We start from the raw sequence: 72,089 nt of genomic DNA on the forward strand, positions 1-72,089 counted from the left end.
CTTAAAAAGAAAAAAAAAAGTTCTCAGTACTATTTGCAGATTGCCACTACGTTATAGCCAATTGTAGTCCATACTGCATTTCTCTTAACTGATTGAACATTTTAGAAAACAATTGATTGGTGTTGATTTTCCGGTATTGTCATAGAGCTGGCCTGTGAGTTTGTAAGAACTGATTGCTACATTTTCAGGAACTTTAAGAATTAGTTGTTAAATCCAGCCATTATTAAATTTAAATGATATAAACTTACAAATAAATTAGGTAACGAATGCTAAAAATTTACCACTTCCTAATTATTTGCTACATTTTAATATTACCTGTGTCTTGAGTTTGTTTACGTTTATTGTATCTATATGGTAGAAATACTATATAATAGTGTGCTATTGCACATTTCTTTCCGAACCCCATGTTCAGTGCTATCCCATTGCTCACTTGAAACTGGTTAATGTAAGAGTATTTAAAATGTAGAAAACCATGACCTCTACAAAGCAAGCTATCATCCAACCCTCTCACTTCAACACCACCTAGAACTTGTTATTAAACACTGACCAGCACACCACTGGCTTTCATACAAATTGAATTGCTTTAATGAGGTTTTACCTTAGTTTCAAAATGATATTTTCAGTGTTCACAACAGACAGGAACAGAAGATTAGCTGGAGTCCATGATCAACAATTGTTTTATTTTTAATATTGGAAACAATAATTAGAATTAATAGATAAACTTGTTGCTTATAGTCCATTAACAGGTGGTCAGTCGGCAAATATTACTGATGTCCGTGACATTGGCCGCAGTGAAGAGTCTGTTAGAAACAACTGTGTGTGAGTTTCCAGTTGTACTTTATAATGATTTCTAGGGTATTGCCCATTATATCACACAAAGAACATGTTCTGAGAAATTTTTCTCAACCTAAATGCCTAACAGAATTCACTTTTCCTTAGGTATTGTGTGGTTTTATCTTATATAAGTGTGAATTTTGAGCTGGATATGTGTTCACCTTTAGTTTCCCTTTATAAAGCTTAGGGACAAATATACAACCTCCTTTAAAAACTGCTAAGACCTTCTGGTCTGCATTTTTGTGTATCAACTCTAACACTGGCTTTCTTCTACTCTCTGTCTTTATTTTCTGTTTTATACTTTTTATCTATGTATAGTGGTTATGTAGGAAACTGACCTGGCTAGCATCCCTTAGGTGGAAATTTCCTTTTCCTGTAGCCTCATGGATCTCCTTAACCTGACATAACCTCACTCTTGGCCACAGGTGATTGGGCCGTGGCTTAACCTGGACCAAATGAGTCTCTTTTCTCTAGTGTGGACTTGGGGCAGAGAGAGGCAAGTCAATCTCCCTTCAGGAACTTCTAATACAATTAAAACTTGGTGTACTTGATGACCTTGTGCTACCTTGTAGATCAAGAACAAAGGAAGGCAGTCAGTAGTGAGAGAGCAGGGCAGAACTGACGCTGGGCAAGACCACTGTTAAACATTTAGGGAATGTGCCTGGCACTTTTGGTTTTGTGTCCATTTGGTCCTGAGACAAAGCTGCATTCCTATTCTTGAATTCTCTGGGCCATTCTCAAATCCTTATAACGAATTCTCTTGTACGTTATTACTTCCAGGTGCTTTCTTTTACTTGCAAGCAAAAGATCCCTGACAACACATTAAATTTTGTTCCATTATACATATTTTTTGTTAGCTAATTCTGTCTCCTGGTAATGAGGTAGATGTAAATAAATAAAATATTTATAATCAGTGCTATATTATTCTAATATTTTATATTAACAAAGTTTTCCAAGCGATATTAGGAGAAGTGCCTTGGGAAGACAAACCTAGGCACTTCCCAATTAAATACATGGAAAAATTCTGTATTTTGCTGTTTACAATGAAGAGGAAAATGCTCTTGCAATTCTGCTTTGTGACTCAAAATTTTGCTGCCACCACCTGAGCCCTTCCTCTCATAATCTTCTTTCATTCTATGTTCTAACTTGGAGTATTGGTTTTCCATTGCTGCTGTAACATTATTACAGCAAGTTCAGTGCATTAAAGTCACACAACTTATTATTTTAAAGTTCTGTGAGTCAGAAGTCTGTTATGGATCCCGCTAGACTGAAACCAAAGTGTTGGCAAGCTGTGTTCCTTTCTGGAGGCTCTAGGGAAGAATCTGTTACCAGTTTATTTAGGTTGTTGGCAAATTCAGTTCATTGATTATATCGGCCTGGGAACCCAGTTTCCTTTCAAATGTTAACTGATGAGTGTTCCCATCTCCTAGAGGCCATCTGTATTCCTTGGTTCGTGGCCCCCTTCCATCCATCCATCTTCAAAGTCAGCAATGGCAAGTGGGGTCTTTCTTACGTTCCATCTCTATAGCCCACTCTCCTGCCTTCCTCTTCCACTTTTAAAGACTTGTGTGATTAGGCTGGGTCCACCTGGTATCTCCCCATCTCAAAGTCCTTAACCTTGATAACATCAGCAAAACTTGTTTTTTCCCATGTAAAGCAACATATTCACAGGCTCTGGGATTTCGGCCAGGACATCTTTGGGTGGCCATTATTCTACCACATTTGTCATTGAACTTCTACCTTCCCATACCCTTGGGTCGTATATGGATTTTTCTCTTGCGGCAGTACATGTGCATGAATCGCATTATACCCAATCCTGGCAGTCTATTGCTGACATAATGCATCATTTTGCCCCAGGAAGCTGATTCTAGCAGGGTTATGCTTCTTTTATCTGCCCCTCCTTCTGATTTTCCAACAGTGGTTCTTCACACTAAAACCCACCTACTCACCCAAACTGGAGATCGCACTCACCAAACTTGCCAAGTCCTTTTGCTTCTTCCCCTCCACATCCCTTTCAGATCTGTTCTTTCCTCTTTATGCTCTCTCCGTGGAGAGCCTCATCCCGTCTGCCCTGAAGAGGCGATCACCTCTGAAACATACATAATCATTCTCTCCTCCTCCTGTTTCTTTTCCATTGTTCTCCAATACATTCCCTGCCATGTGTCTGTGTTACAACTCTTAGCACCTCTCTTCTCACTTGGTTGGTGGCTCTTTATAAAGAGTGAGAGTTGTCTATGACCTGAGTCCTATCTGTTTGTCCTCATCTTCCTTGCTCCTCTTCTCATGCCCTCAATCTACTTATATGCTCTTCCTGCAGTTCCTCGTTTTACCTGTGCACAGAGGGTTTCCTTTCCTTCCAAATATTTTTTCTTCTTCTTCCTCCTTCTGAAACCTTGTCATTCTCTTGATAAACTGCAATCCACTTGTTAAGACTTAATTTAACTTAATTTAAACCTTCTCTGCACCTCTTGGTGGAGTGGCTCATGATTTGAGCTATGGTTGTACTTTGTAGGTACCTCTTTTTAGCATTGTTTTCATACTGCAAGAGATATTTTACGTTTCTTTCTTTCTCTTTTCTTACATGTGTGATTCTCCTTTTGCATTTTACCTCCTTGAAGTTACTTACCATGTCCCTTTCATCTTTGCATACCACAAAGTCTAGCATAGTGCCTTGCACACAGATAATACACAATGATGCTGACTGAACGGACCTATAAAAGTAACAAGATATAAAAAAAAATGGGGAGAATACCTACTTCAAATCCAAACTTTTAGCTACTTAATCAGCACTGTTCCAGAAAATAAATAAACCAAATGTTCAGATTTTCTCAACAGTAGAACTTTAGCAGTTGGAAAGATAGAAACTATTCTTTTAAATGGAGTTTAACCCCCAAATGATGTGAGGATTCTTGAAGGTTTTTAAATTACCACATAAACAAATTACCACCAGTAAAGGATTTAGATATTCACAGGAAGCCCATTTGGTAACTTGTTTCAAGATCATTTTTAATGCTTTTTCATTATATCAGTTATAATTAAACTGCTTCATATATGTAATTATGTGGCATGGAAATCGAGACAATATATTATGGAACTGTGTAAAACAAGTTCTACAGATTTGTACTTCTTCCGGGCTCTGTTAGTACTTAATCTGTTTCTGGCCACCCACTGAGCTGGCCTGGAAGAAGCTGCCTTTTGATCTCTTTTATGAAATGACCTTTGAGGGCAAAAATAGATGAGAATAAATCTTAAAAGGTTTGTTATAAATATTCTGTTTGGCATCATGTATCTTTCCAAAATGCCAGAATAAAACACTTAACTAAAAAGGGTAACTTTAATGTCTTAGACAAATAAGGCTAGGCCCACCATTACAGGCTGCTTAGAATGTGTGCTGGTCAACAAAGTTGTCACAGAGCGCCTCCCCCATCACCCCCCCCCCACCCCCGCACCCCCTATCCCCTTGCTGGGACCAGTGGCAAGCAAGGATGAAGAAATTCCTCCCATACTTGCTTACAATACCAGAGCTGATCTTTTATTATTTTAACATCCCTTTTGCCCTATAATCCTCAGTCTTTGCAGTCTGTGTAACCAGCCAATGCTCCCATCTGTCATTAGGAGCAACATATGTACTCAGAAGGGAGGAACAGTTCATATTAATAATGCCAACCTGGCCTGTCCTTCTTTAATCAGAAAAGGCTTATTTCAAGCCTGTGTAAAGGCTGCAGGTGGAAATAGCTTGTGACAGCCAAATGTAATGGGTTCTAAGGCTATTAAAAAATATATATTTATATAAATAAATTTTATGTATATTTTATATTTCTATATTTTATATATTTATATATATTATATTTGTATATATTTTATATACATTTATATTCAAATATATATATATATATATATATTTTTTAAGACCAAATACAAGAGCAGTGACTATAATAAAACAATATTAGATTTCTCTTGAAAAAAAAATGATGTAAGGAGGATTGATTCCTTCCTTCAGTGTTCAAATTGCTGAATCAGACTGGCCAGTCCACTCTCCATCCCTTAGTTACTCATTCCACACATACTCACTGATGACCTACCGTGTGAGAGGTACAAGTTGCTAGAAAGAAAACAAAGGTCTAAAAGTCTCCACATTGACTTATGCTTTATAGTCTGACTGTTAGAGGTCAAGATCTCTGACATTCTTAATGTCATTCAGCATAACTGCTGAATTTTCTTTATGTGTGTTTTTTCTTCATCTTTAACATCTAGCACTGGCTTCTAGTTTAGTTTATTATTCATTTATTTTAATAAAAATTTTTAATGTTTATTTATTTTTGAGACACACACACACACAGACAGAGTGCAAGTCAGGGAGGGGAAGACAGAGGGGAGACACAGAATCTGAGGTAGGCTCCAGGATCTGAGCTGTCAGCACAGAACCCTATGCAGGGCTCAAACCCACAAACTGTGAGATCGTGACCTGAGCCAAAGTTGGATGCTTAACCAACTGAGCCTCCCAGGCGCTCCTATTTTAGTTTATTTTTGACCAAACTACCTGCTTTTGTGGAAGAGAGGCCTACAAAAGATTCTTGATCGTACCATCTCAGAGAAATCTACTCTTTTTTATATAATTTTTTAGTGTTTGTTTATTTTTGAAAGAGAGAGAGAGAGAGCATGAGGAGGGGAGGGGCAGAGAGAGAGGGAGACACAGAATCCAAAGCAGGCTCTAGGATTCGAGCTGTCAGCATAGAGCCTGACGTGGGGCCCAAACACCGAAACCGGGATATCATGACCAGAGCCTAAGTCAGACGCTTAACCTACTGCGCCACCCAGGCCCCTTGGAAGTTACTTTTCTGATGGGTTTGCAGAAAGAATCAGGTAGGACCCCAACCGTAACAGTAACCCTTGGCTAAAAGGAAGAATCCAAAGAAATTGTGTTGGGATGTTCATGTTGAGATAAAGGGAGGTCTTGCCAGGCAGAAGGTTAATGTGATGACTTAAATGTGTGCACAAGGGAATCAGGAGAAATGGAGCCACAGCCAATTTGATCATTTTGAATATGGAACGTAAATGAAAGAAGGAATCCTTTTTTTTAATGTAAATTTATTTATTTTGAGAGAGAGAAAGCACATGCACGAGAGCAGGGAAGGGGCAGATAGAGAGGGAGAGAGAATCCCAAGCAAGAACAGAGCTGGACATGGGTCTGGATCCCACGAACCCTGAGATCATGACCTGAGCCAAAATCAAGAGGTGGATCCTCAACCAGCTGAGCCACCCAGATGCCCCTGAGAGAAAGAATTTTATTATTTAAAAAAAAATTTTTTTTAACGTTTATTTATTTTTGAGACAGAGAGAGAGCATGAACAGGGGAGGGTCAGAGAGAGAGGGAGACACAGAATCTGAAACAGGCTCCAGGCTCTGAGCTGTCAGCACAGAGCCCAACGTGGGGCTTGAACTCACAGACCGTGAGACCAAGACCTGAGCCGAAGTCGGACACTTAACCCACCAAGCCACCCAGGCGCCCTGCGAGAAGGAGTTTTAAATTAGAATGCAGATTCATAGAAGTGATGAAGGGAAATTTGATATCTGGTCCAAGAGAAGATGACAGCAACTCTGAGGGAAGTCACACACACACACACAGACCTCTCTTCCTCTCTCTCAGGAAAATATTTGAGGAAGGGAGGCTTATGTGATTGATTGTAGGAGTGAACAACAAATTAGCCTAAAGAAGAAACAAAAGTAGAGAGCAAGAGAGAAGAATATGAGAATGTAAAACTCTGTTAGGCAAATGTAAAGATAAAGATACAAATTCCTTTTTTTTTTTTTTATTAAAACTTTCACCTATAAAGTACCTTTCCATACAGTGTAGCAAATAAGACAATTATATAGCCTATCTAAAAAAAGACCTGGGGTGCCTGGGTGGCTCAGTTGGTTAAGTGACCAGACTCTTGACTTCTGCTCAAGATCTCACAGTTCCTAAGATCGAGCCCTGTGTCAGGCTCTGCACTAACAGTGTGGAACCTGCTTGGGATTCTCTCTTTCCCTCTCTGTCTTTCCCCTGCTTGCATCCTCTCTCTTTCTCTCTCTCAAAATAAATAAATAAATAAACATTAAAAAAAAAAAAGCTTTGTAAGAGTCAAAAAAAAAATTAAAAAGTCCTTATAATTTCTTTTTAGAGCAAACACACACATGCACACACATACAGAAGAAGCAAATTTGGAGAAATCCTATTTAAAATTTATTTCATATTTTTATTTTATTTTATGTTTTTTTTTAATGTTTTTTACACTTGGGATGAGCACTGGGTGTTGTATGGAAACCAATTTGACAATAAATTATGTTAAAAATTAAAAAAATAAATATAAAAATTAAAAAAATAAATAAATGAAATGTTTTTTAAATATTTATTTATTTTTGAGAAAGAGAGAGACAGAATTTGAGTGGGGGAGGGGCAGAGAGAGAGGGAGACATAGAATCCAAAGCAGGCTCCAGGCTCCCAGCTGTCAGCACAGAGCACGATGTGGGGCTTGAACTCATGAACAGCAAGATCATGATCTGAGCTGAAGTCAGCTGCTTAACCCACTGAGCCACCCAGGTGTCCCATGTTTTTATTTTAAATGAAAAAATAGTAGTTTGCCAACTTCTGAAATGTCATATTTAATGTATATAAAAATTTTAGGAAAATCTTTATTTTTTTAATTTTTATTTTATTATTTGTTTTAATGTTTATTCATTTTTGAGAGACAGAGTGTGAGTGGGGGAGGGGCAGAGAGAGAGGGAGACACAGAATCCGAAGCAGGCTCCATCAGGATAAAACCTGATGCAGGGCTCGAACCCATGAACCGTGGGATAATGACCTGACCTGAAGTCAGATGCTTAACCCATTGAGACACCCAGGCGCCCCCAGAAAAACTTTAAAATGTTACAAACTCTAACTTATAATAGCATATTCAAAATTTTTAAAAAAGAAGAAATAATTACTTATGATCCTAATCTGCTAATTAAAAAAATTTTTTTTAACTTTATTTTTGAGAGAAAGAGAGAGTGAGCAGGGGAAAGGCAGAGAGAGGGGGAGAGAGAGAATACCAAGCAGGCTCCATGCTGTCAGCACAGAGTCTGATGCAGGGCTTGACCCACAAACAACGAGCTCATGACCTGAACCGAAACCAAGAGTCAGATGCCCAACCGATTGAACACTCAAACACCCCCTTAATCTGCTAATTTAATAAAAATGGCATAAATATTAATGTTAACCCATATGATTTCTAGTAATAATCTACGATGTCATTGTTCTAGCATATGTCTGTTTACATATAGCTGAATGATTTGTGTTACCTACAAATGTTAAAGATTTATCTGGGCTCTAATTTCTTATGGCAGTAATCTTATATTCTATAAAAGACTGAAGTTCATTTCCAAGCATTTATTTATTCAGTATCATTAATAAGTGGAAAGAAAAGATGATAGAAGGTTAACCAAAACCAGCATAGGATATTTACAACTTTTTATTCTGTTTTCACAGCAATAGCAATTGCTTGCATTTCAGTGTATATTCCTTTTTAATGAACAGACATAGTTATATATTTGTACTTAAAAAAAACCCACACTATACAATGTGTACTGTTTGATCATTTATTTTCTATTTAGTGCATAATAGAAGTCTTTCAATGTCAGCAAATAAAACAATGGCTGAATATGTTCCACATTTTAAATGTATCATAATTACTGAACTATTGATGAATATTATGCTGTTACCAGTTTTCTTCTCTCTCGCCATCATCTTCTATATACATCTATATGCATCATTAGGCATGCTGGGTTAATATTATGCATGTTTAATTTTTTTTTACATACTGTTAAAAGTTTCTCAAAAGATTATACTAATTTATGCACTCACAAGCAGCATAAGAGAGTTTTGTTTTCCTGAACTCTGAACAATAGGCTATTTCCATTATTTGTTTTGAAGTTTGTTTGTTTATTTATTTATTTAATTAATATATTTACTTTTGAGAGAGCTCGAGAGCAAGCAGGGGAGGGATAGAGAGAGACAGAGAATCCCAAGCAGGCTCCATGCTGTCAGTGTCACGAACTTCAAGATCATTACCTGACCTGACATCAAGAGTTGGACACTTAACCAACTGACCCACCCAGGCACTCCTATGTTCGTTATTTTTAAGCTTTGTCAATCTGATACCAGAAAACAATGGCGTTAAAATTAAAATTCCTAATCTGTATTTTAACAAGTGGAAAAGTTAAACTTTTTTTCATGTATTTATTGGCCCATTATATTCCGACTTTTGTATAGCCTCTTTGACTCAAGGTTTTGTTTTTTTGTTGTTTTGGTTTTTTCCACTGAGGTGTTTCTCTAGTTTTTGTTGATCTACAAGGAACTTTATATATGAGCAACCTTGTCCTTCTCATAAATTTCAAAGGCCATTCTCTAGTTCAGTATACAAACAAAAAAACACTTAAACCTCTGTTATTCAGTGAACGAAATAAGTCCAACCACTGGGCAATAGGGGAGTTCTTATTTTTCACTTTAAATTCAAATGGAAGGAAAAACATCAGAGCAGCTGTTCCCACATTGTGGGAATAGATTTCTGTAACAATTTGAGTTAATTTATTTCCAGGGTGCATTACCCATTTGAGGGTGTTTGAAGTCCAGTATTAACTTAATTACTTATTGCCATTGTTAAATAATAAATTGTTTGAAATATTGGATATTTTAGAAGAATTATGGAAACAGGGGATATAACAAAAATAACTGGAATTTGATCTTTGAAAGACTTAATTTTCAACTCCATCCTATGACTTATTTGGTTTGGGGTACAGAATGAAAACCTTGACCTTTAGAGATCAAACCACAGGTAGAAATGGCTACCAGTTGTCCTTTCCCCAGGACACCAATAGTCCATACCAATCAGATCATTGACGACCGTATGGTTCCTGTGCAAGATTTTATTTTACTTCTTTCAATGAACGGAGTCTTTCCGTTCTGTTTTTATTTGCTGACAACAGAAAATATGTCTACAGTTCCTTCACATAATGGATGGGGTGGGAAACTAATTCCATGGGGAATGAGATTGTTTGGTTTGTCATGAGACATACTCGACATTTACAGCTTTTTCCCTTTTGTGCTATTCCAGTACACTGTTAAAAAATTGTGCCATAAATCCGAAAGCATGTTTTGCAAAGTTCATATCTGCATTTGCTACCTTTAATATTAATAGGAGTGTATCTTTAAAGTGAGTAAATTGAGAAAGTGGCTGAAACTATAGTTTATAAAAGAAGATTAGTGGGTTTAATATGCACTGGAGAGTAAAAGAAAAATCTTATTACTGTATGGAGAAATTACCTCATAAAGAAGCTAATACAGCAGGCTAGGGAGTAATTTTTAACAAGGTTTTTATGATGCACAAGTGTAGGCAAGTTAATGAACTTATCTTTCTAGTTATTTTCAGATTGTAACGATGCTCTTCTTTCCTAGTTCTTGCGCTTTAAAAAGTAAAATACATTTAATCACCTACAATAAAACTAATTCATTACTTTAATAAATCAAGTACAATCTTATACTGTACACTTAAATGTCGTTGCAATAATGCTGGAAACCAGATCAGGTGCTGATGTTTAGCATGAAATAGAGCAAAAGGTAACCACGGAGCTTATTTATTATTTAAATTAGTGGCAGCCACTGGAAGCGGGAGGTAGAGACAAAAGAATTAGAAAATACTTTGTTTTACTAATCACACACCTCTTTGCTCCATGACCATTTAGTCTTTCAAATTCACACAAACGGTTCTGAAGAATTGTACATTCAAAAGAAAAATTACTTGGGCTTAAGAGCAGAGGGAGGGATGAGTGGAGCTGGGATGTTCATCTGCCAGGACCTTGCATGGAACACTTAGGGATTATTTAGGAAGAATGTGTCAGGGGTTTTTCTGCTCAAAGACAAAAGACAAAGTGCCAAATCCTCACACCAATTGTTGAGAAGATTTCCATACTGACAATGTGATGAATTGATGAAAATAAAGTGAAGGAAAAGGTAAAGGCATAAAGAAGTGGCCGGAAAAATAAATCCCTTTGTAATATCTAACATAAATCGGATTTATGATAACAGGTTCCCCGCTCATGACTCTGAATTATGGTATTCAAGGTACAACACACACACACGCAGACACACATTTTAATTTAATATTAACTTTCCTTTAACATTGGAATATAAGAGGAAATAATTTGAATTAGAGTGACCCATGTAAAACCCTACATATGTGCCACATTAGAACTAGTGCAGACTTAGGTAAAATAGTTCCTCTTTGAGAAAGTAGGTACGCTATCTCTTCTGATTTTATCAACCTGACAACATTAACCTTTCATAGAATTTTTAGGGTCCTCATGCCCTACACTCTAACACTGGTTGCTAGGGGTCCTTGCGGTAAAAGTGCTGAATGTCACTGTCAGACCCTTCTTATCTCCTTTTACTATCCACTTGTCTCCCAATCGATACTTTTCTTTCTTTCTTTTTTTTTTTTTTAACGTTTTATTTATTTTTGAGAGAGACAGAGACAGAGTGTGAGCAGGGGATGGGCAGAGAGAGACGGAGATACAGAATCTGAAGCAGGCTCCAGGCCCTGAGCTGTCAGCACAGAGCCCGACGCGGGGCTCGAACTCACGGACTGTGAGATCATGACCTGAGCCGAAGTTGGTGGCTTAACCGACGGAGCCACCCAGGTGCCCCATCAATCAATACTTTTCTGCCTTATACTACTACTCCCTTGGCGTTTTCTCTGCTAAATCCCATTGGCTGAGGGCAAGTTTAAGTAATTCGTGCTGAAGTGCTAGCCAGTTGATAGACTACCAGGTACAGAGAGTAAAATGCCTATTTCTTCATAGCTCTTTTGTATGATGATGATAAGCCAGGTGTGGTAGCAGGCTGGTGGTGAACCATATTTTCATTCAGTGTTATTTAAGATGTTAAATATCCCATGCAAGTAGCTGCCTACTCTGAGGTTTTGCGAAGCTGTCTTCACAGCTAATATTGCTAATGTTAGATAACAATAAAATACACCCATGTTTGAAAGAGTTGTTTGTTCCACAAAAAGTGATTTATAAAACACTTCCTGTAATTGAATATGTATGGCTAATACATATTGTATGTGTCCGTGTCTGGAATAAACACAGGCAGGATAAGAATAAACACACTTACTGCACCTAAGAATTCACTGTATGTGTTCTGCCCAGGGATTGTTTTCTGAATTGCAGAAATTAGATCTCTTAAATGATACCCAAATGATGGCGTCCCATCCAACCAGGTTTTCAAAGGTAGTAAGCTAATAATACAATGGTAGAATTCATGATGCCAAACTATTTTTGTTATGAGGAAATAGCATGCACTGATATGTGTTTCCATTTTGAGAAGCTGTATTCCTGAATTAATTCTGGATTGTTGTAAAGAGTTTGATAGATGACACGTGCCCCCTCCCAAGGTCTTAGCAGATCAGTCACTGAGGGAGAAAGTGTCACAACAACCCAGAAGGCAGACTGAAATGCTTGCTCTCACCCTGAAGATTTGGCTGGATTGTCAGATAGAGTCCCTTAGTCGGCACTGAACTAAGCTTTTCATATGTAATGTCTATCTTTATGTCTAAACCATTCATCATGTCTCTGTGTCTCTCCAGGTTATCCCTCTGCAAAGCTTCAAGACCATTGTCCAGTCATCGTTCTTGAATTCTAAAGGAGCAAATACCTTTGGGATGTTCTTTTTCCTAAGCCAGACCTAGAAAATCCCTCATAAGAGATAACATGTGTACAATGGGACAGTGGGAAAAAAGCAGGCAGAACCTTGAAGAGTTAGTACGTATGTGCTCCAGGCCTGATCATCAGAGGAGTAAAAGTAAAGTTGGTCACTCTGGTTTTGGCAGTGGATGTTAGGCTAAGATCGATCTTAGCCATAATACAAAAGGGTAACGGGTGGCGAGATTTGGTAAAGTCTTGCAGCCACCCTGGCCAGCAGGCCCTGTTTAAAGCCTCCAAAAATCAGAGAAGTGACCAGTTGGCAAATGCTTAATTTAATAGTGGGACTTGCTCAGTAAAAAGTGGAATTATTTTATAAAATAATTACTTACATTTTTTTCTTTTACTTAATTCAAAAGAAGTTAATTTCCTAATTTGTGTTTAGGTTTTTTAAAATTTTTCTTCCTTATCTTTCCTGCCTTCCTGTTTTCCCACCTTCCCTCCTTCCTTCCTTCCTAGCTTTTTCTCATTCTTTCTCTTTCTCTTTCTCTTTCTCTTTCTCTTTCTCTTTCTGTCTCTCTTTCTTTTCTCTCTAGTAGAAGCAGTACCACAGTGCTGCTTAGGATAAATTTTAGAGTATATATATATATATATTTATTCAACAATTATATATGTATTTAAACAAAAGCTTCTAATAATATATATATATATAATATATATATATATCCTTTGCAAATATTCTACAAACTTGCTCTCCTTCCAGCAGTAGATGAGTCCCTATTTCTCCATCCCTTCACATGTAGTACATATTATCATTTAAGAATCTTTTTGGTAATTTGATAGATATAAGCTTAGTATCAGGAAAAGTACTCATCAAGGCTCATCAAAACTCTCAGAAAATGGACCAGAACAACCCATGATGAGTTACAAGAGGGGCAACAATATTTCTAATGAATAATTTTACATTTTATTCTCTTGAATTATCTCTTTATACTGGGATAGTTCAGCAGGATTCCCTATTTCTTTATGTGACCAAAAAAAAATCTCAAAATGATAATTTCAATGTACTGGTTCTCTAGTCATTAAAACTTTATAGTCTACGGTCACAGTCGGACCTTAAAGTTAACCAGTTGATTATAAGAATTCCGTTTACTCTTATGTCCTTTCCTCAGACAGTGGAGTCATCAGAGGCCTGGATTTTTTGTTGTCCGTACTTTTCTAGATGGTGTTCCATGGGCAGTCAATTTAAAAGTTGGTTATGAGTACAACTGAGCATAAAGACTGTGGCCAGCTAATATTTTCATTAATGATTGTCCACAAACACAACAAATATCTCAGAGGTACTCTACTGGCAATAATGACATTCAGGGCCAAAATGCATGGATGCATATGTGTAAGTATATGTGTATTTTTGCTGGGAGTGGAAGTGAGGAAATAGGGAATGAAAGTGAACAAATGATTGTGTAAATGAAAGATTCAATATGAAGTGTTTCCCTTAAAATAAGTATGTTATTACTTTGCAGTGTTAGAAAAAAATAAGCGAAAACTCATCCATGACATTTTCCCGTTCTTTGGAAATATAATTTTCAACAGATTCTATGGCTTCATCATCTAGTTCTGCTTAACAAATATGTCAAATCGGTCCTCTGCCTCTCCAGTGCTGCCAGGTCCCTGACAGTCTCTTTGTCATAAAGCTCAGTTAGGAGTCTGTTGAACGTATTGGCTCATGAACATGTGGTATATGTTACCTATCTTGTTTTTGTTAATGTATTCCACATGTCCCTACCCCATTTTGTGAAATAGTTTCCTTTATCTATTTTATTTGTCTATTTCCTACTGTTCTGAATATAGCCATTCTCTTTCATGCTATTTGCCGCTGAGAATATTTAATATAAAGATTTTCCATTCATAAATTTACTTTACATATAAATAATGATGCTTTTAATATAGTTCTGGACCACAGAGGGCTAATCCTCCCTAAACCATATGGTATAAATGTTTAACTTTAAATATAGGCTTTAAAGACAGATATTCAATGGGCAGAGAAAACTGTCTATTTCAAATCTGTTACTCATATAGACATCAAGTAGCATCACACATTTTCATTTAGTATTAGCTGTTTGTCATTTGGAAAACCTTTTACATGGATAATCAACCATGTAAGAATTACAAAGCACTTTGCAAATCCATTTATTAAAGCAGATTTGCCTAGAGTGTCTCTGGACAGAAGGCAAATGGAGGGTGGATGTGTTTATACACAAACATATTTACACTAGCCCTTGACCGGAGTACAAGCTGGAACACACCTTTTATCTTATAAATGAATGATCATGCTAGTCCACATGCTCTCCTGATTCGTTATCTGGTCTCCAACATAACGCACCCTCTTACGATGTAAGGAGGGGATCAGGAAGAACTATATACTCTCCTTACACAACCTTCTTGAACTCAAAGGTGTATGGCTAATGGGGGCCAAGAATCACTCAGCCAGAGCTGTCAGCCTCCATGGTCACTGACGGAAGAGCTTCCCAAGCAGCTTTCAATACTGCTGAGAAATCTGTCATGAAGATGCAGCTGGAAAGAATCCACTCACTGGCCTAGTTGGCCTTGCCGGGCTCGGGACAAGTCACGGAAGTGTGCTTGCACTTTCTGTGTCTGGCTCCAATTCCCAGGGAATACTTACTCCCTTCCAACTCCCTTTGGCCCACAGTATGGCACGGAAAGAGCTTGGGCCTAGGAATCAGCCAGGACTCAGGGGTAGCTTTGGATGTGCTATGAACTAAAAGCAACTCACTTCATTCTCATTTTATGCAACAGCTAGGTGGACAATAATCTGTATGTTACCTTATTCATGAAGATATTGTAGGGATACAATTAGATCACTGCCATACAAATATTTTGGAAGTTCCAATGCTCTTCAGTTTTGTGATTTTCTCTATTTACATTTTTCTGCAATAACTACATATTACCTTTTTAGTATAAAAGAACCGATACATTCTATTTTTTTAAGTGATGCATATACAAGGTATGGATGGGTTCTGAAGAATGTTTACTGGAATATTAAAATAGCAATAATTAGGGGTGCCTGCGTGGCTCAGTCGGTTAGGCGTCCATCTTTGGCTCAGGTCATGATCTCACGGTTCATGAGTTTGAGCCCCATATCAGGCTTCGTGCTGACAGCTCAGAGCCTGGAGCCTGTTTCAGATTCTCTGTCTCCCTCTCTTTTTCTCCCCCACTTGCACACACACACACACACACACACACACACACACACACTTTCTCTCTCTCTCTCTCTTTCTCTCAAAAAAAAGATTAAAACATTTTTTTAAAAAGGAAAAATAAAATAGCAATAATTAATAGTATCAGGAAAGTGCAACTTGGTTGTAAATATGCACAGAATAGAACCCCAGCATGAGATCGAGTTTATTTTTAAAGATTTTGGAAATTAAGCAGTGCAAATACATACTTTCTAAATCCTAACTACACACTCAAAACAATTCAATGTAATAAGTAGTCTTAGCCATAATATAGATGCCTGCCTGTGTCCTCACCCCAGTGTTACGGAGAAAGGAATACTAGCAACGAGATAATCAGGAATAAGGGAGAGCTTCAACAAGGTCGTCCTTTGTATGGATGAACCCTTTACCAAGCAGCGTAACAAGATGCTGGAACCTCTGTAATTTGGGGACTACTTGTATAGTTCTTGGTTAGGCCTGTAAAAAGAGAAAGGACAGAAAGTAGATGCTGCCACTCTCTTCCAAGAACTTGCTTTCCAGCACTAGGCATCGTTAATCCCCCTCATTAGTTCTTCCCTAGCCCTCTCCTGGCCATCACAGCACCAGCCCCTTCCTTAAGTTGTCCATGAGATGGTTCTATTCACATATCTTGCTTACATTGCACTCAGCATTTCCAAAATCGCATGGCTATCACACCTGGCAATGACATCCTTATATTAGTCAAAGCGGAGACACTTGACAATAATTATTAGCATCCTAAGAGGAATTGTGGGAACCTAGCAGTTGTTAGAAAGCACACGTAGGAGAAAGAATCTGTCATCCTTTGGTCAGACATGAACCTATTTAAGCGGCATGTTGGTTACATTTCTAATGATATGTTAAATTGGCCTTAAGTAACCAGGTCACAAGGTTAGTAGAGGCCAGGGTTGGTCGGGGAAGAGTTTTGAATCTCCTGAAGTGATAATCTCCTTCCTTCCCTCTAAAGATAGCCAATAAAGGCATATGCCTGCTGAGTAACTTAACTGAAATCTGAATTTAAAAATTTATATCTTTTAGCCTCACTTTTGGCCAATGGTATAGTCTCTTTACATTTTCACCTCAAGACTTACCTCAAATTCTGTTTATTACTGAAATGAAAACTACCTTAGGTCTTAATGGCATTTGCCGGTACATTTTATTACTTAAAGGTCACCTTGAATTTGAGGTAGTGACAGAAGGTATGTTTATTTCTGTCTTCAAATCAGGACTCCCAGCACCTAAGCCAGAATTAGCCAGGAGACTAAAACAAAATATCAATACTTGTCCCCATTTCCTGCAACTCTCTTACCCAACATGGTTCAATGCATTAGCAAAAATTTCTGATTTACATTCTATTTCCTTTCCCTGACCAATTAGTCATTAACTAGTCTTGATTTTCTCTTTGAGATGTCTTGCTATCAATTCGTTATTATCACAGACTTTGATAAACCACTTCAGACTAAACCTGTCTCACTTAAAATATCAATTACTGAAATATGCTATTCTATTTATTTATGTAATCAAATAACCATGTATAATATGTTTGTAGACTATTACTCTGTTACGAAATAGAAATGCCGAAAAATAATCACAGACAATAAAATAATGATGCAATCATGAAGGAAAAACTGAAGTAAAACTAGAAACAGAAATATTTCAAAGTAAAACTACTGTTTCAGCGACTGTATTGTTCTTCAGTACGTTGATGCCCTAGCTTACAAAACTGAGACCCGTGTTTTCAGAGCAGTCCAGAAGATGATACGTTTAGGATGTCTCTATGTCAATCATGATAAATGTTTGTGATCAATCTGGGTCAATTTGGACACAGCCTATATGGTCTTGGTTATTCCATACACTTCATTTATTGCAGATATTAATACTATTACTACTGGGGTGCCTGGGTGGCTCAGTCAGTTAAGCATCCGACTTCAGCCCAGGTCATGATCTCACGGTTCGTGAGTTCAAGCCCCACATCAGGCTCTGTGCTGACAGCTCAGAGTCTGGAGTCTGCTTCGGATTCTGTGTCTCCCTGTCTGCCTGCTCCTCCCCTGCTCGCACTCTATCTCTCTCTCAAAAAATAAATAAACCTTAGAAAAGTTTTAAAAAATGCTGTTACTAGTAATAAAATGAGTTTTATTAATTGAGGAGCGTGTACTCAATTTCAGTTATTCCATCATCTCTTTTTGTTTAATTTTTTAAAAATATTTATTTTTGAGAGGGAGAGAGAGAGAGCGAGCAGGGGAGGAGCAGAGAAAGAGGGAGACACAGAATCCAAAGCAGGCTCCAGGCTCTGAGCTGTCAGCACAGAGCCCAATACGGACTCAAACTCACAGACTGTGAGATCATGACCTGAGCCGAAGTCAGACGCTCAACCGACTGAGCCACCCAGGAGCCCCTGCTCTTTCTAAATATAAGGCTTCACTCCTATTAGTTATGCATCCATCTACCTGGGAGTATGTGTAATGATTAGATAGGTTCAAGAAGGTACTCAGAAAGAACAAATGCCAAGTAAGTTTATGCATCAAGACAATAGCTTCACAAACCAGGCTATTGCCTTGAAAGAGGATTTTCCAAATTCCTTATTCTTTCCTTTATCATATCAAAAGCTCAGCATAGAGCTCCTGAAATTGTTGGCATAGAAAGGTTCTCTTTAGGCTATAGCAAGGCCAGGAGGTTCACTGGGACTGGGCAAAAGAAGGTTGTGGTTCTGACAACTTATGAGAAGAACTTGTCTGTCTTGGAGGAAAATGAGAAGAAAAGAGAGTAAGGAGGAAAAGAGAGGCAGTCATGAATCTGGGACTTTGGCCCAGAGGAGAAAAGCATGCAAATAAGGCAGGATAAACTCAATGGCAGAAGTGTGTTGGGAAGACAGTCTTGAAGAAATCTCAGCTTATTTAGCCTTACACAGAGAAAATATTGCCACCATTTTTGTTTGTTTGTTTGTTTGTTTGTTTGTTTATAGCAACAGTATTGTACTGTACGTTATGTATAGAGGCGTGCATATAGACTTCTGTGCCTAGTACAGTCCCTAGTATTGAAGCCAACATCCATCTTGTGAGTTCAGATGGAAAAATGAATACTAGGGGTCATATCACCTCTGGCTAGGCCTGGGTGTAGCTTCCTGGCTAGGAATACATGGGTCTAAGCTCAAGGGATGCAATGCTTATCATTCAAAGGGACCTGTAGGACAAGTAGTTTAATCAGCTTTACTGTAAAGATATAAATAACCACCAGATATACCTAATGAAACTTCTAGCATAAAGAATAAAAGATAATTTTAAGACTCCAAGTCTCTTGAGATAGAATACACTTTCACAGGACCAGGTAAAGGAGCACGGGAAGTTACTAAGTAACATTTGCTAGTATGACCTCATGGGCCTCCAACTAATGGCATCCACCTTCTCAGGGGACCCCTGCCCCAAATTTTGCTCTTAAAAATCCTCAAGCCACTGGGGAGTTTAGGACTGTTGAGCATTAGCTCCCTATTCTCCTGGGTAGTACCACACCAATAGTTAATCTTTCTTCACTGAAAAAGCATGGTGCCCATTTTTATAGGCTTGTTGCATATTGGGTGAACAAATTCTAGTTTAGTTTGATTATAGTATATGGTAGATGCTAAAAAACAGTTTGATGAGTTAGGAATAATTAGTCATCTTACAATTGTGATATAATTCTTTTTTATGTAACATTGGTACTTTTCATCAGTCTCGAAAGAGAAAAATGTAATGTATCCTTTTGTTTTGTTGACTTGGTAATATTTACCCTCAGAACAAAAACATTGATGGTATAAACAGTGTTTATAGCTCTGAAGAATAAATGTGATGAAAATGCAAGTCTTCAAAATTAAATATTCTACTGGGAGTTTTGAAAATTATTTTTGAGAAAAAAGAGGATTCTTTTCAAAGATAGGAAGTCTTTGAAGAAAAAGCCCATGTTCAACATTTTGTTACTATTCTCAAGTGATGCTAATTTTCAAGCTTGGGCATTCATATCATTACAAAAAGCCGTGAGCAGGGAGAATTCCATGAAACCCGGTGAGCATTGCACAGGTGTCTCATGAGCCCTTAATGACAGCCAGCTTCCCAAAGTGCAGGAAGAAAACAGACCAGAGCAGAATTGTAATGAGATTCAGTGGTGCTGTGTACTATAAGAATAATAAGCACGCACACACACACACACGCACACACACACACACACACACGTGCACACACACACACACACACACACACAAACAAAAAAAAAATCCAACCAAGCAAAAATACCATCAAGGAGATTTTCAGGGGTTTCATTTAATTATAATCTACGAGGGGACGCTGCCAGTGCGAATGCACTGGGTCAACAAGTTTATTATGCTTTCTTTCTTCTGTCCCCCACCTCCTTCTGTTTCCTTAGTTCTGATGCATCAGGACCCAGACAGCAAGTGACACAGGGAACTACACTGTAAAGTGAAGTCAGGCTAGAACAGAATGAAGTGTTAAAGGTTTCTCTTTAAAATGCATCGGACATTCACACTCAACTTTACAAATCAATGATCAGTGCATGCTGTACTTCAATCATGAAAGTGAGGAAATGCATTAATGGGTGTCAGAAAACAGATTAAGGGGGCATCACCCCAGAGCCAACAGTCCTGTGAAATGGCAAAATTCAACTGTGAGAGAGTTCTCGGAGATTCAGGATGTCTGCATCTAAGCATTTTTTACTTCAAACTACTACCCAAAATATTTGGCCTTCATTACTGATTCCATGATGCCTAATGTGTTATTGTTGTTATTTTATTGTCATTATTTTAGTGACAGATCTAGAGATAAATATTGGAATAAAGGAAAATTTGGGTTTTGATTGTTTTTCATTTAAGTACAAGGCATCATTAGTAGTAAGAAAGAAAAGGCCTCCTAAGTAGAAAGAAATCAGTTATATTGGAATAAACGGAATAGATTTAGAACAAGGATTGTTACTTTTTTTTTCTTTTTTAGAGAGAGAGGGTGTGTGTGTAAGCAGGGGAGAGGGACGGGGGAAAGAGAGAGAGAATCTTAAGCAGGCCCCACACTTGTCGCAGAGCCTGATGTGAATGAAGCTCGATCCCAAGACTGTGGGATCATGACCTGAGAGGAAATCAAGAATTGGAGGCTCAACCTACTGAGCCACCTGGGTGCCCTATGTGATTGTTACATTTAAATGATGTCTAGGTTTTCCATACAGAAAAAAGAGGAGCTGGGAGTGGGGAGAGCAACTGGAAAATTACAGACACCAAATATCATTAATTACATGGTCTGATTTCTGCCCGCTTCTCCATGCTTCATCTCCTCTCACATAGGACTGACTTCATGGGCCATGATACATGTGTTTGGTGTAATGTTCTTTTGTTGCCATTCTTTAGTTCCTGATTTTACCTTTGAGTTTGTTTTTTGTAAGTAGAGTCCAATGGAACAACAGAGCATGCCGTCAGCGAGGAAATGTGTGCAACTCTGTGGACTCATCGTTCCATGATGCCCAGCGTGCTGTGCTCTAGAAACGCTAAATTCCGTTGAACTCAAGACTGCGTGGGAGTTAGATACAAGGTGAGCGTGCTGTGTCTATAAGTTAAATAAGTAGAGGGTGCTGAAGCCCCCGGAAGCCATCTTTTCCCTCGGAAGGAGACCTTGTGTCTAGTGCAGAAAGAAGGCAATAGCATTCTAAGAAACCCGAAGGACCAAAAAACTCTACTATATCTCTCTTACTCTGACTTCCCCGCATTAGCCAATAACGTACAATGAAAGGGATGATATAGATGAGAAGGGAAAGATAGGGCAGTCCATAGCTCCTTTTCTACTGAGTCCTTCTTTATCCACCAGTAAGCTAAAAACAAAGAGCGTTAGAATGGTTTGTATCAAGAAGTGATATAAAAACAGTTGAGTTCGTTTTGTGCAGCATTTCCCCTGTTTTGATAAGAATTAAATACATGTGTATATATGAGCTACGAAATACAAATTGTGTAATTTTGGTGATTCTGCCTATGGGGTAAATGTTCATATATTTGCATTTAAAAGTGACATTGGGGCGCCTGGGTGGCGCAGTCGGTTAAGCGTCCGACTTCAGCCAGGTCACGATCTCGCGGTCCGTGAGTTCGAGCCCCGCTCAGGCTCTGAGCTGATGGCTCGGAGCCTGGAGCCTGTTTCTGATTCTGTGTCTCCCTCTCTCTCTGCCCCTCCCCCGTTCATGCTCTGTCTCTCTCTGTCCCAAAAAATAAATAAAAAACGTTGAAAAAAAAAATTAAAAAAAAAAATAAAAGTGACATTGCCAAATATAAAGACAAATGGAAAACCTATGCAAATGGTTTAAAATTTTAACTTAAAAAATATTTTTTTGGAGGCACCTGGGTGGCTCAGTTTAAGCCACCGACTTCAGTTCGGGGAGTGATCTCATGAGCATCGAGCTCTCTGCTGTCAGCAGGAGGCACTTTGGATCCTCTGTCTCCCTCTCTCTCTGCCCCTCCACCCCCCAAAAATAAATATTTAAAATAAATAAAAAGATATTTTTAAACTTAGCATGATATTAAGTAGCAAGTTAAAAAAACGTAACAAAAGAAAAGATGTTATATTTTAGGACCTTTACTGGCATGGTTTCCTTGCTTTTTGAACAAGGGGCCACATTTTCATTTTGCAACGGGCCCTGCACATTATGTAGCCGACTCTGCTTCCACTCTCCCCTCTGACCACGAAACAAAGTCTTTGTGTTTTACAAACTCAATAGCTCTTCCTCACCTCCAATTCTTCCACCAGACTCTTTGCACTGCTTAGAACCCCTTCCTCCCTGCCTTTCGCCTGGCCTGGCTTCCTTCCCCTCTGAGTGAAATGTTACATTGTTCTCTATCACTGCTCCCTGCTTGTCTCCTAGCACTTACTAGTTATAATTATTTATTAATTCTTTAATTTACTTTTCAAAAAAAAATTCATCTTCCCAATTACATTGTAAGGTCCCCAGAGAAAGGGACTATGATCTGTTTACTCACTAATGTGTACTCAGTATATACAGAGTAGGCAGCCAATCAATATTTGTTGAACGAATAAATTAATTAATGGAATTTGAATTGAAGGAACTTTGTACCCAGATAATGAGGAATATAATGTGTCATCCCAGAGAAATGTTATTGCACAGCGTGAGAGTCTTTCAGTAGCGATGCCAAATAAAGTACAGGACGCCCAGTTGAAAGTAAATTTTTGTTTGCTAATCCTGTATCTAATCTTGTGTTTCTATTAGCTAAATCTGGCAACTTCGAGAAACAATTATAAAGAGATTTGAGTCTTTAAATAAAGTGTGACTATGAGAATAGCATAGCACAGTGTAGTAGTTTGAGTCTTGTTTCAGTTACGAAGCCACATTGGGATCTGATAAGAGCTAGACGTTCTTTCCCCCAGAGAAATGCACGTAACCATATGCCTTTCCCTTTCTGGGGGGAAGGTTCACAGACTCCTCCTGCTCTCACAGTCCCACAGGTATTTGATCTTCAAATCTCCTAAGTATGCCAGGGCCATTTAGTTCAAGCCATCATTTCTCACTTGGATTAATATGGTGGCTTCTTAACTGGTCCTCCCTGTGTCCTTATCCCCTTTAATTTGCTTTCGCCTGGCATCTAGACTAGAGTTTTCTCCCTGAAGCACATTTCATCATTCCTTTCTCCTATTTGGTATTATTGCGTTACCTATGACAAAGTCTTTACAGTGACATATAGTCAAGTGTTGTCGCTTGCCTACTTGGTGATCACTCCTCACCTTCCATTTCATTAGTCCTGGATGATTTGCAGCTTCCCAATTCTACCCAACTCCATTTGGCATATTTGCCATTCCCTAAGCCCAGAATGCACTCTCACCTCATTGTGTAGGGGAAGAAAATTAAGTTTCTTCGGTTCTTTTAGGGCCTCTGGCTGTGTCTGAAAATTAGACGGACAAAGATAGGTTCACAGGAGAAAAGCACGCATCTTTTTTTAACATAACTTTTATGCGATGACATATGAGACTTCATAAGGAAATAAAAACCCAGAGAGACAGCAAGGACTGGGTGTTTTTATGCTAGGTTTGATGAAGAGTGATAGTCATGGTGCAATAGGATAGGTTAAGGGGCATGAGGTAAGTCCAGTAAACTGGGGGAAACTTAGCAAAGTCAGTTTGTTAGATTCTTCTCAGATCTTTGTCTTAGGAGATGAGGATGTTCTTCTCCTGCAGGTGTAGGGAGGGCGTCTCTCATGTGAAAAAAATGACCTGTTTCAGGGGAGAAGGATGGGAAGATGGTCAAAGGGGACCTCCTGTTTCTTCCATGCTCTCAAACTCTGTCAGCTTAAAATATTCAGTATACTCAGGTGCCGTGTTTTGGGGTAGCATGTCCTGAACCCCATCAGTCTGCCAAGCAGCTGTTTCTCTGGGAAGCTTTGCCTGACAATCTCCTCTCCACCCTTACCCCCATGTAAGGCTGACTCGGTGACTCTCAGTTTCCCCTTCCTCATAAATGCAGCACACTCAAAGGCATTGCTTACTTATTAGTGGTTTCTAGTAGTACCTGTAATTCCTGGAGCAGGGACTCTGTCATTCAGCCTTGTTCTCCTTTCACAGTGGCTGAACTATAGTAGGTATTCTATACAGTTTTGACACATGAATAAATAAATGTTTGCATGTGTTTAATAATTATTGTCATTACACACACAAACACCTTACGTTTTTGTCAACAAATCAAAAAGCGGAGGAGAGATTACAGGGATATTTTGGTGGTTCGGGTAGCCCATTAAGGATTTATTTCAGAAACACCATAATAAGAACAGTACGGGCAACTTTTAGTGCTTTGCCATGGTTCCCTCACGTGAAAGTGAATAAATAAATAAAATTTCAGGGAACAGAGTGACAATTATTGTAATGTGTGAGAGAAATCATTAGGCAAATACATATTTTCTTTTTCTTTTTCTTTCTTTTTGTTTTATTTCCTACACGCTAAATTCCGCGAGACAAATGCTAATCTACTAAAAATGGTGCGATTTGGCTTATCACAGGAAATCAACATAATTCAAAAAATTAGAACTATATGTGAAGCCGGTTATTTTCATCTATATCAAGGTTCATGAAGTATAACTGTAATGACATCCTGTCAATATTGCCTGCCTTGTTCAAAAAGACTGTTCATTAAGTAAAGCTATAAACTTTCTGTCATAAGGGATATGTGTTGTTTTCTAATTAAAAATTGTTTTCAGCACACAAGTCATTTATGACTACATTCTTATTATGAAATTCAGACAATACATATGTGCACAAGGTTAAATGTGAAACCTGTCCCTCTCATTGGATTCTCACACCCTCATTGCCTTCCCAAGGGGTAACCACTGCTGATATTATGCTGCCTGATTTGAAGTCCTACTTCTGTTTTACATATATATTATATATTTACATTTCCCTAAGGATAGTTTTTTACACAAAATTATACTGTACGTATGTATCTCTAAAATTCTCAGTGAAATCTGTAATGGACATTTGTGAGCTTACATGTTCTCCTCTTCTGGTTGGTTGAAAGCAGTGTGTTGGAGAATTCACTCCTCCCTCCTCTCCATCCCCACTCTGCGTAGGATTGATCCACCCATGCTTCCTGGGTGGAAAATGAACTAGTTTAGTTAATCAATCTATCCCTCCTCAAGGCCACAGTGACTGGCTTCTGGATGTGCTCTGAACCCATCTGAGCCGACGAGAAAGGGGAGGTATGACTGAGAATTGAAGGAAGCTGTCATAGATGCTTTGCAAAGTCAGAGGGTGAGGACTTTATCCACATGAGACCCGGTTTTTATTTCTTTAAAAATAAACAGTGAGAAATTTCAGGGCATCGCTGTTCAGATCAGTGAAAGTGTTACATGGCTCCCCAACATTGCTTGTTCAAACTAATATCACTCAGCACTAAGTTGTGATGCTCTAGTTTGAGTATGTTAGGGTTTCTATCTTTTAGTATTTTCAAGCAGGAATGGTCTACAATGCACATGCACATTCTTTGTCAGGCAGGCTGGGCTTCTACTTCAGAGGAGGGGTATTCAACCTCTCCCATCAGGACTTTAAGGTAAAAACGATTGTCAGGGATGACATCTAATCACAACTTCATTACCTAATTTGAGATGGCTTTCACAAGTCAGGTTCTTCTCTGGCCTTTTGACCAATAGTAAGCAACACGTGGTGACTATTTCTAGATGAATATTTCCTGTAGAAATTACATGTTTGAATTACCACAAACTTATGAAGTGATTTTTCTTCCAGGAAGGTCTCCATAAATCTTGAGGTGACTGTCTTGAGAGTCACATTTTCCCCTCACCTTTTAATCTAGAGAGAAGAAAAACATTATTAAATATATGGAGAGTATAAAGGTAACTTCAGGCTTATACAAAATATGACCAAGTGTTTCTCAGAAAAAAAAAAAATAGAAAAACCAGCTTCCTTCGTGAGAACTCTCTTTCCACTGGAAATGATCAAGGTGAAGGAGGATGTAGCCTTGTCGCCCTTGGAGTCACATAAGGAAACACTGACCCCAGCCTCACCTGGTTTTATTTAAAAAAAATTTTTTTTTTGGAATTTATTTTTAAGAGAGAGAGAGAGAGAGAGAGTGCCAGCGGGGAGGGGCGAAGAGAGAGGGAGCAGACTCCAGGCTCTGTGCTAACCACACAGAGCCTGACATGGGGCTCAAACTCATGAACTGTGAGATCATGACCTAGGCTGAAGTCAGACACTTAACTGACCGAGGCCCCCAGGCACTCCTACCCTACCTGGTTTTAAGAACTCTTTTTAACTTAAGCAGTGTCAAATGAGTTTCTGCCAATTGCAGCTAAGAGTCCTGACTAATGGGGTCCCTGGGTTACAAAGATATGAAATGCTTTCTTATCCTCAAGGAGTTTATAATAATAAAGACAGATGCTGACGTAGAGGACCATAATGCAGGGTTAGAGATGTGCATGCAGAATGGATGCCTAAAAGATGCATGAAGTCTTCACAGTGGTGCTAATACCCGAGCCTGAATCTGAATCTTACAAAGACATTAATGTTAGGCAAATAAAGGGCAATAGGATATTTCAAACGGAAAAGCAGGATGTGACATTGCATGGGAGTGAGAGAGGATGTAGTGAGTTCAGGGATTTTCAGAGTTCTTCTTCGTCCAGAATATATTTGTTGAGGGCCTGTATCTATGGGGATGCCATGATTAAAACATAAAATTCTTGCCCTGAAGGATCTTACATTTTTGTGATGGGAAACAGAAACTAAGTCAGCAAGCAAACATATAAAAGTAAGGTATATTTTATAAGGTATAATATGGAAGGTATATTTACACAAGTGCTATAAAGAAAATAAAGCATATTACAGGTGATTGTGGAGTGAAGAAATGAGTGTTATTTTATATAGGTAGGTCAGGTAAAACTTCTGCGATAAAATAATGTGACAAAGGCTGCTAATTGTCTCCCGATGCCCATGTTTTCTTTTTCCTTTGGTCATAGGACACTTAATTGTTTGCTGACCACAAAATCACACTGCTAAAATGGCATTCCCGAGTCTTTCTTATGGTTGGTGATTAAGCTGTCGTTGATGGGCTATAACTTGAAGTGATGCGTGCAACTGAGCTTTGCCCCGCCCCCCCCCCCCCCCCTTGCTTTTCTTCTCTCCCAATGTCTGGAAGGGGAACATGGTGGCAGATGTAGTGGTCACAGGCTTCAAGATGGAAGCTGCATTTTGAGGATGGTTAAGCAATATGACTGAAGATGTCTGAGTGTCTAATACTATGAAGTGGTAATAATAGCCTAGGACCACTGATACCAGATTCATATGAGAAGGAGAGATCAGCTTCTATCTTCCATCTTTTTAAAATCATTGCTATGTTTTGTTTTGTTACAACAGCCAGATCCATATTTAAATTAATAGAGGTAACGTTTGAGTAGTGCTTGAAATAGTGAGGAAACAGGAAGGTTTATGGATGAAAAGTGTTCTTATTAAAGGAATGGCAAAGGTGAAGGCCCTGTGGTAGAACTTACTTGGAATGTTCCAATTACAGCAAGGAGGCCAGTGTGAAAGGAGCAGGGTAAGCAAGAAGGAGAGTGTTAGCGTCTGAAGTCCAAGTATTTACAGGAGAACTAATTACTTAGGGTCTTGTGGTCTGTTATAAGGACTTGAAAGTTTACTCTGAGCGACAACAGATTTCACTCTGGGCTTTTGAGCAATGAGTAACATGATCTAATTTATATTTTACAATGTTATACTGGCGGTAGGGTGGAGAATGTCTGTAAGGGCAAGAAAGGAAATAGTGAGACCAGTTCAGAAGCTATACCAACCATCTAGTGATGGTTTAGTAATATGGCTTGAACAAGGGTAAGGAGCTGGAGATGGGGGAATTTAAACTTAAGAAAAAAAGAGTAAATGGGAGTTGCTCATGACTACGTAGTAAGAAAGGGAGAAGGGAAGGAAAGCTCTAAGAGTTCTGGCTTGGGTGGTGGAAGAATGGGAGTTACCATTGATGGTGATGGAATGTCTGTATGAAGACAGTTTTGGCAGCTTGGAAATGAAGAGTGTGATTTGGGGCATATTACATTTGAGATGCCTATCAGGCAACCAAGTAGAGAGGAGAGTAGGCAGTTGAGAAAAAAAAGTCTGGAGTTTAAGAAAGAGGTCTGGGCTGCTGAGATACTTTTGGGTGGCATTAGCCTATAGATGGGATTCAAAGGCACAAGACCTTTAGATCACCAAGAGACTTAGTATAGACAGAGAAGAAAAGAGTTCTGGGGATATAGCCCTAGAGGCAATCTGGATATTTAGGGATTGGGGAGATGAGTAGGAATCAGCAAATGAAACTGAGGAGGAGCAGCCAAATAGGGGGAAAGAGAGCCCAGTTAGAGTTGTATCCAAATAGACAAGAAAAGTGTTTCAAGAAAGACTATGTTATCAGTTTTGTCAAATAATGTAAATAGGTCAAATAAGTTGAGCACTGAACATTGACTATTGCCTTTAACAAGTACAGGTCATTAAAGTCCTTGACAAGAGCAGCTGGGTGCAGTGGGGGACAAAAACTTCAATGAAGTGGTTTAAGCAACAATGGGTAAGCTGGAGGGGGTGGGTATTTTGGGGACCTTTTTATGGATGGTCATTGTTAGGAATTATTTTTGATGGAAATTAACAGAGGAATAGTTATTAATTTTTTTTATGGAAAAACAATCTGATAGTGAAGAAAAACAAATGATTGGGAAAATAGGAGACCACTACAGGAGTGAGATTCTTGAATAGGGGAGTAGGGTTAGCAGCTAGGATACATGTGGTGGAGTTGGACTTAGGAAATGATTTTGTTACTATGACATATTTATAACAGAAGGAAAGACAAAATATATGGGTGCAGATATAGGTACGGTTTGTTGAGATATAGGTACAGTGATGACAGGTGACATCTGTGTGCAGCCAGGAATGGACATAGATGTTAAAATGCAGCAAAACTGAACCAAAATTGAACATGAAATATCCCAGGCATTCCACAGAAATCTCGGGGAAGCCATTGGATTTCCCTACCTGACATCTGTGTTGTTTTAAACACACAGATTCACACACCCCCCCCCCCACTCCTACCCCTCTTATTATGATCTAAAACATTAGATAATCTGATACCAGTGTTGATTGACTGTGATGCTTTGTGGGAAACTAAATCTTCTGTCTCAGCATTTGCAAAAGAGAGATAATAGTATATTTACATATCACTTGTGAACACAGATCTGTCTACCCAAATCCCTTGTAGATATCTCCATTTGATTTCCCATAGATAATCCAGATATAAAAAATCAAAACCTTCTGCTCTAATTTCTCCGCCATATTTGAATGAGCGGGCACGGTCGTGGACCAGATTACCAAACTCTTTCCCCTCCAATATTTAACCTAGACTTTTCTCCACTCTCCCACCATCCCAAGCTTAATTAATTAAGTCCTAAAAATTGACAAGTAATTAACAATTAATTAACAAGTCCTAAAAATTCTACGCCCTACATATGTCATCTTACCGTAATTTCTGTCTCTGATATCTGAAGTCTAGGTCCTTGTGAAAAAAATAGTACAAATTTATAACATTTTCTTCGGATTTGTTTTAATTGAATTCTTGCTTCCTAAATTGTGTTTGTTGCTGTCACTGCTGTGTTCTATTGTTTCTCTTCTTCCACAAGGATTTGCTTTTATTTTCTTAGACTTAAACATGAATCCCTCAACAATTTCTGCATTTCTGTTTCCATGTTTTTGGTGCACAGTTTCTAATCTTTGTCATAAATTATTTACTAGTGAATATTTGCTAATATATACCAAATAGCAAACATCTTAGATTTTATCAGAGTTGTAGATTAGTGGCCTTCAACTCTGGAAAAATGTTTCTGCATCTGGCTTTCCTGCTCACTCCTGCATTTGAATAATGAGTCCAATAGCCTTATGAGTAATTGGATCTTTTGTGCAATTAGAACTTTCTGCTGTATTATAATTTATAGCATAGTCGAGCAACATGTAATGAGTCATTTTACTGAGGCTTTTAAGGAAGTTATTTCTGAAGGTCTGTCTAAGAGGCTAAAATATGTCTGAATTAAAAAGAATGACAGGCTGCAATCAGGACTGTAAAATAAAGGTGCTCAGTAAGCAGCCCTATTACAATCAGAAAGTGAAGGAAACGGATCTCTGTCTTGTGTGCAGAGGCAGAGGAAATGATGAATACCTTAGGTAACTCATTCTCTGCAAAATCAATCTTTCACTGTCAATTTTAAATGAACTAATTTGTTCACAAATCTGCTCAGTCAGTTTGGAAGCATACTCTGTTCCTTCATATTAGCAAATCCTTTAATCTTGACTAGTCCACTGAGTAAGAAATCTAGAAATGTGTTAATATGATTGGACGTATGTAGTAGGATAAGAATTGATTCTTTTAATTAGTGTCTGCTCAAGTTAGAGTCCCTTTCTGGGCTGAACTATTGACCTACTAATATATCAAGAGATTATGTTATGACTAACATATATCCAAAGTTGGATTTAACTCTTTCTTTATCAGCTAATATTGCAGAAAACTTTCTAGAGACTAAATCCTTTAATTTTTTTCAAGGAATGTTTTGCTTTAAGTGTTATAATTTGGAGAATAGAAAGGAAGAAATATCTGAACTTTAACTCTTCGCACAGCAACGTATCTATCAATTGTGCATTGATAACAGCTCTATTTGGGGAACCCAAACCCTTCATAAATTTAACTGTCATCTATTAAAATGAAAAGAAGCTCAATACTAGTTTGGGCCTGAGCCTCCCTTTTAAATGACTGGAATTGTATGAGCATTTACTCCATGGTGTTATAGAATAGTAAGAGAAAGAAACCCAGGAAGTATTGTGCGAATATAAGATTTTGTTAAAAGATATGGAAATGAGATATTGTAAGTATATGGCTGCCTTATTGTTATTTTACGTATATTGGTAGTTACCGAGTAGGCATGTACATTTTGATTCAGAAAACAAAGAAGATGGAAATTTTGTGTGAAATGGATGGCTATAAAACTTAAAGATATATTTCAAACTTATTGAGGTTTTACATAAATACATTAAACATTGTGTTCTTAAATGAATTACATCTGCTTATGTTAAAAGAAAAGCTATTAATGGAAATATCAAAAAGCATTATATACATTTATATACAGTTCTATAATTTTGTTTATTTATTTATTTATTATGCATTTATTTGAGAGAGAGAGAGAGGGAGAAAGCATGCATGAGTGGGGGAAAGGGATGGGGAGAGAGAGAGAGGGAGGGAGACAGAGAGAGAGAGAGAGAGAGAGAGAGAGAGAGAGAGAGAATCTTAAGCAGGTTCCATGCTCAGTGCAGGCTCAATCTCATGACCCTGGGATGACATAAGCCTCAATCTCATAACCCTGGGATCATGACCTGAGCCAAAATCAAGGGTCTGATAGTCAACAGGCTGAGCCACCCAGGTGCCCCTCTATACTACTATTTTTAGATTCTATAGTTCTATTTTATGTTTTAACTTGTTACCTATTTAAGTAATCTCTACACCCAATGTGGGGTTCAAGCTCAAGAACTTGAGATCAGGAATTGCATGATCTTCTGACTGAGCCAGCTAGGCACCCCTATGTACTATTTTAGATTCTTTTTGAGTATTATCAGTTTGGCTAGTTTACCAATTTCTCAAAACTTGTTGCATCACTTAAAATAGAGCATAAACAAAGCATTAGCAATAAGTTTGAGACAGGCTGTGTTCATGTATTTCACACACACTGTGGTGTGAAATTTGGAAGGACTGAGTGCAAACGTTTACTTCATTCAGCAAATATTCCTCTTACACCTTCCATGTGTAATAGCCTGTACTAGACATTTTGTGGGAATTCAAAGGCTGTCAGATGCCATTCCTAACTTAAAGGAAATTTTAATTGGTATTTTAATGTCAGAGGCTATGCATTATTTTAACACAGAAGTAGGGTTTACACGTTGTGCAAAACTGATACCCTTAGCTCCTTCCTAAAAACTGTGCCACCACTGCATTTTCCCATCTGACTTGCAGTAACTCTGTTCCTCCCGTTGACCAAACCAAAATCCTTTGGTTTTTAATTTCTCTCATTCCTTCTCACTCCACACTTAATTTGGTAGGAAATACTGTTGCCTCTATCTTAAACTTTATCCAGAATCAAAGTGTTTCACCTCCTCCAGAGCTTCCATCCCTCTCTCAGATATTGTATAACTTCTGATTGTTCTCCTAACTTCTGTCTTTGCCCCTCCCCTCCCCCACATTCTATTAACACATTTCAGGCTCATCCTGTTAAAACTTAACTCAGATCCTATCATCTCTCTGTTCCAAACCTTTAACGTCTCTCTATTTCACTCATCACAAATAGCTAAGTACTTATAATGGCTTATGAGGTCCTTAAAGGACTTTCCCTCTCTTATTTCTATGACCTCATCTCCTCCTTTTCCTCTCATTCTGTTACAGTTACATTGGCTTCCTAGCTGTTCCTCAAGCACCCCACTCACACTGCTGCCTTAGAGCTTGGGCACCAGCTGTTTTCCCCTGCCTGTGAGCCTCCTCGTCCAGACAGCCACACGGTTAACACTTGCCACCTCCTTCCAGGCTGCTCTAATGTCTCATTCTCAATGAGGCCTGCCATGACGACCATATTTAAGATCACAAACTTTCACCTGCAGTCCAAATCTCCCTTGCCCCACTATATTATTTTTTTTCTCGGCACTTACCAATTTCTGACATTCTACATAGTTGGACTTATTTATTATGGCTATTTTTATTTGTCTCCCTAGAATCTCTGTTTTGTGTGCTGATGATACTCTGAATTGTTAAGTTAATGCCTGGTATATAGTAATATTCAATAAATATTTATTGACTAAAAGAAGAGTTAACACTTCTACTAGATTGTGATTTGAGTATAAAATCTCTCTTTTTAAGAGTGTGGCCACCTTGTATTATGTTCTTATGTTGCATTATTACCTTAGTATTTAGTTTCCCATTTTATTTCTAAAGATATAATAATGGATTTCCTTCTAAAGCATCGATATTTGATTCTACAGATGTCTACATTGGCCATGATGTATGAACCAAGGGCTAATATATTTATCTCACTAGTTTTTCTGTTGGTGCCTTGATTTCTTGATTTGTGGCTGCAAACTCAGTGAGCTCTGTTTCTTTTTTTTTTTAATTTTTTAAAGTTTATTTTTATTTATTTTGAGAGAGAGATAGAGAGCAAGCCAGGGAGGAGCAGAGAGAGAGAGGGCGACAGAATCCCAACCAGCCTGCTCGCTGTCAGTGCAGAGCCCAATGCAGGGCTAGAACTCACAAACTGCGAGATCCCGACCTGAGCTAAGTCAAAAGCTGCTTAACTGACTGAGCCACCCACGCGTCCCCAGTTAGCTCTGTTTCTAAATCTTTTGCTTTGTTTAGTGATAGCTGCTGCAATTTGTCTCATTTGCAAATAGTTCTGAAGTGTAAGCTATTCAACAATCTCTTATATATAAATCCAAACTGCCTATTTGTTCAAGATATACGATGAGAAACCGGAAGTATTTTAAAAAATTTATCTTAACATCTTCTTCCCAAAGTATGCTTTAACCATTGTGCTCCTTATTTTAATTAATAAATTACTATTCTTTACATTTAAATACTTTATAGGTGCTTCATAAATGCTGTGGATTAATTCACTGACTTTAAAGTCCATTTCTCTTTTGCTACTAATTAATTCATTTAATATGTTGAGAGAGATCATCTGGAAAAATGTGACTGTCTGGTTATTGACAGTGCCTTGAACCATTGGGCCTTACCATTATATTTTACTGAGATAACGTAGCATCTAATAGGAGATGTAAATAAATCTTGGTTTTTTTTTTTTTAAGATCACAACTTCTAATGTGAAATGGCTTACCTATTTGGAAAGTTTCAAATTAAATTTGGCAACACATTCTGTTGGCGAGGGTCTTCAGAAAAAGGCCCTCTTGTGCACTGCTGATAAGAAGGCAAAACAATACATCCCATGTGGGTAACATCTGGCAAAATGACATAGATTCAAAATCTTGAGTCCAGTTCTCCAAGAGCGGGCTCTGAAATGAAGATTCGTGTACAAAATGGGTAATTAGGGAAGTGCTCCCAGGAAACTGCGGAGGAAGTGAGGGCAAGAAAGACAAAGATGTCTTGCAAGATTTCACTTTGAGGCAGTTTTCAGAAAGAAGCGTCTGCCTGATTTCACAGGAGTACCTGGGCTTTCACACTCTGACACCAATTCATCCTTTGTTAAAAGCCTCTCAGGAAGGAGGTAAGTTCAGTGGTGCCTGCTCCAGTATCTTGAGGGCAGTCCTTTAGTTGCAGCTGAGGGCCATGAAGAGCAAAGACTCCCAGAAGCTGGGGGAGGAGCACACAGAAATGGGAAGAACGGGGATCTCGAGGGAGCAAAGACCGTGTCTGCTATATTCAGCAACCCCATCTCTAAGAAGATATTCCAAACATGTACTGGCAAAAATACAGTGAGGACTCCACAGGCTGTTTAGAGGGGTGCTACTTATTATACCAAAGAATGGAATTAATCCACATATCAGTCGGTAGGAGACTACTTGGTACATTCATATATTGAAGAACCTTAATTACAAATTGAGTGAGGGTGATATCTTTCTACTGATGGTTTTATCTGAGTTCTATTGTTAAGTGAAAAAAGCAAGTATGCTAATTTTTGTCTAAGAAAGTGATGGAAATACAAATATTAACATGTATTACTTGCTTATATTTTCAAAAATATATAAAAGGAAAATTACCTCAAAATTAATAAAAGTGGTTAGTTTCAGGGGGAGCAAAAGAACAGAATGAATGGGACAGGGATGGAAGCAAGATTTTTGTGGTGCATCTTGTTAGGGAACTGTGTAACTGTTTAACAGGATTGAAAACAATTGCTAAACAGTCTAGTTAAAAACAGTCAACACAATTGATTTGTATCCAGACACAAATTTAAATGTGCCTAAATATTGTTCTCCTAACTTCTGTCTTTGCCCCTCCCCTCCCCCACATTCTATTAACACATTTCAGGGTGATCCTGTTAAAACTTAACTCAGATTCTATCATCACTCAGTTCCAGACCTTTAATGTCTCTCTGTTTCACTCATCACAAATAGCTAAGTACTTATAACTGAAGCAAGTGAACCTAACTTTATATCAGTTGGAGGAGTGACCACACTTAGAGAAAAGAGAATTACCTTGAAACACAATACTTGATTGGATATCCTGAGTGTAGTATATTCAAATGATTAAAAAAAATCTTAAACTTTATTCAATAATCTTAGTTTCAATGGTAATATCAACATAATTTTGAAATTATTTTAGGTGTACTTTAAAATAAAAAAAATTATATTAGTATCTTTGGAAACCATAATTTTTTGAGGTAGAGAAAAAAGATAAAATCATAAGATATGAAAGCTAAGTAAATCTATATGAAATCTATATAATATTAAACTGAAAATATCAATATTGATTCAAACTCACTGTGTGTGTGTGTCAGTGTGTGTGCACGCATCATTTATTTCACTAATGTCCACTGGAAAACAAGTCCTGAGAATTCTGTAGCGATGTGCACCCTTAGAACCCAGCTTGCAGTATGTAAACATCGTTTGCCACTGAAAGGAACCAGGGTCTAGAGTTCCTCTGGGAATTCACTGATTCTATACCTAAATGTAAAAGCCAAAATTATAAAATTCTTAGAAGAAAATATAGGAGTGAATCTTCATGATCGTGAGTTAGGTAATAATTTCTTAGATTCAACACCAAAAATACACAAGCAATAAGAGGAAGATCAGTACGTTGGATTTCATCATCAAGAAAGTAAAAAGACAGCCTCAGCCTGGGAGAAAATATTTGAAAATCATACCTCTGATAAGGAACTGGAGTCCAGAATGTAAACAAACTCTCAAACCTTAATAATAAAAAGACAACCCAACAACCCAATTATAAAACTGGGCCAAAGATTTGAACAGACATCTCTTCAGGGAAGATATATGAATTGGTAATAAGCACACACACACACACACACACACACACACACACCTCTGAACATCATTAATCAGTGAGGAAAGACAAATCAAAGCCACAGAGATATCACTTACAAAGAAAGTGGCTTTGATAAAAAAGGCAGACAATTACCAGTATTGGCAAGAATGTGGAGAAATTGGAAACATAATTGGTTGCTAGTGGGAATGTAAAATGGGCAGCCATTTTGGAAAACCATTTGGCAGTTGTTCAAAATGTTGAACATAGAGTTATATGAAATAGGGATTCCACAACTAGTTCTGTACTCTAGATAGATATAAGTTCACACAATAACTAGTATATGGACATTCATAGCAGCATTATCATAATAGCCAAAGGCATTTGAATGGCTATCAACATATGAATGGGTGAACAAAATGTGGTATACCCACACAATGGAAAATTATTCAGCATAAAAAGGAATGAAGTTTACTTTAAAAATATAACTATGGGCTCATAATGGTACCTAACATACATACACAAACATGCACAATTAGTTAGCCCTGGTAGTTACTATCTTACCATTCTAAAAATTGATGAAACAAATAGATAAAAATACCATTTTTCAAATTGTCGATTTAGCTTAACAATATTTATTTATAATACTATTCCAATCAGATGCGACTTAAAGATATCTAAATTTTTTTTTTACATTTATTAATTTTTGACAAACAGAGTGAGACACAGCATGAGCAGGGGAGGGGCAGAGAGAGAAGGAGACACAGAATCTGAGGCAGGCTCCAGGCTCTGAGTGAGCAGTCAGCACAGAGCCTGATGCGGGGCTCAAACCCATGAACTGTGAGATCATGACCTGAGCCAAAGTCAGATGCTCAACGGATGAGCCACCCAGGCGCCCCTAAAGATATTTTATACTAAATCTAAAATATAAAAACCTGTAGGTTATAAATTTGACAATTACATTGCTAAGACTGAAAGTAACTTTTACTTTTTTTCCTTCATAAGTTTTTTTTTTTTCTTTTTCTGAACTTTCTGCTTTTGTTTCTTTGCTTTGTACTCCATGGTTCACCCACTTTTAGGAAATACTACTCCTACTGAAAACAATAACAACAACAACAACAACAACGAAACTTTGAGTGCTACCTGGAAACAAATTTTTTCGCACATACCTGGATACAGCTTGTGGCTCAGTTCCTTCTCTTTGTAAACGGCATTAAGTTGAAACCTAAAGTGTTTATTTAGCAAGATGCTTCCTATAGGTTCTGAAAATCAATCAGCACCAGCCAAAGATTATCATGTCATTAACAAGGGCATACATTAGATAAAAGCAAAGATTTCAACTTACAGTCAAATTAGAAAAATATTGATAAAACAGTAATCTTGATGATCGCTTGACATCGAATAAAAATGAACAGAAATTAGAATCCTCTCACCCTTAAATGTTGCTCACAGACATAATAGCTTTCACAATGTATTATCTTTTTGCAAGAAAGCATGTGTATATACATGTTTGTATATGTATATATACATACATATATGTATATATACATATATATATTTTTTTCCATGTGAGTCTGCATTTAAGGCTCCCATTTGACTTACAGAGTCAATCCTAAAATCTAGACCACAAGGTTGTGAAAAATTTGTTTCCGTTTTGTTGTTACAGAGAAGCAGCGCAAGGGAAAGCCAGCAAGCAGTGGAACTGGTCAGTGCGTCCGCCACCCCCAGGTGCTGTCCTGGTGAGATCTGTCAGTCCTCTCCGCCTTGTGCACTGATGCTGAAGACTCCCCCCTGACCAGAGCCTAGTCATTTGCCAGGCTCTCCCCATCACGGGGAGTTACACGGCAACTGATCCTCATGTTCACCCTGCTGTCAAAGCATTCCAATTTTTAATCGCTACATGACTTGTCAGATTCAATATGAACCACATGGTTACAATTAAAACCTCTCTAATAAGGAGAATGCCAAAAAAAAAAAAAAAGAGGGGTGGTGGTTTAGGCATGTTTCCCGTCACTGTTCACATTCTGAAACTAAGTTTAAGAAAGTTCCTCAACTAAAATTTATGTTTGCGTGTTGAGAAACTAAACTCTTATGCCCTTAATTCTTACGATAAACCACAGAGTCGTTGAAAGTATGTGCCTGCACTTACTGAGTATTTCTAAGGTTCTGGCTGACTCTCATCGAGTACATTTCCACTATGGAAAAGAATCCGTCTCCCATGATGAGGGAAGAAGGCAGCCAAACTCCGGTTCCAGATCTGTCCACCACACCTGTCACTTCCGCACCTACTGGGAGACATTTTCTTCTTGGCTACGTTTGAGCTGGAAATGCTGAAGCATATTTTAAGAACTCTTCTTTAACTCAAGAGAGGGAACTTTATTTTCCTGAGATTGGTACCTGAGTCACAGTCCCAGTTATTTCTCTCCTAGAGTTTGCAATTTTGAATTTCCGCAAGACCGAGAATTAAAATGAAAATGGAAGACATATTTTATTCATTACACTTTGAAATTAATTTACTTGCAGCTGTATATAAATACTGATCCTATGTTAAAAGAAATTTTTTTTAACGTTTAGTTATTTTTGAGAGAGAGAGAGAGACAGAGAGATAGCAGGGGAAGGGTCGAGAGAGGGAGACACAGAATCCAAAACAGGCTCCAGGCTCTGAGCGGTCAGCACAGAGCCTTACACGGGGTTCAAACTCACAGACCCCGAGATCATGGTCTGAGCTGAAGTCGAAGACTTAATCAACCGAGCCACCCAGGTGCCCCACTGATCCTATGTTTTAGAACATGTGTAAAAGAGATGTGCCAAGTACTGGTATTTACTGGATTCTGACAAGGTTTTTCCGTGCAGATGAAAGTTGTATCAGTCAACAGACGCATCAGGCTCTTTGTGGAAAAGATACAATAGTATGTATGATAGCTGCAGACAGCCCATTCCAATTCTACAGCATTCTCCAGCGTTCACTGAGGTTAGATAAGGGAAAAAATAGTCTTAGGGCCCCATATGGACTAAATATCTTGGAAGTTAGACATTTCTATATTTGACTTAGTTCACTAAAAAAATTAACTTCTATCCTGATATCTCAGGATTTTTTTCCAAAACATTTATCTGAGTGCCTTTTAGGTATTTATTTTCTGAATGCCATCAAACAGCAAAAAAACTGTAATGTTAATCTATAGTTCTGTTTTCTTCTTTTTTAAAAATTTTATCTCACTGTGGTAAGAACACAACATGAGATCGACCGTTGTAACAATTTTTTTAAGTTTTTATTTAAATTCCAGGATAGTTAACATACAGTGTAATATTAGATTCAGGTGTAATATTAGAATCACATTATAGTGATTCACCACTTCCATACATCACCCAGTGCTCATCAAAACAAGTGCACTCTTTAATCCCCATCACTTAGTTAATCCACCCTCGCCACCCCCCTTCTGGTAACCGTTAGTTTGTTCTCTATAGTTAGGAGTCTATTTCTCGGTTTGCCTCTCTCTGTCTTTTTTGTTTCTTTGTTCATTTGTTTTATTTCTTAAATTATGCATGCGAGTGAAATTATATGGTATTTGTTTTTCTCTGACTGACTTATTTCACTCAGCATGATAGTCTCTAACTCCATCCATGTCATTGCCAGTGGCAAGATTTCATTCTTTTTGATATAAAGAATTTTATATATCTTTTTGATATAAAGAATGAAATCTTGCCATTGGCAATGACATTATAGATATAGATATAGATATAGATATAGATATAGATATAGATATATAGATATGTGTGTGTATGTGTATGTATATACATTACTTCTTCTTTGTCCATTCCAGTAGTTGATGAACACTTGGACTGTTCCATAATTTGGCTATTGTTGATAATGCTGGTATAAATATCAGGGTGCATTTATCGCTTTGAACTAGTATTTATTCTTTTGGTAAACATCTAGTGGTTCAATTGATGGATCATAGAGTAGTTCTATTTTTAGCTTTTTGAGGAAACTACATATTGTTTTCCAGAGTGGCTGTACCAATTTGCATTCCCACCAACAATGCAAGAGGGTTCCTCTTTCTCCACATCCTTGCCAAAACCTGTTTCTTCTTGTGTTGTTAATTTTAGCCATTCTGACAGGTGTGAGGTGATCTCTCACTGTAGTTTTGATTTGTATTTCTCTCTGATGATCAGTGATGTTGAGCATCTTCTCATGTGTCTATTGCCCATCTGTATGTCTTCTTGGGAAAAACATTTGTTCATGTCTTCTGCCCATTCTTTAATTGGATTATTCATTTTTGGGGTGTTGAGTTTGATAAGTTCTTTATATATTTTGGATACTAACCCTTTATCAGTTATGTCATTTGCAAATATCTTCTCACATCCCACAGGTTGTCTTATAGTTTTGTTGATTGTTTCCTTTGTTGTGAAGTAGTTTTTTATTTTGATATAGTCCCAATAGTTTGTTTTTGATTTTATTTCCCTTGCCTCTGGGGATGTATCTAGAAAGAAGTTGCTATGGCCAATGTCAAAGAGGTTACTGCCTATGTTCTTCTCTAGGATTTTAATGGTTTCATGTCTCACATTCAGGTCTTTCATCCATTTTGAGTTTATTTTTGTGTATGGTGTAAGGAAGTGGTCCAGTTTCATTTTTTTTGCATGTAGCTTGGTTTCCCAACACCACTTGGTTTCCCAACAAATAGTTTCCCAACACCATTTGTTGAAGAGACTGTCTTTTTCTCATTGTATATTCTTTCCTGCTTTGTTGAAGATTTACTGACCATATAGTTGTGGACTCATTTCTGGTTTTTCTATTATGTTCTATTGATCTATATGTCTATTTTTGTGTCCCTACCGTACTATTTTGATCACTACAGCTTTGTAGTATGACTTGAAGTCCAGAAATGTGATGCCTCCCACTTTGCTTTTCTTTTTCAAGGTTGCTTTGACTATTTAGGGTCTTTTATTGTTCCATACAAATTTTCATATTGTTCATTCTAGCTCTTTGAAAAATGTTAGTGGTATTTTGATAGGGATTGCATTAAATATGTAGATTGCTTTGGGTAGCATTGACATTAAAACAATATTTGTTCTTCCAATCTGTGAACATGGAATGTCTTTATATTTCTTGTATCATCTTCAATTTTTTCATCAGTTTCTTACAGTTTTCAGAGTACAGATGTACAGGGTATATCTTTGGTTAGGTTTAGTCCTGGGAGTCTTATTGTTTTGGATGCAGCTGTAAATAAGATTGATTCTTTAATTTCTCTTTCTGCTCCTTTGTTATTGGTGTATAGAATTGATTTTGTACACTGTGACTTTACTGAATTCATTTATCAGTTTTAGCAGTTTTTGGGTGGAGTTTGTGTTTTCTATATAGAGTATCATGTCGTCTGCAAAGAGTGAAAATTTGACTTCTTCCTTGCCACTTTGGATGGCTTTTATTTCTTTTTGTTGTCTGATTGCTTATAGTTAGGACTTCCAGTACTATGTTAAATACCCTCTTAATAAAACTTTAAGTTTACAAATCATTGCTGTTGACTATGGGTACAATGTTATATAGCAGATCTCTAGAGTTTGTTCATCTTGCTTGCTTGAAACTTTATGCTCATTGATTAGTAATTTCCCATTGAGAACTTTGTTACGGAAAGTGTGAGCTAAATAGTGAAATCCCAGAAAAGCACTAAATGAGTAAGATTCGCCATTACCAGATCTATATTGTTGCCATGTGTCACAATCTCTCAAACTAGGAAAACGTTTTAATGATTTATGGAATACAGATTTCCATTAATTCTTCAGAATTGTCAAGCATATCTCATACAAAAGCATGTCTACATAGGAAAGATCAACGCTTCATTTATCATTTAATAAAGAAGTCAAGGAGAAAACTCTACTTACCACTTTCCTTTCCACTTGCTGTAGGCTAGTACTGTACCAAGAAATATATTGAAAGGGGACATCTAAGCACATCTTTTTAACTATCAAAATCATACACAACTTCAGAGTTTATTGAGTAGAAATATTTACAATATCTCTACCTCATTTACCAACACAGAACCATGGCTTCTATTCCATTGACCTAGGCTTCTTGGGGCCATCACCACGCCTCTGTATCCACAATAGGAATACAGTTGTTAATCATGCATGCAGTAGATGCTAATGAAAGAATTAGTAAGGTAGACTTTTTACAAAGATAAAAACTAATTTAAGTCAATAAAGAATCATCATCCCAGCAAACTATTATCCATAATGACTTTCAAATGGCATACATGTTGAGAGAATCATATCCCTAGAGTTTTTTCTTTATTCTTTTTATCATTTTTCTCCATTTTATTTTATAAACTAGAATTGAATGTCATATAATATTAGGACTCTTAAACTTCCTACCCATTACTCTAGTACAAGTTATACAAACTTGCAATGTCGAGTCAACTTATTAAGAGAAAATGGAAACATCCTATGCCTGGTTAACTAAAAACTTAGAGTATTTCCCGTTTAAATTGGTAACTGAAATTTACACCTTCAAGGTTGGAATCTGTTCTTTTTAATTAAACTCAAGCACATTCCAGTAAAAAGGTGAGTTTGATGAGATTGTACTGAAGTTCTCAATTCTGGTATGACCATTAAAATCTTAGACACATTTGAATTAATTGGTTATTTCTTTCTTCTTTGATAGAAAGACAAACTGATTGAGACATCACACTATGAATCCACATCAGTGAGTACACTTTTACCTCAACCATTTTATGGTTACTGCAAAAATTCACATGTTAGAATTTGAGGTTATGTATTGAAAGAATTAAATTACATCCATTGTTTGTACTTTCCACTGTTTGGTCTTTTGGTGTTTTTCTGTTTACCCAACAGAGTTTTCCACTCGGTCCAAATCTTTTTGTGTACTTGGGAAGCAAAGGTCTTTACCTCTAAGAGGGCTGACCTGGGGCATTGGTGCAGATTAGATGTCATCCTGCACCAACTACCCGGCATCCTCCACAAATCATATTCTGCTTTATATCATGTGGCCCAACCCACTCGACTCACCATTGAGAATGAGGAACACTGCTACTGCTACATCATCACAGTGATGAACAGTGCTTGAATTTATTTGTATATATGTTTAAAAACCTTTTAAATTTAAATTAAATTGTAATTCAGAGTCTCTTCATGAAATGTCCAAAGTATACCAGTCAGGAAAATTGTATCTTCTTTTTTTTTCTCATCCTTTTTTATAGTACCAGTTGATAAGTTTTCAACACAAGTTTACTTTTTACTTTGAGATAGTATGAGAGTGACTTACATAACTTCGTATGTTATATTCTATTAAATATTTATAATCTATTGACTAGGCTAATCAGATTTAGCAATAGAAATATAGGACACCCAGTTAAATTTGAATTTCAGATAAATCATGGAATTTTAAAGCTCATTTGGGACATAGTTTCCCATGTTTACTGATGGTTTAGCCAAAATTTGAATTTAATTTGGTGTCCTGTATGTTATCTTACAATCTTATTTGTTGATTTGTTCAAATTTTCTAGGAAACATAATTCTAAAACTAAGAAAGGGGCCACAGTAGGAACCCATTCTGACATGATGAATTATTACATATAGCGAGATATACTGAAGGCTAGAGAATATCCATCAAAAGTAGCATATTCACAGAGTAAAACACAATTTGGGATGACTTAATCCCTATCCCATGGTCATAAAAGTGTTCATCAATTGAGTATCTATGATACTCAAGTATCTTTGAAGTCGGGTTGGCCACTCCTATGCCTGAGAGAGAAATGCAGCGATGGATGTGATGCAGTGATTTAGGTACAAAGAGAAGAGGCCTAAAACAGAAACGTAAAGACCCCTGCATGTAAGGGGTGGCAGAAGAAGACTACTCTAGAAAGAGACTGTGAAAGGGCATCAAGGGGAGGAAGACAGGAAGAAGCATTCTCTACTGAACACTCCCCAGTGAAATAAGCCACAGTGCTTGAGAAGATGGCTACTTCTAAGACAAGGGAGGTAAGGAAAGATTCAAGATAAGCTTGAAATATTGGTGGTACTGGAGATAGGTACTAAAAAGATGATGTAGAAATGTCATAAGGATCCAGGAGCCAACATGAAGGGACTCCCATAAACCCAGACAATACTAATATACTAGAATTCATTAAATAAAAGTTGATTCCACGAGTTTCTACTGACAATAATAGAAGATAGATAGATAGATAGAGGAGAAGGGAAACTTGTTCCTTACAGCGAGGTGCCGATTAATAAATATAGAAAGAATGATGGAATCATTATTGTGCAACCATAATTGTAAAAACTGATTGAAGAAAGAATCATGGGTGAGTGTAGAGGTTAAATGAGGTTCAGTCTATTTACATAATATCAAGTATCTCCCCACAAACTACTATTACAGTTCATCTTCCTTATTCACAAATTCCACATTTGTGAATTCACCTGCTCCTTAAAGGAGGTTACCCCAAGTTCAACACTCACAGCATTTTCTCAGTCATTCATGGATATGCACCAAAGGGTAAAAAGTCTGAAGTCCCCAATGTACACATTCTCATCTGAGGTTGAACAAGGCAATACTCTGCCGTCTTATTTCAGCTGTCGTTCTGTAAACAAGAGTCTTTTTCAAGGTATATTTATTGTCAAGTTTTTGTATTTTTGTGCTTTTTATTGGTTGTTTTGCTGTTTTTAAAATTTTTTTTTCAAGTTTATTTATCTTGTGAAAGGAGAAAGAAAACACACATGCAAGCAGGGGGAGAGGCAAGAGAGAGAGGAGGATGAGAATTCCAAGCAGACTTCGTGCACTGTCAGCACAGAACCCGCAAACTGGGGCTCGATCCAGCAAACTGTGGGGTCATGACCTGAGCTGAAATCAAGAGTTGGATGCTTAACCAAGTGAGCTGGTTATTTTGCTGTTTACCTTGTCTCCAAAGTGAAAGTCTTAAGGGTGAGAACATTATAATGTGACTCATGGAGAAAATACTGTTAGATAAGTTTCTTCAGGCATGAATTACAATGTTGTCCATGCGTTCAATTAATGTTAATGAGTTGACAACATATATTGAGTAAAGTGTCTTTGAATAAACAAATGGAAGTACTCATAAAACAAAGTTATGGATTGATTGGTTGATGAAAATGTTATGATTAGAGGCTCTCAGACACTTAACCCTGTATTTCCTTTGGGAGCAGTGTTCAGTACTTGCTAATTCAGTGTTCACAGAAAGTCTATAGCACATAACTATTTTGAATAATGACACTCAACTGTTACTACAAAGAGAGAAATAATAAGCATACAGTGGAGATAAACTTTAACCAATTGATCCAAATTAATATCACTAGTAAGGAGCAAATGGACATTATGGTCCACCAGATCTGATATTCTGAAAAGCAGATAACATTCATCATGCAGTACATCCAGCCCAAAATGTTTAAAGTTGAATTGAATATGGAGGAAATGAGAGAACTCTCACAAGGTAAAAAGCATTTTATAAAACAATTCGTTTCTGTTCTTAAAAAACGTCAATGGCTTAAAAAATCAAAGAAAGATTGAGGAATTTGTCCATATTAAATAGACTACCAGAGTTATGCACATGCATTGTGCAATTCTTCACAAAAGTCTGTACAAAGAAAGAAGCCATAAACTTCATTAAGAAAATGGACTGTATTTGGTAACAGTTTTATACCAATACTTAGTTCCTGAATTTGATCATTGTACTGTGGAGATGTACAAGAATATTTTTGTTCTTAGGAAATATGTATAGAATGACATGGGGTAATGGGAAGTATGTAACTTTTGCTGAAAACATTCAGGAAAAAACTTGGTATATATTATCTACCTATCATCTATTGAGAAGAAGAGAGAGGACAAAAGAAACGACGTATTACAAACAGGTGATTCTGGGTAAAGGGAATTATTTATATAATTCTTGCAACTTTGGTTTGTTCAGAACAATTTCAAGACACACAGTTTTTAAAAGGATGGGAAGGAGGCTCAGACCAGTGTGCTGTCAGAGGAGTCTGGGGAAGAAGAAATCGTCCGTAGTGTCATATGCTACAGAGGTGAGCGAGGTTGGGGATTTAGGTTAGATTTAGCCAGCGGGGAGTTGCTAGTGATGCTAATTTCCATGGGTTTGTAGACATAGAAGGCTGCTTGTCATGGGTGCAAATGAAGTGGTGTGTGGAAATACAGACACCTAACTCTAGAAGTTTAGCTGTTAAAAGGAATACGGTAAGAGGTGGAATGAGGGACGGAAGTGTGGTTTTTGTTTGTTTGATTTTAAATTGGAGAGGTGTAAGCATTTTTAAATAGGGATGGGGACCCACCCTTGGCATGTGAGAGGGAGGGGGCTAAGCTGAAGACAAATGGAAAGGAAGTAATAATTGAAAAGGGAGAGTTCTCATGAAAAATAGAAGCCGCAATGAAAAGCACAGAGAGGATAGGAGGCAATGTTGAATTCTGCTTAATTAACTGGAAAATGAATCTTTTTAAAAATCGACACGGTGTCAGGATATTTTTTAGGTTTTCTTAGGAAATGTCAGTTTATGAAATCCCTTAGGTTATGATAAAGAAAGTAGTATATTAATATAGAGAATATGTTTTATTTTTTTAATTTTTTAAATTTCTTTTTTTTTTAATTTTTTTCTTAACATTTATTTATTTTTGAGACAGAGAGAGACAGAGCATGAGCAGGGGAGGGTCAGAGAGAGGGAGACACAGAATCCGAAACAGGCTCCAGGCTCTGAGCTGTCAGCCCAGAGCCCGATGCGGGGATCGAACTCATGGACCGCGAGATCATGACCTGAGCCGAAGTTGGACACCCAACCGACTGAGCCACCCAGGCGCCCCTAATTTTTTAAATTTCTTGATTGATATTCAAGTTAGTTAATATGCAGTGTAGCCTTGGCTTCGGGAGTAGAACCCAGTGATTCATCATTTACATATAACAGTGCCCATCATTTAACCCACCCCCACCTGGAGCCATCAGTTTGTTCTCTGGATTTAAGAGTATCTTTGGGTTTGCCTCCCTCTCTGTTTTTATCTTATTTTTTCCTTCCCTTCCCCTATGCTCATCTGTTAAGTTTCTCAAATTCCACATATGAATGAAATCATATGAGATCTTTCTGACTGACTTATTTTGCTTTAAATTAAAGGCGCTGCAGTATGCTTTCAAATCTGGAAAAAAAGCAATAATTTATCTTTACTATTGTGAAAAAACATAAGGATGTTTATGGAAATCATATGTCCTAGCATCTTTTCTATTGTCTCTAAAATATCTCCCCTGTGAACGTGTCCATTCTCCTGATATCAGCTCTGGTTTCAGGCCTACACTTCTAACTGCCTTCCAAAGTTTGACATTTGGATGTTTCACCTTACATGCCATAATCTTCCTCCCCAAACCTGCTTCTTTCCATGTTTTTAGTAGGTAATTGAGATGAAAAATAACACGGCACAAAGTATTTTGATAGACATAGTGTTTTTTAAATGAATGAATAATTGCATAATGAATTCTTCCACTTTTCCAGGGTGCCAGGACAGGAATCATGCGTTCCAAAGAGAAGAAAAGTATCACATTTAATTTATTTTTTGGCCACACACCTAATTGAGGAGGTAATGATTTAGCATTTATGGAGTAGCCTAAAAAACAAACAACACTAAGTGTGAAGTCTACTTTAAAGTCTCATTAAATGCTAAGGGAATTGTTAAAATTTCAAACCCATAATGAAAATAATCAACCTTGGTGCTTGTGCTTGAATCTGAGCTGCAATCGAACAAATGGAACTACTTTGGCTGCATGTGACATAGATTTGCTAGCACCAGCTCCATAATAACCACGAGGAACTTTTTAAAAGTTTAGGTAGATTATGGGATGTAAATACTAACCAGTGAAACAGCTCTAACTGAAAATGGTAACATTTAGTTCAATATTTCTGTTTGTGTGGGAACAGGAAGAAGTGGTAGGGGAAAATTGAAAAAAACAGAAAAACAAAAAAAAAAGAAAGGGAATTCAGGGACAAATATTTCTCTAGGAAAAATAGAAAAGCAGGATCTTTTTTTTCTTCTTCTGGTATTATGTACCAGAATGTTAGTTGTATTAACTCTCTGCTTATTCTTCTTTGAGTTCTTGGGACCAAAGCCATGTGACATTTACTCCACAGTTTCTTTGTATGTTACATTTTTTTAATTTTCCTTGGACAAAAGCCCATGGCAACTCACTTGATTGGGGCAACACATACACAAGCTTTTAGAATCTCAGAATCATCAACTATAAAGGGGATCAGATTATTTTAGGAGTAAATTAGGTTAAGCTGTGTTTTTAGAAAGAGCTGTACTTATAATTTTTGCTATGGGGTCATACTTGAATGGGTAGTTGTATGAGAAATTGCTATAACTTTTGTTGCTGTTATTTCTCCAAGACATATATATATATATAGATAGATAGATAGATAATGTTAATCTTGTTCTTCTAGAGTTGCAGTCCTTTTTCTTAATGTCCTCCTATGATCTGGGTCCACTAGCATTTGTGGAACCACTTCGAAAAGACATTAACTCCGCGAGACACAACAGCTACAGTTTAAATACGCGAGCAGATCCACCGAAAAATTCTCATTCATAAAATAAATGGTGCTGTGTAGCAAGTTCACGTGACTGTGGAAATTTGAAAAATGTGCTATTGCTTGGGTCATTTCAAAAACCATGATTTGAAAAAATATGGTGTGAGTTGTAATTCTTTCTAATTAAAAACCAGGCGAGCCCTTAGGTGGGAGTCACAGTGAGCTGCCCTGAGTTTTTCCCAAGCCTAACAAAAGAAAGAAGGACCGGCCACCGCTTGTGCCTGCCAACCGTGCATTGTTCAAGGAATCAAAATAAAGAGGCAAAGGGGTCAAGGGTGAGGAGCTCATATTTCCACTCTACATGACCCCGTCTCGGGGCTGGGGTGCTCTTGTCATCTGTTTCTGAAGGTCTCTCAACACAAGACTCTCCTCCAGCCCTTTTGGCAAACTCCTGTGTGGACTATGCTGGTGATTAATGAAAAGGGCTCATAGGAGACCTTCTTAAAATGCTTTGGACAAAAGGGTCCTCAGCACGAAGGCTCCACAAGAATACCTGCAGACATTACTGTCTTGAGAATATAGTGGAAATATCTGTGTTTTCCACCAATTCTACCTTTTTACAACATATCAAGTAACTTGATTAATGGGATGCCACTTTCTATTCTTGTTACAGGCTGTCACCAGAATACTTAAACTTTCACACTTCATGTCGTTGCAGAATACTTGGTTGTGTTTCATGTTATTTTCATCATTTGAAGTATTAGGTGACCACTGGGTTGAATTCCGAAACTCCATTTAGTCCACAAATAGTGGAAAATTATAATCATGTTCCGGCAAATAAAATGTAGACGTATAAGGCAATTTTTTCGAAAATCTGAGAAGGGAGAACATAAATTATGAATACTATCCTTGTGACATGGTAGGCACCTGAATAAAAAGCACACAAAAGTATACTCCGTTATAATCCACACCTTGTAATTATCACTTATACGCTGGCTGCTTTGCTAGAAATTTCTCAAGAGATTGTAAGAGATATTAATGAAAATCCAAAAGTGATTTTAAAAGATTTTTCCCCCCAAATACTTACAAGACAGTGAAATTAAACATGCTGTGGCTATTATTTTTTCCAGTGGTTTGGGACAGTGAAATAAGACGTAGGCTCTAGTTCTAAGAGCTATCAGGGGTCCAATTTCTGGAAACCCTAACGTCTAATGCCTAACCTACAACTGTACTGATTAGGACAGTGTTTCACCAATTCCGCACTGTTCACACTAATGAGCCTGCAGAAAACTAGGAATTATCAGTTAAAGCTGCTGTTAAGCTGTTCCCCTCACAGTATATCAGCTGCACGACTTTCTTACTATCCTACAATTCAATATAGCATCTCCTGAAACAGTTGGCTTCTAGTTAACATACACATTTGTTGTGAAAGAAGGAAGGAAAGGAGAGGCAATATTTGTCTATGACCATGAGTGTAAAATGCCTCCAACCAAAAGTTGTTACTTCAAATAGCACATTCTATCAAATAACATCCCTTTACTTTGTCTGCATGGAATTTTATAGGAATATACTTTTGACCAAATGCAAAACCTTTCCTCCCATTTTCTGTGCTTGCTCGTTTTTCAGAGCAAACGGTGTTCAGATTTCCTAACCGCTGAAGTGTAAATCACAACTGGGAGACTATTGAGGCGATTTGGGCCAAACTGCAGAGAAACAAGAGAAAAGGGGTAAAAACACGTCTTTTCATTAAATTTCATTAAATTTAAATTTAGATAACTAGGAACAAGGCAGCTATTTCCTGTTTTATCCAGGTGTTTAACCTCCAAAATAACCATGGCTGTTGAGAAGTCATGTCTGTGTTTTGAGAAGTGCAGTCACACTTTCCAGATAAACTAAATTATGATTACAGAATAGCCTTTTTGTTGAGAGATTCACTGCAAATTTCAGGTTGCTGAAAAACTGATACCAAGGGGAAGGTTAACACAATACATACATACAAGCAGAGGGAAATGAAAATATTTTTTTCAAAACCGTTACAAGGCCTCTTTGCTTCTTTCCAGGAACTGTCAGTCAAATATGAAGTTCCAACTCTTGTCCTTCTTTTCCTCTGAAATGATTCTTTGATCATATCCATCTACATGCTCCTCACACCTCTTCCTCCAGCACCCCCTCCTGCACCCCAACCTGTGTCTCTTACTCTCTTGTAAGTCCCTCGTAAAGTGGCAGGGTGGTTTGAGGGGTAAGAACCTGACCTCGTGCCTCCAGGTCTGAAATTTGGCTTTCTCGTTTACCAGCTGTGTGTGCTCAAATTATTTAACCTCTCTAGGCCCCGTTTCTTCAAATGTAAAATGGAGATCAAAATAGTATCTACATTGCAAGCTTGATAAGAGAGTTAAAGTGTTAATTTATGTGAAGCATGGAGCACGGTAGGCATTAAATTATTACTAGGGCCACTTGCATGCAGGTGTCTCCCACATAACCTCCTTGGAGGCAGGGGCCCAGGTTTCTTTTTCTTTTAAAAAAAAAACTCCTGAGTTACCCGTTTCAGTGTTCAGTAGTCCTAGCTCTTAAACAAGTAGCGAACGAAGGAAAGAATAAAGGGGAGTGGATTGCAATGGTTAGAAGTTTAATCATCTGACAAGAGTTGATTCTGTCTCAGACAGATTTTGCTCTGCTCTCTCATCTTTGCTTCCATTTCTCCACCTTCCATTTGCTTCCGCCTGGAATTCACTCTGACCTGTCTGCAGCCTGAACCCAAAGTCGGAGCACAGCTTTCCAAGCTGATAGGTCCTTCCGGAAAGAGGGGAGGGATGATAAGTGGGAACTCACATCAGGAACATATACGTCCCACTATGTTTCTATGTGAATTTCAATATGAAAACCTACAACATTTTCAGGATCTTGAAACCGATTCTCTGTGATGTTTACAGAAGGAAAAAAGAATTTTACTTCCAATACAAACTTTACATTTGGGCACGGAATCACTTCTTATTAACAAGGAGATAAAATTTTGCAGAGAGAGAGAGGGCCAACTGCTTGTCACCTCTAGAGATGATCTCTATTTCAGCCAAGGAAATGATTATATGGATAAGTTTAACTTTGAAAACAGACATAATACCAGGCCCAGATCTTTATGTCGGGGGCTTCTGTTGGCAGTCACTCACATCACCTTGATCGGTGAACCCGATCATATTTGCGTGTTCTAATCACTGCCTTGACAGAACAAGATAAGCACCTGTAGAGATTTTTAAAAGACATTTGCTCCCTTTATCTGCAAACTGTCAGCACCCTTGCTTTAAAGCACGCTTGCCTTTCCCAATATAGATTATTAGTCTGAAGATTTGAATTAGCGGGATGTTAAAAAATGCCAGCAGCTAAAGGAAAGAAATACACCATTTTCACTGCCCACACTAGGGCTGGTGCCACTGGCCACAGGAGTTAATAAACAAGTATGTTCCTAGAGATGGTCTTCAATTTTAAAATGCTGGCCCCAGCAAAATTCCTCATTGCATGTATTAATGGCAATTGATGTCAACAATGAAGGAAGGCCATGATAATTATTTGGCCGGCTACCGAGCTTATTTGAGGTGTAAACAAAATACCTTTCATGAACTCCAGATTGACTTTCCACTTTACAAACATTATCCCCTGTTTACTTGCTAGCCTTTATAACTAAACATTGCTGTATCATACTATTAAAAGGAGCTCTCTGCTCAGGAAACTCAAGGTAATATCATCTAGCATTTTGGCATTCTCCAGAAGAATTAGTGCCTAGGGGAGGCAAAACAGAACATTAGTGAGGATTAATAGAATTTTTGAGTGAGCCTTCTTTTTCCCTCCTCTCTCTGTCCCTGCTTTTATGTGTTAACCTTCAAATTATTTTAGCATGTCTTTTGTGTGTGTTGAATTATTTAAAGTGGTGTGTTTTTCAGTATCTAGCCAGTAGATTGTTTATGACGGCTTCACATTTTTTTTCCAACAGCCACACTATATTTAAATGTCGATGCTTCAATATTGCTGTATTTTAAACTTGGTTTAAAGTCCAAGCAGTTATGAGATATGTCTTCTTAAAAATGTGTTCTCTCCTGGCACATTGATTTAGTAGTTTTGCTGACTGTCGCACAGGGCACTTAAACCATCCTCAAACATCTCTGGGATTTGATAAGAGATAGATTAAGAAACCCTCACAGGTTCTTGGGTGGCTCAGTCAGTTGTGCGTGGGACTTGATTTTGGCTCAGGTTATGATCTCACAGTTGTGGGATCGAGCCCTGTGTCAGGCTCCTCACTGAGCGTGGAGCCTGCTTGGGATTCTCTCTCTCTCCCCCCCCCCTGTCTCTGCTCTTCCCTTTCCCCTGATGCTTGCACACTCTCACTCTTTCTTAAAATAAATAAACGAACATTAAAGAAGAAACTCTTATAAAGAAGTTTCCTGCACCTCACAAATGGTGTGATGTTTTGTAAGTAACTTGTCTGTGTCTGCATCTAATAAATAGTGGACTGAAGCCAGATGATTCTGTGAGTTGCTTCCACGCTGGAGTGATATTAGACACTGTAGGGGACAGGAAGTCTGAGGCCCTACCTCTTGCGGTTTGAGTGGCTCTATAATTGAAATTGGAGGGAAGAATGGGCTTGAGAGTGAAGCAGTTTATGTAGCATAAAGCTTTCTGCATAAAAAGCATCAGATATAAAATAAAACCTATAAGCCACACCGTTCCGATGAGGTTTCCCTCTTCAACAGTACGGTTATTTTTTAAAGCTCAAACTGTAGACTCAGGCACATTCCAATCCAAGACCTTATGCAAAGTGGCCATAAAATGGATTGAATAAACATGCTTCTGAAGCACTTTTAAGAATCAAGTAAGGTGAAATCCTTGTCGTGTTCTCTGTTTTCATTAAAATAAAAGTACTTTGATTTCCTGCTTATTAACATGGTCACATTTTTTTTTTGGTTGTAAATTGCTCAGAAAGCCAGTGATATTCCAAAATATTTTAACAATTCCTGTCTAAATATGTCAACTACAGCCCTTAGTTAACAGTTCTATCAGGCATCTACTCTATCTCACACTAATAAGACTGGTGGAATTGTTTTCCTAATTTAATTCAACCCCGCCACACCAGTGCAATTGTCTGATTCCCAGATCTTTCAGTTAGCTGCAGAACTGAAGTTCTTGGTTGAGTCGAAACTATTATACACATAAGTTGCCATAAATAATGATTCATTGAGAAGAATGTGGGTCATAAACATAAAGAATATAATATAAAAGACAGTTTCAAACATATGTTGCTTCATTTCTGTTCAAATAGTCTGGATAGCCTGTTAAGATGCTCCAACTTCCTGTAATAGAGAGTGAAATGAACATTTTTCTACAAAATGTGTCCCTCTTGGTTATTTAATGTAGCAGAACAATAGCAAAATAAAATACCAGCAGAATATCTGATAATTTTTTATTGAGGAAACAGGGAAGTTAGGATGAAATGTAGGACTCTTCAAGTTAACAGGAAAATACACTTATAGCTTTCAGGCCCACCTCAAGATCCTCTACCATTTATCAAAAAATCTCTTCAATTTTCAAAGGCCTTCTAAAGACCTCCTGGGACTATAAACAAAGGCTATATTGTATCCTTGGCTGAAGCTTGTTAAGTGGCTCATGAATAATACTAAACGCATCCTCCCCATAAATCTCCTTGATGTAGGACTACTGTTATCCAGCCACAAACTTCACTGACATTCATCATAAACTTGGAGATGGGAGGTTTGCCATATGCACCCAAAACCACTGCTTCCAATGTCCCATCCATGTGATTCTCTTGAAGTCAGAGAAAGGAGAGATACCGACACTTTTTTTAGTGCAATATGTTGAAAACACTTCTAACAGTCTTGCCCTGCTCTTTCAGACCAATGATTTAAGGTGATGAATTATCAGAACTTACATTTGCAATAGCATCTCATTCAGAGAGACTGGAAAGAATTGAGCGTTGCGAAGACTGTTTTAGATTCTAGGCATTTATTCTTTAATTTTTTTTTTTAAAAAGAGAAACCCACAAATAATGTCTTTAGATAATCTATGGAAGGTGGCAACAACTTGGAGGTGTTTCTTCTAATGAACAACCAGTTTTTGGCCACCTGTTTGTGACGAAAACAAAAGAAGAAATGGATGGCAGGTAGAACCTGGTGCATCTTAGTGATGTCCTCTGTAGAGTGGAAGGGGAAGTCTAGGCAGAAATCACCTGTTGTTTTTTTTTAATTTTTTTTAACGTTTATTTATTTTTGACACAGAGAGAGACAGAGCATGAACAGGGGAGGGGCAGAGAGAGAGGGAGACACAGAATCGGAAGCAGGCTCCAGGCTCTGAGCCGTCAACACAGAGCCCGACGTGGGTCTCGAACTCATGGACCGTGAGATCGTGACCTGAGCTGAAGTCGGACGCTCGACCGACCGAGCCCCCCAGGCGCCCCAGAAATCACCTGTTTAGAGTCCCTCTATGGTGAGCAGGATTTGGTGGGAAGTCCAGTGTCACTTGAAGGAGCATTACTCACCTTTTTTCTCAAAAGTATACTTATCATGTAAAACTACATCATTTCAAGAAGGAAAGGATTTATTTAATACCTCACAAGGAACTCTTGACTTTCAGGGTAAGCATAAACAACATTGGACACTTTCAACAGGTCAAAGAAGTGAAAGACCGTGTAAAATGTGTTTCATCCACCGTCCTGCGATTTAGATCTTCTAGGAAAATATTTTAATTCCTACAGTAATAATTTAGTGATGTCATTGCTCTTTTGGGGACAATGGATAAAGTTATACTTGCTCTTCAGTTTGTTAATGCTCACACAGAGAATGGGACTTTCTGAATGCCCTCGTCTCAGTACCTCTTCACAGTGACTATAAAGCAAGTGTCTATTTATTTAGACAGGGGCATATCAGCCTCCAATTTCACATGCATATAAATTGTGTTTAGTTCTTCTAGAAGTCAGACAGTGTAGCTTATCTGCTTGTCGATGTACTATAGGCTAACTATATATAACTTTATAATATAACTATGGTAGATAAGTCTTCAACATTCAGTAGGCTTTTATTGTAACGACTTAAAATGACAATTAAGATGGGTTTGCTAGTGTTAAAAAAAGAAACAGGTCCAAAATGGAGTCAGCTGTGCTAAATGCTCTCAGCAAACCAAAACTTGGTACCTAACCTAATTGCAGTTTTATTTTTTCCCAGTAATCATATCTTAACCCAGTCAATCCGAAATTTCCTGGTCAGCAATAGTAAGGAAACCTGCCTGACAGATCCCTCCTGTCCCACCCCCCCAGAAGATGAGGTAAGCCTCTCTTTCTTTGCCCCTGCCCCCTTCTGCTTATTAAATTCTTTCATTTTGTACAGCTCTTTGGATCTCCTCTCAATTTGCTAGATGGGATGCTCCCCAATTCATGAATTGTTGAAGAAAGCCAATTTGACTTTCAAGTTTACTCAGTTAAATTATGTTTTTTTTAATGCTAGTATAGACCAAGAATATTAGATTAACCAACTGAAAGCTATTTTATTATCAGTAAGTGTTTCCAGACCTGGAGTTTGGGAGATTTAGGTGGAACCATTTAAGAACACATTTGAAGCATGGAAATATTATTGTTGTTGTTATTGCTGTCCTTGTTTATTGTTCACTAAGAGAATTTATGAATGCTAAAAATCAAAACAGTGTTTATTTGAATAGATGGTTGCTAGAGGAATATTCTGAATTCAATAGCACACAATTCTTAGAAATCTCCCCTGGCATTGACCATGGTCAGTGATTAGTACTTAGTTTAAACTCCAAATCTATAGTGTTAAAAATCTATATCTAGTGTTTAAATATAGCATTTAAAATCTCTACATAAGAAAAATGTTGTAGAAGATTGAATACTTTAATCAAATACTTTATAGAATTGTGAATTAAATAAAGCATATAAATTATAAAATCAAAAAATAAGGACCCATAATTCTATCCTCCAGCCCCCTTCCTCCAAAAAAAAAAATTTAAAAATTAAAAAAAAAAATAAAACTCATTCAGGGGAAGTCTTCCAAACTTATGCTCATGGGCATTGAAGGTCATATTTTGCATCATTGGCCAAGTATGTCAAACTTGACATGCAATGTCAGCTGCATTCCAAAAGAAAAGAATATTCTGTTGATACAGCTGTAGCAGGATATGCTTTCTTCCTACAGAAGCAATTGTCTTTTTATTGAAAATAATGAAACTATGGGAGATAATGTCTCCAACAAACTTGAGGTGTATCCAGTGTATATCTAAATATCACAAAATAAAAATGAACTTTTTGCTCACTACATTTGTCTTCTTAATAGTTTGTGTGAATTCATGCAAATGCCTGAGTAGGTTACATCTGCATTGTAACTTTTGGTTTGTTATTTGCCTGAGAGTGGTGATGATGTTATTAAGACCTCTAAAACTGGACAGTGTTTATTCTCCATTAATAATAGCTAGTACTGACACTTAGAAAGTTTTCATTGTCCGAGAGCAGAATATGGTAATTTTCTTTTCTGCAAAGGTCCAGATAGTAACTATTATAGGCTCTCAGAGGCATCTAGTCTGTTCGGCAAATATAACTTTGTTGTTGTAGCATAAAGGCAGTCATAGATAATATATATATGAAGGAGTGAGACCCTGCTCCAATAAAACTTTATTTATAGGCACTGAAATTTAAATTTCACATAATTTTCACATGTCACAAAATATTATTCTTTCTTCAATTTTTTTTCCCCAACCAATTTAAATTATGAAAACCAATTACAGCTGGTGAGATGTACAAAAACAAAACCAGGCACTGGGCTGCATTTGGCCAGTGGGTCAGAGTTTGCCAATCCCTGCCCTAGAGGAATGTTTGGACAGACATTCACTCCACAGTTTGACTCATTTTATGTTATTTTTGGTGTAATATTTTGCTTCTCTGGAAGAATCAGCTTTATATATTTCTTCATACTGAATGTCAGAGATTAATAATTTTCTTTGAAGATCAGGAATGCAGAAGAAAAACAGTGAAGAAGAGATGAGAAACTAAGCTAAAAAAAAACAAGAAGGCAAAGTCACTTGAATTTTGTTTTTCCAAAGGAAAGCTGTTTTTTGATATTTGACAGTCTCTCAATAATGATGTTGCAACCTTGAGACTCTCTGGAGAAATGTGAAAGTGGCACCTTCTATAATGTGTTCGTTACTGTGTTACGTTTGTTAAGAAAATTAACATAATCTGAACAAAATGAAAACTAGCAGTTAGCATATTAGCAAATTTCAGCATATTTCTGAAAGTGTAAAATTGAAGTAAAAGTTTATTTTCTCAAAATACTACTAAAATATGATAAACATGTTGATATGAAAGAGGTTCCTAATTATTATGTACAATTATCATAAGCATTGATATTTATGTTAACTCTAGAAGAAATTTTTAGTTCTATGACCTTAGACAAGTTACTTAACTTCATTAAGCCACAGTTTATTCCTATGGAAAATAGGTGTAATTTTACCTACTATATAGGGATTTTTTCAATGTTTAAATAGGTAATACAGTTAAAATGTTTAGTATGGTTGTAACATGGAAAGAATAAATGTTCAATAAGTGTTAGTAATTATTATAAATAAAATGATATCACTTTTTCATTTTTTAGCATTGTATTTGAAAATAGTGCATGGGAATAATAAAACTGTTATGTACAGTCTTATAATATTTGCCTGTCCTTCGCACCAAAAGACTTAACCTATAGAGGAAACCACTTGTAACAATTGTAACTGTTTTCCAGTGATTAACTTTTTTTCTCCAGGTGATGTGATATTACTATTTATTGATGTATTAATTTTTTACAATATATGTGAACCTTATATTAAAATAGGTAAGAATTGGGGCACCTGGGTGGATCAGTTGGTTAAACATCTAACTCTTGATTTCGGCTCAGATCATGATCTCACAGTTCATGAGATCCAGCCCCGTGTCAGGCTCTGAACTGACAGGGCTGAGCCTGCTTGAGCCTCTCTTTCTGTCCCTCCCTTGCTTTCTCTCTCTCAAAATAAAAAAAAAGTAATAATAATAATAAATTTAAAATAGGTAAGGATTTAACTCATTTAAACCATTCTTACTTACTCTCTTCCTGATTTTAAAACATCAACTATCTTTCTCTTCTTTCTTTCCTTTCTTCTTCCTCCTTTTCCCCTTCTACTTCTTTCAATTTTTTTAAAAAAACTAGATATATACTTACTCTTTTCTATAACAAGTATGTTTAGAAGAATCACTGTGAAACTAAGGATATATATCAGAATCACTTGTGAAGCATTTAAAAAGTACAGTTATCAATCAATCAGAATCTTCAGGGATTGAATTTAGGCATGTGTACTTTTACAAAAGCATACCTGATTAAATCATTTGTTACAAACTTATTGATCCTTTTTAATCTATAGAATGAAGAATTTCTTTAGCTCAGGAAAGTTTTCTTCTATTATGTCATTCATTATTTTGTCTGTTTCCATTTTTTTTCACTCTGAAATTCCTACAATTTTAAGCTTGGTCCTCCATTCTCTCTCTCCTCCAAATCTATAATCATCTTTCTTAGTGTTCTGATTTATGTACTTTTCTTTCATTTTAACAATGACTGTACACTCAGCTCTGTACTCTTTTGCTTGAAGATGATGACACTGATAGGATTGTTCTCTTTCCAGTTAAATTATAATTTAAAATATAAAACTAATATTGTTATATTTAAGGTTTGTTTTGTCACTGAAGCTGACATATAATATTCCCATATTTGACTGAGACTCTATCCGTAAAACCTTTAGTACCTGAAACCTTTTTTACATAGTGGAATGGAAGTGGTATGATGGTGTCTTATCTCTCATCATGAGTTAATACATATAGAAGTAACTAGGGAGGCTTGAGGATAAAACGCCAGGGAGTTAAACTTCTCAGGGATTCATAGGGTCCCTTTAGAGCGAATTCATCTTGTGGGAAGACAGAGACCAAGCAAACAATGGATTTGTCATGGAAGGCTGAGAAAAATGGCAAAATTTAGTTTACACTGTTCCTTTACTAGACTACCCCAATTGACTTCTTCATGGATTTCCTTTTTCCCCAATATACACAACATTTGCCACTAAGGCATTTGAGCCAAAACCATAATAAATGGAGGCTGTAAGATTTTTAAAGCACAGAACTCAAAGCATTCAGTGCACTGAAATTTAAATAAGGGAAAGTGGGGCACCTGGGTGGCTCAGTCGGTTAAGCATCCGACTTCAGCTCAGGTCACGATCTCGTGGTCCGTGAGTTCGAGCCCCGCGTCGGGCTCTGGGCTGATGGCTCAGAGCCTGGAGCCTGCTTCTGATTCTGTGTCTCCCTCTCTCTCTGCCCCTCCCCTGTTCATGCTCTGTCTCTCTCTGTCTCAAAAATAAATAAACGTTAAAAAAAATTTTAAATAAGGGAAAGTGATTGATGTCATTTTGATATGAAATACGTCATTATTTTAGAATAAGGTAAGTTACAGAATACATAATGTGGCCTTGGCATATGAATGGCTTATTAAATTTTCTATGGCCTTGGGACCCGGCATCATGGCCGTTCCAGTGATAAGACTCTGTGCTCAAACCATAGCTATTTTAGCTCTTGTAAAGGCAGTACTCTCAGCAATAAATATTGGCAGCTTTGATGTAGACCTAGGCGAGTATCATCAACTTCCGGAGCAGCATTGTCATCTCATCATCCATGGCAACAGATAATGAGTCAGTGTTCAAATTTAACTAAGAACAGATCACAATGTCAGCTGAGACAAAGAACTTCATAAGTAAATGAATGAGGATTTGGTATGGAGAGGGACAACTTCCTAAAAAAGAGGTAGGATGCATAGAGCAATGGCATTTATTTTCTCATGAATATGAGATAATAATAGATCGCATTTCTTTGTATTTAAGATTGGTCCGCTTGATGCACGCAGAAGATGTCAGATTTGGAATAAGAGCTTTAAAGACCAAAAAAGTCATAAGCATGTGAAATTCATGAGATTCTCTGTTTAGGAAAACAATCATCAATAATCGATAGGTCAATTTTCCAGATACAAACACTGTGCTTACTGTAGCTTACGAAAACAACTCAAATTTTTCACAGTTCAGACTCAGAGCCTAATTCTGCTTATATCAGAGGCAGACGGGGGCGTCCTGCAGGAATCCTGGGGACTGGTAGTCCATAAAGGTTTGCTGGTTTTGATGAAAATTAGTGTGAGATGATACACAGATGAAAGAGCAAATGGGTTTTCTTTACTTGATGAAAGCAGTGAATTCTGAAATTATGCACAGCAGGTACAGATGGAAAGATATTGCACAAATATCGCACATAGTTTTTATGCTGAAACATTTGTTTTATCCTTTTACCTCCCAGCCTTTTTGTGGGGAGAGGAAGAACAAAAAGTGAGCATATTAATCTAAATAAGTAGACCTTATTTTGTAGGGAAAAATAAATGATAAAAAGACAATGATAAATCATGCTGCTTACTCTTCCTTCATCCATTCATTAAATAAATATTTATTGAGTCCCTACTATGTGCCAGCCATTGTGCCACAGCAGATTTCTAACCTCCCTCCACTGACTAAAATAGAATTGTGTGATTTGGGTAATTTCTAGGCAATATTGCGACGCAAGTGAATTTTTCAGAGACGTTGCTCTTCCCTCTCCTGAGACTCTGCTTCTTGCCTTCCCAGAATGATCACTCTTCAATTCTACCTGCTAGCGTTTTTCTCTCTCCTTTCAATTATAATCTCTTCTAAGCATCAGCCTATAAAAGCCTAAGTCTGAAATCCAATGCTAACATAAAGCAATAAGGCAATGTGTGTGTGTGTGTGTGTGTGTGTGTGTGTGTGTGTGTGTAGAAAGATGTTTTGGAGTGAGACTTCTACTTGAAGGCCTACAGATCACATAATGTTGGTACCATTTTCTTCCCCTTCAAAAACCAAATTTGTGTACATTTCTTTGAAATCCTTGGGGATAGAAACCATTTATATTTCTTTGATCTCTCTGTAGTAGATAAAAAAAAACTTTTCTAGAATGAGTTAGAAATTTTAGTTTATTCACTAATTCATTCAACATTTGAGTACTTACTCTATGTTGTTCTAGGGGTTTTGGGATATAGAAATGAACAAATTAGACAAAAACAAAAAAAAAATCCTTATTCTCATAGAGCTTACATTCTCGTGGGGGTAAGATGACAATAGAGTAAACATCATAAATAAGTTAATTATAGAGTTTGTAGTGTATTAATTTTCAAGTGAATAAAGTAGAACAGCAAAAGAAAATTTGGAAATGCTGAGGGTAGTAAAATTGAGATTTTAAGTAGGATGAGGAGTAGACCTTATTGAAAAGGTGACATTTGAACAAATACTTTAAGGAAGTGAGGAAATTAGCCACTTGGATACTTGGGTAAGAGTGTTCTAGATAGAAATAGAGTATGTGCAATGGCCTGAGGTGGAAAGTATTTGGCATACACCAGGAACAACAAAGGGGTCAGTAGATAAGGAACAGAATGAACAAAGGGAAGAGAAGTAGGTGTTGAGCTCAGAGGCACCATAGTGTGTGGGCCTTTCAAGACATTGCACAACTTTAGCTTTTCTTCTGATTAAAATGGAGAGCCATTACAGGGCTTTGAGTGACATAATTTGATTCATCATTTTAAGGGCTCCTTTTGGCTGCCTGGGCAAGAGTGAAGGGAGAGAGACCCATGAGAGGCAAATTTGATAACTGAAGAGTTAGTTTCATTGTTTCATTTGTTTTAAGTGGAGAACTATAGGGGTTCCTGGGTGGCTCAGTTGGTGAAGTGTCCTACTCCGGTTCAGGTCATGATCTCACAGTTTATGGGTTCGAGTCCCATATCAGCTCTGTGCTGACAGCTCAGAGCCTGGACCCTGCTTCAGATTCTGTGTCTCCTCTCTCTGCCCCTCCCCTGCTCACACTCTGTTTCTCTCTATCTCTCAAAAATGAATAAACATTAAAAAAAAAACAATTAGATGGAGAACTCTGATTCTCTCCTGTAGAATCTCCCCACTCCAATTAGCCACTACAGGAAAAAAAATTGTTATTTCTTTGTAAGCATAGATTAGTTGAATCCTGTGCTTAAGGGCATGGAAGGCATCCATCTCAAGGGAAAGGGGGAGCAGGGAAGGGCAAATTAGGGAGTAACCATTTACTGCACTGGGTGACATTTCAGGCTTCTTACTTTAGAAACACCAGGGCATCTGAAACAATAATAGCACAGTAATAATAATAATATTCCTGGGGCCAAAGCCAAAATAATTAAATTGGAATCCTATGTTTGAAGCTTAGCCACTAGTTCATTTTAGAAGTGTTCTATCTGATTCCCATGTGCAGTCAAGACTCCTAGTTACTGGGCTACACATTGGAAACTCTAGAAATCCGTCTTCTACATATGATTTCCAAGGTTATTCTATTCATTTATATTCATTTTCAGCCAAATGGGAAGGAAACAGGAATAGCATGTCCAGGGCTAGTGTCTTTTAAGCAGAAGTTCTGCTTCCTTATTTTTATATTTCATCAATGAAAAATGAATTTTTTATTCATACCTAATCACAGGGGAGACTAGGAAATATAATTGAGTTGGGTATCCAAATGCTGATAATTGTGCATTGTGGAGGGGGCAACTAAACTGTTTGCCATATTATCTTGGTATGACAAGGGGGAAGATAAGTTTGGGGACTACTTGACATGGGCCACTTTTTTATCCAGCCAGTTAGAGACAAAAACCGAAGTCTATGAAAGCTGAGGAACTGAAACACTTGAATTCTAAAAGGTTTTCCTTTCTTGTCTACTCTGCGTCAAAGTAATGTGAAGGGCGTGGAGTTGACTATGAACATAAGCATAGCAGCATACGAATTTTCTCTGTGGTTTGTTTCCATAGTTTCTATAACTGACACTGACTCAAAAAGCCTGGAGTATGGGAGAGAAAGTGGGGAGGTCACAGGATAGTGTCCCTTTGTACTGATAACCTAGGCTTGTTAAATATATGACCTATTTAACTTCCCCTCTACTAGAGATCCACCATTGTGAGTTTTCTTAAATGTAGTGGGTTAGAAACAGAGCATCAGGATCTGACCGTGCTGTTTCAAGTGTCTATTACAACCAGTAATTGTTAGGCAAGAAGACTGGAGATGTCATGCACAGTCATTGGGTGTCCTGACAGTGGGTGGTAGGAAGACAATTGGATATTGGCCGAGGGAATGCCTAGCGTACAATAAGCGCAAAGAAGCATTCCGGAAGCAAGTGAAGAAGGAGAGGAAAGGAGAGAAAGAGAAAAATAATTTTCCATTTTGGAATAGCCAACTTGAGGTCCTGGAATCTGAAAAAAGCTTGCTCGTATCAGTTCAGGGTGATTATACAATTAAGAGCAAACAAGTCTCACAATCCAAAACTCACAGCTGCTTCTTTTGAAGCTATGATTGTAACAATTGCTCTCTTAATCAGAGAGATTAATTAACTTTCCCAAGGTCGCATAGATTCATAGCCAAGCCTGGCAACTTCATCAGACTTTGTCTTTTAATCTTGCTTGATTAGTTTTATTTTATTGTCTCACTTTTCCTGATCCTGTAAGTTCCTTTTGCAACTAGACATTAAGTTGCATTGATTGCAAGGACTCAAACATTGCTGCTCACAATTATTTTTATACAATGTACCCAAATATCGTTTTTCTAATAAATGCAAGAAAATGAAATACTATATAAAGAAGTTCCTCTCATCTTCATAGAAACCAGAATATATCCTTTTATAACACTCTATCCTTACAGAATAGCATATCAAATTGTGGGAAATTTAAGAAAATGTTTCCCCCAGGAGTAGTCAGGTTATCTCTTTTGGGTTCATTGTTTCAGCAAATATTTTCCCATTGATTCAGAAGCCTTTAAAAGTAACTTCTCTTATCTTCAGCTGGTGAAGAATGGCTTGATTTGAACTAAATGGGTGCAATTCTCCCTAATGTCACTGGGTATAACATCTGCTGTCATTTATTTTTCTTACTAAATTGTAACAGGTGAGACAGGCTGGAAGCTTAGGGGTAGCATTACTGCACAGAGACAGGCCAATTCCCAATCTAATGCCCAACTACATCGGGTGCAGTAAAGCCAAGTTAAGCTTTAGGATCTCAAGTGGATGTTGTGGTGGTCTATGACACTGGTCATGTCAAGGAATACTTGACATCACACATAGCTGTGATGTTTTGGAATATTTTCCAGCATTTAAGGTATGGACTTTTATGGGGAACTGTTCTAGTCTCAAATGGATTGGGGTAGGGGTGGGGAAAGGGTTTTTGTCCCTTGTTTTTTCTTCACTGATATACCCCTAATATGCAGAATAATATCAGGAACATAGTAGGTGCTCAATAAATACCATCTGTTGATTTAACACCCAAATCACATGTGGATTACCTCTACCTCCATGGAGAGGTCATGGAAGATGGAGGTGGAAAGGGGCAGCAAGATTGTTTGCAGTTTAGCCCAGGACCTAAAATTTAAACATGCTCAGGTCATACTCTCTATCTGAAATCAGTGGCCTCCTTTTCACACCCACCCTTCCCTAACCCATTGTCAAGTGTCCATCCTTCTAGGTCCAGATAAAATCCTACATTTCTACTGATACCATCGCAATTTCTTCATGAGAATGTGTGTGTGTGTGTGTGTGTGTGTTTCTTTTTCTCTTTGCTGAGTTCATCCGGGAACTCTGTGGAATGTAGCATTTAACACCTTTCATTACTGGCTTATCACCCTAGCTTGACACAGTGCCTAGCCCCAACCCTAACATACCAACATACCAAGTAGGAAATTATTAACACTTTATTGATGATTGATCAAACTATGTTACCCACTGTGGAAAACATAATTTTAAAATTTCTTTCTTCATTTTGGGCCAGAAGAATATATGTAATAGAATAATGGAAATATCAGTGCTCCTAAAACTAAAGACTATTGCTCTAAACAAAAAGGCAGAAATATCTATCATTTAAAACGAATTTCTCGGGGCGCCTGGGTGGCTTAGTCGGTTAAGCGTCCGACTTCGGCTCAGGTCACGATCTCGCCGTCCGTGAGTTCGAGCCCCGCGTCGGGCTCTGTGCTGACTGCTCAGAGCCTGGAGCCTGCTTCGGATTCTGTGCCTCCCTGTCTCTCTGACCCTCCCCCGTTCATGCTCTGTCTCTCTCTGTCTCAAAAATAAATAAACGTTAAAAAAAATAAAAAAAATAAAAAGAAACTTCTCAGAGAAAAGAGACCCTAATAGTTTCAACAGGAAAATGTTGGGAAGTAAAAGGTTGTCTTTTAACCTCTAGCCTGTGTGGTGATATCTATCTATCTATCTATAGATAGATAGATAGATAGATAATTTTTAAGTATTAGAATAAAGAGGTTTGTGAATATTATTAAGGTAGTTGACACTTGTTTTCTGAAGGAGAAATAAGCAATCCCATTCTTATGTCAGCAAAGCATTTCAGTAACTGTACCTTCTAGTCTCTTGAAGGTACAAAAAAAAAAATCCGCTCTTACTCACAAACCTGGCTGGATGGCATGTTAACCTAAAAATATTCCTTAGCATTCTTGGGGTAACTTGCTGGCTCAGTCAGTAGAGCATGACTCTTGACCTCAGGGTCATGAGTTCAAGCTCATGTTGGGTATGGAGATTACTTAAAAAGAAAATGTTAAAAAATAATAAAAATAAAATCAAATGATAAAAATGTAAACATTCCTTAGCATTCTATTTCTACTGAAATTAATTTATGAAGTTGGGGTAATGCTATATGAAGATGAAATGTTAAATGACACATACCGAATCCCAGTGTTTCTGGATTAGGGGAACCCCTTTTCATCGACACAATTAGTCTCTACTCACCATGATGTGAAGATACATACCAGGAGCAGAGTATTCAATCAGAAAATTATTAGTCGTATTTAGAAATATTTGACTTTGAAATGATTAGCCAACAATTTTGTATGTAAAGCTAATTTCCTATATTGAAATTTTTTTAAATTTTTTCCCTGTATTTAAATTTTAATCTGATTTCATAGATCAGGCACTTTACATTAGGAAACAAAATCCTCTATCAAACACATCAAGGATGCCATGCTGAATCCCTGAGAAAACTACTATCTGATAACCATAATTTTTCCATTGCCAATCTAAGTACATGCCGTATTAATTTGAAACTAGCCCTAGGCATTTAAAGTATAACAAATATATCTTTAACCTTTGCTGAGTGGTAGGTGGACTAGTGATCTAAAACTTTTTTTATGTGTATATCCTTTTCATTATAAATGTGTAAATGCACATTCCCAACATATCTGTGTTTTAACTTGAAACACAAGTATATTTATACTCAATATACCATTTACAAAGCATAAACAAAATTAAAACGATGAAGTAAAACTTCTACTTCAAGGTACTTTTATGTAAAGAATTGACTTGCACACAGGCTGAGTTGCAGGTACCCTACTTTGGAAGTCACTGATCTAAATGTACATAAGGAACAAAGGATACAGTTCAGGACCCATGGCGAAAGGGATCTTGTAGCAATATGTATGAAGGAAACACTAAATACTGCAGTGAGGAATGGTGACCTGCAGTTCTGGAAAAATAGAGGCATAATAGTGGTATTATCGTTAACAGGAGTTTAGAGGTACTATCAAGATTTCTTTTGGCACCTGGGTGGCTCAGTTAGTTAAGCATCTGACTTTGGCTCAGATCATGATCTCAGGTTCCTGAGTTTGAGCCCTGCGTCTGGCTCTGTGCTGACAGCTCAGAACCTGGAGCCTGCTTTGGATTCTGGGTCTCCCTCTCTCTCTTCACACCCTCCCCCACCCCAGCTCACACTCTGTCTCTCTCTTTCTCTCAAAATAATTAAATAAACATTTAAAACATTTTTTTTTTTTTTTTTTTTTTTTTTTTTTTTAACATTTTTTATTTATTTTTGGGACAGAGAGAGACAGAGCATGAACGGGGGAGGGGCAGAGAGAGAGGGAGACACAGAATGGGAAACAGGCTCCAGGCTCCGAGCCATCAGCCCAGAGCCTGACGCGGGGCTCGAACTCACGGACCGCGAGATCGTGACCTGGCTGAAGTCGGACGCTTAACCGACTGCGCCACCCAGGCGCCCCTTTTTTTTTTTTTTTTTTTTTTTTTTTTTAAAACATTTTTAAAAAGATTTCTTATCCTGCTTTTATCAAAATGATCACCTGACTGTATGGGATGTTTTTCATAATTGTAGAATGCACAAAAAGGTATTATGTAGTACATCTTTAGAGGTCACCTAATGTAAAAGTTTAGTTTAAAAAGAGCGGCCAAATGTTTTTGGTAAAGACTGCTGCTCTTCTGATGATACCAGGAGAAACACAATGAGTTCCAGCTTCATTTTGCCTTTTGGGTCTCTCTGGTGCTTCATGTGGTATCATAACACCATAATTTAAGTACTGCCTTGGCTTAAATGTTCCTCATTTATTTTTCAAAAGTAATGCTGTAAAAAACACTTCCAGGAACATTATAAATCACATGGTACTATACTGAGATACTTAACTAAATCCAGAGGCATTCCTGTTTTTCAAGTAAATACGAATTCTGTCTTGTTTGAATATGTACCCCAAATTCGTGCTATAAATTATTTTGCCTTTTGTCACTCACATAAGCGCACACACATACACACACATTTCTAGATAAATATTATTTTAGCAATTGACTGTAACTAAATACTTAGGCACTTGAAAAGATTTTTTCTAAACAAATGGATCATATGAATTTCTTTCAAGCCATTAGGTCCACACCATGAATACAGCGTCACGTGGGAAACAGCATTTTGTACACACTTTGCAATGGCAAAATAAATGTGTTTTTAAAAGAAAATTGAATACTTTTCATTTTTGAAGATTAATAACAAGTGAATTCTCCATTACTGACAAATAGCCATACAGATTCCGTTTAGAAATAGAGGCCCGACAGCAGATGTAAGTGACTATTTGGATACCTCACATTTAATTATCTTCAGGGGTAGCACATTATTACTCCTGAGAAGAGAGTTCTGAAACAGGTCAATCCCCAGCAGGCACCTGGACGTTATGGGGGTACCAGAGTGTTGCTCCATCACTGAAAAATGTCCTAGGAATATCTGAACACCAGGGGAGAGAGATTTTTTTAATGTGACTTTAAAAAAATCATCTTCTTAAGCTTCCTGATCCTCCTATATCATCATCCCAATGACATGACCAGTTGTCATTTTACTTTCTGTCTACGTAACCTCATGCACAGCTAGGAAATAATGATTTAGGACTTGAAATTCAAAACATAATGGTGTTCCTTTTTTTTTTCCATTCCTCATTTTACTCAACACCCCTGCAGAGTTGATGCAAGTACTGAGCTCCCTTTGAAGTCAGCTTGCATCATCTTTGATGGAGTATAAAGCAATAGGAGATACTGACTGTAGTTTTGAGCATCTCAATTCCCATCTCAGATGATGCCGATACATTTGTCATTAAATGCGTGACATGAGTAAATCCTTGGGAGAATTGCCAAGCAGTTAAAATTGGCAGGTATAGACTACATATTTATACTTTTATAAAAGAATAGGAAAGAAAAGTATCAACCTGTGTTTAAAGCATTTTATCTCATATTGCACTTAGGTTGTTCTTACTGTGGGTGATTTTGTAACAAATTCTTGTACTTGGTTCACTCTTTCTAATACTTGGAATACTTTGTGAAAAGTTATGTTAAACGGATATATTTAGATGCCAAAAACACTTGAGGCTTTGAAGGATGATGTTCTTCTTTGTTTAAGTAATGGTAAAATAAACCGGTTCTGTGGATGAATGCTGGTAGTGTTAGCTTTTTAACACAGTTTGCTCTTGGCAATAATTGTAAGCCACAGAGTGAAGATGAGAGTAATTTGGAGATAAAAAAGAGCAAGGCATTTGATTGTGAAATTCTGTCCGCCTGTATGATAGGCACAAGTACAGACCACCCATCTCTGGTTCTTGTCTTCGATAAGGCACAAGGGAAAATTGCACTCCTCTGCCCCTTTAATGGTGGGTGTCAGCCACAGGACATGTTTCGGCCAATGAAATATGAGCAGAGGAGCTGGGTGAAGCATTTGATGACTTGAACTCTCTTCTTGCTCTTCGTCTGCAGAGATGCTCACAGAAGTATGTGTGCTACAGGATCAAAGCATGCCGGAATGCCAAGTAAATACATGGCATACAGGTGCTGTGGAAAGTGACCAAGGAGAGACCACGGTAGATTTGCCTGCTCAAAACTTTAATTTTGTTGCGTGAAACCATTGGTATTAACGTGCTGCTCGTTAACACAGCACAACCTAGGCTATCCTAACCAATATGTGTATGTGTGTTTGTGTATCTGTCTATCTGTCTATCTATGTATCGATCTATAATTAGAAAGAAAGATAATTTTCATAATTACAATAATTCAAAGTGGAAGATACCAAAAATCCATTTGTGAAATATCCTACGTCATTTTTGTGATTCCCACGGGCCTCAGTGCAATATTCTGTATATAGTTCTGTAGTAAATGTCCGAAAGTCTTCTCTAAACACTCACATTCTACTTTTGTTAGGGCAATCACATCAATGCCTATTGCCGTATCCCCTTCCAAAAGTGAAACCTTCGAAATCACCTTATTTTTATAACAATGTAGAATAAATCTTGATTGCTGGTGAAGAATTTCAAAGGAGAAGGACCAGCAGGTAACAACTTTTTAAGAGCTTTAGAGAGCATAGTTTATTTGAGAGAATGTCTAGTTGATTTGGGTGGCTAGATCACAGGTTACAAGAAGGCTGGGAGTAGAGAGGAGGATTATGGCAGAAAATATGTGTGGCTAATTCTTTCCTGTGTTGCCTTAAGTCTATATATCACAAGATATTACATTCCATTAAGTTCTACAACATTTCCATTAAAAATACAATCTGAATCCTAAGAGGAAAATAGTGACTACCAGAAACATAAGATTCTCGGAAGGCTCAGCAAACTGTATGCTAAATTGCAGACAGACATGTTAGTTTCCTTTGAATCAGTAATTTAAATCTTTCCCCTTATTTTTCCATCTAATTTTCAGTAGGTCACTCTCAAGTCAAAATTTAATTTTATGTGGTTGAAGTGGTAAAGCCAAAATGAAATTGCATGCTGTAGGGGGAAAACTTTAACCTACTTTTAATAGCCCCTTTGAAAGATACTTTGAAGACATGACTTACTCTCATAGTATGTTGACTATCTGAAGAATGAATTATTATATCCTTGTCAAATTTTAAATAGCATGCTGTTAAAAATATTAGTCACACAGGGGGCTGTTTGACAGTAATGTCACAGAAAAGCTCTGGTCTATACGAACAGGCAGAGTCTGCAACTTAATATCATGGTTCCATGGAGCTCTGTCTTCCACGGGCGGGCATCCATGGAGGGGTGGGGGTGGGAACCCGCTTCAGATTTCCTTGGAACATTGGCAGGATTCTGCCAACTGATGCATTTTGCTTGCTGTTCCAGCCAGCTGAGAGGGCCTGTGTCTTTCTCCCTTCCGTCCATTCCTGGCAGAGCTTAGACGAGAGCCTAAAAGAAATGGAAAAAGCTATCATTTCAAGCGAGGAAGAGTTTTTTTTTTTTTTTTTTTTTTTTTTTTTTTCTTAATACATCCAAGAAATGTGAGTTGAGATCTAGACTAGGGGTTATAAAGAAAATGATCCAAAGAATTTCTTTTAAAAGATAGGTTTCTTTTTTTTTTTTTTAAGCCTAAAAAAATAAGATTAGAAACTGTCTTGGATAAGCCCAACTGTGATTAAAAAAATAAATTCTTTATAGTTAAGTCAAGAATTTTTCCCCTTTTTGTTCTTTGACTTTTCCTGCAGGGAAAGGGGCAATCTTTACCTAATCAGAGCAAAGCAAGAATTACTGAGGCAGCGGAAGCATCATGCAGGTGAAGGTCAGGCCAATTTTCCCCAAGTAATGCTGTTTTATCACTCATCGAACAAAGATTGGGGCCTTTCTTGCCTTGATCCTTTGTGCCTTTCCCTATTACTTTAACAGATCTGAACAAACCAGAGGCCCTTCATCCAAAAGTTCCATTTAGCTACATTTATTTCAAAACCTCCAAATTTCACGTTTCAATATTAGAGCAACTTAAGGATGATACAAAATCCACGTGTCAGGCAGGAAGGCAAAGTTACCTAGAAACAGAATTGACACGGGACACTG

At 37.5% G+C, this 72,089-nt stretch overlaps 2 long non-coding RNA genes across 3 annotated transcripts; both read left to right on the top strand.

Moving 5' to 3' along the window:
• The first annotated feature begins 20,882 nt into the window (after nt 1-20,882).
• LOC131511982 (uncharacterized) lies at nt 20,883-39,935 on the top strand. The gene is made up of 3 exons (XR_009261854.1): nt 20,883-21,361; nt 28,794-28,871; nt 37,975-39,935. It is a non-coding gene; the product is annotated as an uncharacterized LOC131511982 (long non-coding RNA).
• Nucleotides 39,936-43,658: 3,723 nt separating this feature from the next.
• Nucleotides 43,659-56,875, top strand: LOC131511983 (uncharacterized). 2 transcript variants are annotated; one of them, XR_009261856.1, is made up of 7 exons: nt 43,659-44,300; nt 45,020-45,240; nt 46,241-46,352; nt 47,817-47,901; nt 49,040-49,180; nt 50,472-50,572; nt 56,066-56,875. It is a non-coding gene; the product is annotated as an uncharacterized LOC131511983 (long non-coding RNA). The 2 variants fall into 2 exon arrangements; XR_009261855.1 differs by having other exon boundaries at nt 43,659-45,240.
• The last annotated feature ends 15,214 nt before the right edge of the window (nt 56,876-72,089 follow it).

Source organism: Neofelis nebulosa, chromosome 5, assembly GCF_028018385.1.
Source record: "Neofelis nebulosa isolate mNeoNeb1 chromosome 5, mNeoNeb1.pri, whole genome shotgun sequence".
Classification (NCBI taxonomy): domain Eukaryota; kingdom Metazoa; phylum Chordata; class Mammalia; order Carnivora; family Felidae; genus Neofelis; species Neofelis nebulosa.